At 40.7% G+C, this 72,089-nt stretch overlaps 1 protein-coding gene across 10 annotated transcripts; it reads left to right on the top strand.

Moving 5' to 3' along the window:
- The first annotated feature begins 47,127 nt into the window (after window positions 1–47,127).
- NUDT12 (nudix hydrolase 12) lies at window positions 47,128–67,140 on the top strand. 10 transcript variants are annotated; one of them, XM_061623583.1, is made up of 7 exons: window positions 47,128–47,186; window positions 53,233–53,441; window positions 54,297–54,889; window positions 55,699–55,866; window positions 58,598–58,711; window positions 65,789–65,988; window positions 66,946–67,140. In XM_061623583.1, the coding sequence occupies exons 2-7, from the start codon at window positions 53,236–53,238 to the stop codon at window positions 67,054–67,056; spliced, it is 1,392 nt and encodes a 463-aa protein (XP_061479567.1). In that variant the 5' UTR covers window positions 47,128–47,186; window positions 53,233–53,235; the 3' UTR covers window positions 67,057–67,140. The 10 variants fall into 10 exon arrangements, with proteins under 10 accessions (XP_061479567.1, XP_061479530.1, XP_061479551.1 ...); XM_061623546.1 differs by lacking the exon at window positions 47,128–47,186 and adding an exon at window positions 47,281–47,490; XM_061623567.1 differs by lacking the exon at window positions 47,128–47,186 and adding an exon at window positions 47,281–47,499.
- The last annotated feature ends 4,949 nt before the right edge of the window (window positions 67,141–72,089 follow it).

The following is a 72,089-nucleotide window of genomic DNA, read 5'->3' as shown; positions in this document are numbered from 1 at the left end:
ATATCAAGAAGAAATTGAAAAGGATTCAGAATTGTCTGTGAGCCTTTTTGCTTGCTACCAAATGTGTACAGTTCTTTCTCCAAACTACTGTTGTCTAACCTTTTTTTTTGTTAGACAAATGAACAGTCTTCCATGCATACACAGAAGCCCATGTATGTTTACATCCAATAAACACTGCACTTACAAAGCTGCCTTATATCAGCTCAGCCTATGTATCCATGTTTTAGTATTGTCTACTCTGACTGGCAGCAGCTATCCAGGGTCTTGTCACAATTCTTTGCCATCACAAGGAGGGGAGCTTCTAGATGACTTCTTTACTGAAGCATTCATCCTGATCTATTTGCAGGGAGGCTAGATGAGGATGCATCAAACAGGTGTTATCCCACACCTTCCAGTGCATTTTCCTTTCACTTTCCTTACTGCAAAAAGACCAATCTTTTGAGGAAGTGGGTTTGTTGTGCAAAGCCTCCCAAACCACTATGATGGTGAGACCTGCATTTTCTGGCATGTGCCTGAATCCCACCCAAAATAGTGACAGTTTGGAAGCACTCCACTGCCTGATTCCTTTAACTGGAGATGCCCAGGATTGAACCTGTGACTTTTTGCATCCAAGACGTGTACTCTAACTACTATGCTCTGGATATACTAGATAACTCAATTTATCCAGAGTGCTGCATGAGTGTATACACACCACATTTATAATGTGGCCGTTTGGTTGTGTTAATTTGATGCTTACTTTCATGAAGAACTTTGTGTCCCCTAGAATTGTTTGAGGAGGGCTATGCCTGGGAACAGAAGCTGTGTTGTTGCTTCTGCCAAGGGAATCATGCACAGAAATGCCATTCTGCTATTCAGGCATTCACCAGATAAAAGGTATTAATCTGTACATCCAAACTCTGGGCCTCAAAGGAATTGCTGGATTGTGGGAGAAAGGGGTGGGTGGCATATATGAACCTCTTTACTGGCGATGATATTGCTAGATGGATTAGAGACTTCAACCCCATTCAGCTTTTAGAATAACTGCTCTGTTTAACCTTGAAAAGTTGCTGGCATTTTTTCTATGCTTTTGTTTGCTTTCAGGAATTTACCTCCAGTTTAACATTAATCCTTTTATATCTCCTTCTTCATCTTTGCAATCTGCAAAGCAGGAGCATCAATTGGTCTGCACACGTTACTCTCTCAAAGCCTCCCATTTATAAACACAAAACATTTGGACTGGAAACAAAGTTGAGTTAAAATTATAATCAGCCCACGAACATTTTATCCATTTAGGTAACAAAACAAAAACCTAAACACATTCAAAGAGGACTTGTTGCATATTAAGTAGATACTTCATACAGGATGCTCAAAAACACTTATGGTTATCAGTATCACTAGCCTCAAGGTGACAGTTGTTTGCATCAAGAAGTGACATTCATTTCCACTTGAATTCTTTAGCATAGATTGGAAACATAATACCATCAATTTCTCTTAAAGAACTATGCAGAAGGGAAACTGAACTGGGCTCAGAATTATAGAACTAAAGTTATGACATGAGTCATAGCAATAGCAATGATAAACATTCCCCAAACATTTATTATAAGGTAAACAAGAGGAAACTGCAACAAAACTTTGCAGAGTGGAGTGCCCCTGTACAGCATTCCAGCCAGTCATATCTTTTCCCAAGATACTCTATTCCAATTTTTCTCCAGTGGGCCTTGGGCCACTTTTAGATGGGCCTCAGTGTCACAGCCTGCCCAGTGCATCCTCACTTGCCTGCCCTGCCCCTTAGCTGTGGCATAGTCCTTTGGTTGGACCAATGCCAGCACCAGCACTTCATTGCATGCTGAGTAAAGGCAGAAAGGAAGTTAGAAAGTGAAATAAATGGTTAATATTTATTAATAACACTAAATAAACTGGGAATTGAAAGGAAGAGGATAAAAAAAGAACACTGTCGTAGGAGGAAGAAGTTAATGTAAAAGGACCAGGGAGGGAGGATAAAAAAAAACTAGGGTGCAAGGTGGTTGTGAAAGGAGAATGGAAGAAGAAATCATAGGAGATGGGTAAAAATACTTTGAGAAGAATGTGAAGGTAAGGATGTAGAAAGGCAACAATTTCCATTCTGACCTGTGTTTGTCATAATCAGCACTGTTTCCATTCTGCTGCAGTTTCCACCAAATACCTTATTATTTGTCTCACTGTCTGCTATTTAATGTAACTTACAGAATTATTTATGTAAGCTATGTAATTTACATTCATTTCAAGATCAAAGAAATGACAAAACAATATAAAAATCATTAATGATGCACACTTAAAAAAATGATGTGAATGAATACCAATCATATTCACTTGACTGATTTCTGTTCCTGATCACAGAAAAATATGTGAACTGCCACAATTACCACTTCCTTTTCATAGGAATTCTCCAACATTTCTGTGTAGGAGTGGAATCTCTAAATCAGCAATTTCCGCATAAAATGGGGACACTGAGTCACAATACCTCCAGAGCAAATGCCTATACTTAACTTGAAGAAAGGTGAGGTATGGAAATATCTCTCACATGAAAAATGCTGTGGCAAAGAATTTAGTCTTTTCCAATAATAGATTAGATATCAGTAGAAGTGATGTCAGTAATAACAAGATGATTATGCCAATCTCTGCCTCCATTAGCTACCATTTTGTGATTGGCTCTTCTTCTGTGACTGGTGGGCCTCAGTAATTTTCAGCTATCTCAAGAGGGACCTATAGATAATAACTAAGTTTGAAAATCCCTGCTGTATTCAATTTTTTCCCCCTCCACTTCTAGGATTTTTTTCTTCAACAGATACTTGGTGTTCTGTGGTCACTAAGCAGTCTTCATTTAACGTTCAGGCCTCCCCCTTAGGAGTTTTTTCTCCCCTTCTCAAGGCTTGTGGTTCCCCCAGAATTGGTCTTTTTAAGTGAAAGTAGAAACTAGCTTAAAAGAAACACAGCTTTCCTGCATTGCAAACCATCAAAACACTGTAGCTCATCATGTTGGTTTCTCACAAAAATGTTCAGGAGTACTGTCATTGCAAGCTTATTCTGTGTTTTATATTGCCATTGAAAATATTGCTGCTTTAGTGCCTCTATGTGGTATTCTTGTTGTAAACTGTTTCAACTTGGCAATAATACACTGTAGCATTTGTTGTGCAGAGGTGACCTTACAATATAGACGTTATTTTGCATTAAAAGTACTCAAGTTCCAAATAATAAAGTCAGGCACATTTTTACCAAGTCTAAAAACAGGGGGATACAATGTTCTAAAAAAGAGGCTCTAATTACAGGAAAACAAAAACAAGGCTTATGTCATTTCCATGCCATACACTGTGTAGGTTTTCTTAATTTCTAGTTCTTTCAATAGTAATATTTTCCAAAATTATAGCAAATGTTATAGGAAAATTGAGCAGTGACCAGTGCAACATCAGTTTTAAAAAGACATAGCCTGAAATTTCCTGGATCCCTCTTTCTGGCTTAACTTTTATCCAGGTAAATTGGGAGAAGCATTCTTAAAGGCAGAAATACTAAAGGTACTGAAGAACAAGCCATGCTGAGGAAAAATTTACATGGCTTCTGCAAATGGTCGACCTATCTTCACATCTGTGTATGTTAACTGTTTCCTAGTAAGGCATAGGTCCCAGGTATAATCTAAAGATACATGAGACCACCATCTTGCTCAAGCTAAGCAGGGCTGGGTCTGGTCAGTGCCTGATGGGTGACTGCCTGAGAACCACATGTATGGTGCCTTGGGTTCCATGTTGGAAGAAAGGTGGGATATAAATGTAAGCAAATAAATAAAAATAATATAAATACCCATAGGAAACCTAAGATTCTGTAAATAATTCTGAATTACTTCAGTTCTGGTGCTTTATATGGAACTGAGACTGAATAAATCTCAGGTCACTGAAGTGTTGCAGCAGTGAAAAAGGTACAAGGAATTATGAGAAAAAAGAACTAAACATAAGTATAGTAATTAAGTTACATTAAATCAATGCTGTACCCACATTGAGATTTCTGTGTGCAATAGTACACTCCACCTCAAAAAGAATAATGTAGAGCCAGGGTGGGGAACCTCCAGCCCATGGGCCTAATTAGTCCCGTCAGGGGTCCCAATTTGGCCCACAAGGCTGTTTTCCCTAGGCATGCCCACCTGTCCTGCACCTGTCATCATTGTTCCTTTGCAATCAGAGCTCGCTGATAGCACAGCAAGTTCCAGTGCTTATCCCCACAGCCCACCTTCACATGTTAATACCTAATTAGCTTTACGTGGGGCGGAGATAAGGAAAAACCCAAAGCAAGTTTTGAATCCAGTTTTTGGATGGTCCAAGGATTTGTATGGAGAGAGAGAAAGAGAGAGAGAGATGTGGGGGAGAAACTCATTCAGGATTTAACAACGGAAACAGTTGTTTGAGAAACGTTGGTTCCTTCTGCTTCTGTCGCTCTTTCGGCTTCAGCACAGGGCTACTGAAATTAAACTGAATGGCTCAGGCAAATAATTAGCCTCAGGAATTACCACATGACGTTGTGATGATCGGTGACATAAATGGCTTTTAATGATGAGACAAATTCATGGAGGAAAAGTCCACTGGTGACTATTAGCTGTGATAGCTAAAAATGCATCTTCCACATTCAGAGGAAATATATTTGTGATAATTGGATGCTTGGAGACAAACAAGGGATGTCTGTTATTAACTTGCCCTGCTTGCAAGCTTCCCAAGGGCATGTGGATGATGGACAGAGTGCTTAATGGACCTCTGGTCTGACCCAGCATTGTAGTGCTGATGTTCACATAATGTCTCACCTAAAATGCAATGTAGCTTAAAAACAATGATAGAATTTTTCAATTATATAGCATTTTGGCTGCTCAAAGTGCCTTTCATACTTGATTTTGCTCGCCTTTCTTAAAGTCCATCACACTCTAACAGGTTTATATCCTCTGGGTAGGAATAGCTATGAAATTCTGCTTTACAATGGAGTAATGCAATGATGCAGGCATTATACTACCATTGTGCCAGCAGTGTGGCACATTGTTGTGCAAAGCTAGTGTAACCTCTATGCTGGTGGGATACTGCCAGCTCATAGAGAAAACCTGGGTGAGTCAGGAGCACTAGCAAAGGGAGGGGTGGTGACCCAGTGAGGTTCCTGTTAATATGCTGATAAACCAAGCAGTGCTGTTGGCATGCAGTGCGTGGGAGGTAGGAAAAAACTGAGAAAATAATCTGCCAGGGTAACAAGCAGTAGGCCCTGCAATCAACCAAATGGAAAGTGTAACTGGACGAGATGAAGGGGGACTGGGTGAAATGAGAAACAGAATGAGGCTATTGGTTCATGCACAATTCACTAGAGTTGGCTAATGTTTTCCTGTATCTCTGGCCCAGGTCCCTTTCTGTCTCCAGGGAGCAGCTCTGGGTCCATATGTTGTTGACTATGCACTATTTTACTATGCTGTTCTTCCACATTTAGATGGGAACCCTCAGTGTGAAGAAAGGAGGTGGGTGTTGTGTTGGAGATGAACAACTTCGCCACCTTTCCCCTCCCCTTCCTCCTCCTCCTCGTGCTGTCTTTTGAATGCCTCCAATACCACACGGAGCAAGCAGACACGGGCAGGGCTGCTTACCAGAAGCTGAAAACTGCTGACTGAAAGTAACCTCCATTTTTTCTTTCTGACTTCCTAATCTGTGCTTGTACCACTATGTATCTGAAGTCTTTGTGAGTAAGCTTTTTTATATACTTTACTGTAGAAAGTGTGATAGCTTTATGCTGCTAGACTGTGAGCCAGTACAAAGGGTGTGGAGAGTGGGACTGGTTATTGCTCGTTCCTTTTTTTAATATGAAGGCATCATCGTGGATTACTTTTCTATCTGCCCCTGTGGCTCTGTGGTTATGGTGAGAAGGCCTGCATTCTGGTCCAGCCATGTTTCCCTTGTAAAATGCGTGTAAGCAGTGCTTTGTGAAGGTCTCATTTACATCTCCCAGTGGTGGGAACTGAACCCAAAATTGCCTTTCTCTCCATTGCATTGCTCTTCCCCACTGAGCAGCCATGCAACTACAATATTCCCTTTTGTGAGCTTGCTCGTGTTGTGTACATTTTTGCTTGTCCGATTTTCCTTTCTTATGTCAAATGCATTCTCTTGTCAAATGGTACTACTGAGCAACTTAATCCCTTCTCCAGCTGGCAGTTGTGGCCTACAAAGTACTTCTCCTACCTACCTTCCGTAAGAAGGTCTTTTACCTACACAGTGGGTAGGTCCTAAAGAGCTATAAAATGGATTCACTATTGTGACTGGATTGACAGAGCTGCCTTTCCCTGTCTAACCCTGGCTGACATTTTACAGGCTGCTTTCAGGCTGACAGAGATTTCAAACCCTCTCTGAGAGTAGTCCTAAGGTTTTTGGCTGCAGGTGTCAGGAGATGACCTCGTAACTGCTGAATGATGGGAAATACTGTGGCTCTTCGTGGAGTAGTGTATGTGCAGTAGGGGAAAGAGGGTGTGGGGGATAGGTTGTGTGATGTCATCATGCATCCCTGCCATTGCAACACATTCATTGATGGCATCCCTACATTGGTACTCCATGGGCAAGATCAATGTGCACTGTTAACATTGGTGGGCCAGAGCTTGGAAAAGCTACTTTTTAAAACTACAACTCCCATCAGTCCCAGCCAGCATGGCCACTGGATTGGGCTGATGGGAGTTGTAGTTCAAAAAAGTAACTTTTCCAAGCTCTGTGGTGGGCTATGACAGAGTTAAGAGGGATGCTTCTTGAAGTGACTGCAAGTGTCACTGCATAATTTCTTCTTTCTTCTGGTATTGTTTTGCTTTCCATGCTGCTGCTGATAGTACACAGGATTGTGACTCCATTACAAGTAATGCCAGGATAGCAGGACTCTAAGACCAGCCTGTGTGTCACCTAAAAGAAAAAAAATACTATCACACAATCAAATGTCTTATGCAAAAGAGAAAAGGGGGGTTGCAACAACTTTCTGAAATATTATTCCTGAAATATCATCATTTCTTCCATTTACATATTACGTTTCTGTACACAAAAGGACATCTGACACATGGAAAGCTCAAATCTTACTTTGAAATAGAAACAAAAAAACTAGGGGGTGGGGGAAAGGGGGTCCAGTTTGTTAAAAGTCAGAACACACGACAACACCACTAGTTAAAATTGCTGAAATGTAACTGGGAAAATGTTGGTTTCTAAAGTACATATTTGTGTCTTATGAATAGGAGATGCACTGCCCTGGAGATCTATGTCATATATTTCCTCACAGAACAAGCACAGCATAAGAAGAGGGGCAGCTGCAGTGCACATTTCCTCATGGATTCCTGGGTTCATGTAGGATGAATTATCCTCTGTCCAGGAGAGCTAATCTACCATTGTCATGTGCCAGCATGTTCATTCTTTCAGTTTGCCAATAACAGTACTGACAGTGATGCTAGCAGAGTAAGAGAAGGATTTCTTCACCCTATAAAAATTTGACCCGCACTGACATTCGCTTTATTTAAACCTATATTAAGTGTAGATGCTGGAAAATTCTATGGAAACACCAATTTAGGCAGGGGGGCCTGGAGTTTGGCAAAAGGAAAATGTTCCAAATCTCATGATAATTCCGAATACAGAACAATTGAAACGTGAATTGTTTAGAGCAGAGATAAGCAAAGCAGTGCTCTCCAGATGTTCTGGACTATATCTCTCATCATCCCTTTCCTAGCTAGGCTGCCTGGGGCTGATAGGAGTTGTACTTCACAGCACCTGGAGAGCACCATGTTGCCGACTCGTAATTTAGACCAATTAGCACTTCATCTTTTAGCCACATAGATGTTTCGGTGGAGGGCAAGCAGAGAAAAAAATATACATCATATCAAGGTATAATATTTTTACAAAAGGTATGTGTATTTTTGTTTATAGCTATATCCTGGAGGATCTGTGTATGTTTAAACCACACCAGTTGCTGGGAATCCAAAGCAGGGAGAGTGCTGTTGCACTCAGGTCCTGCTTGCTGGCTTCCCATAGGCATCTCATTGGCCACTGGAAGAATAAGATGCTGGACTAGATGGGCCTTTAGCCTGATCCAGCTGGGCTCTTCTTGCCTATCAGTTGTGTTTGGTAGTGGTTATAGGATTGGGCTGTGTAGTATAAAATGACTTTGTCCATTTCATCTTATCTGGATCACCTGAAATAATTCAACAGTGGATGTGAGGCATGAGCTCTTTATTGCTGCAGGGATATGGAGTTTCTATTATTCTTGTATGCACAGCAGTGATCCTCTATAAGAGGGATATTTATTAATTATTATTATTATTATTATTATTTAATTTGTATGCCTCTTCATACTTCAAAAGAAGCCTCTAACTGTTTACAGTATATTTTTTAAAAATCACAAATACAATAAAAACAAAATTGCACATTTAAAACAATACAAAACATTTTAAAAATCTTCTTAAACATCAATACTAAAACAACTATCATGGTAATCACAGTAACTACTGGCAGATAAAAGCATAAAAATACAACAGAGACAACCAGCCCCACTTTCTAACGACACAAGCATGTATGTACATGTAGCAGCATCACTCCCATTTCTGCTGCTACCTCCCCAACTTATGCTCTCACTGAAAGATGGGGCACAGCTACACACTCCCCACCCCTGGAGCTCCCTCTTCTCATCAGGGAGTACCCACAATCATTCCTCCCCCACACAAAACCCATAATAACAAAAACAACACAGAGTTGATAATCCTGAGGATAATCCAAAATGGTTGATCCGCTGTAGCACTGATTGAATGCCCATGGGCTGGGATTTAGAGATGCATCCTGTTGGAACCATCCAATGACTACACTTTTCTTCCCCACCAGTGAGCTGGCATACTCCTTATAGGCTAGCATCCTGTGCTCAGGCTGCTCACCCTCAGCTGAGCGCCCTTTTGCTCTCTCCCTCTGGCTCGCACCAACAGCTCGCACTCTGCCCAGGCATGAGTCTAAATACTGTAGATACCTGGATAGGGGGGAAAAACCCACAGCCTTCAGTCATGCTGCCTAATTATATCTGGTCTTAGTTATATAGATATGGTTATTATGGTATGGCTATATTATGGTATTGCTTTATTGCAAACAGTGTGCTTTATCATTTATCCATTCCTGAAATATTTAGATAGGGGCAGGCTATCAATATTTTAATAAACAAATGAAATCTTCCAAAGCCAGAAAAGGTCTCCAAATTATGTTTCAGATTCTTGAACAAAAGTGTACCTTTTGAGAGCTGTGCATATATTTTCAGATCTAGTTAGAACCACTGCTGACTGTTTTAACTAAATGTATAGATTGGAAAGCAATGGATGGTGGTAATTGGGGAAAATGATTTATCTTCCAGGACATACAGCAAGTACCATATTGCCAGTTCCATCTGAGACATGATTTGTCTTGGAAAAAAAACCTTTCCACTCTCAGGTTGCTGGTGCAGCTAGAAACTCAGATGAAAAATTAGCTAACAAATAGTCCCCAAGACACATTCGTTCAAAACCTGCTTCATCTTCAATGGACACCTAAGGAGAAACTAGTTAAAGGCTTGACAGATTCAACACATGGCAAGCATCTTTTGCCAGTAATACTTTAAGTTTACACTTTCTTTTCCAGCTTAGAACAAGCACCAGGTTAAAAACAAAAATATTCTCATCTTTAATTCCATGCTACACTTTTCTCAGTGAGAACATTTTTGTTTTTAACCTGGTGATTGTTCTAAGCTGGAAAAGAAAATGTGATGGATAATCAGAATGGTTAATAAACAATAGCCCTTTCAGAGAACAAATCTTTGTAAGAGTCAATTGCTTTTATGGATGCAGCTATATTTTAAAGAGAAGCTCACCAAAATAGCTGTTTTCTTTCGCTATATTACTGATCACCAAAGAATACAGCAAGAGATCATGGAGAAGGGAGTCAGAATTAGGCCACCATAATTGATGAGACACCAAACTGAGAACATAACCCATCTTTGCAACCTGCTTGGGTGTTTTTCATTTGTTTGTTTTGTAGTCCTGGGCAGGTGGAAGAAAACAGGAGCCACCACTCATGGGAGGTGGGCTGCATTCAGGTTGGTGAGTCACAAAGTATATCTGGTACTTGGTACATAGTATAATACAAAGAATTTTGAAATGGCATCAATGAGCAGGGGCTCCTAAACTGTGGTGTGTGGACCACCTGTGGTCCGTAATTTCATTGAAGTGGTCCACTGTGTGTTTGGATTTGTGGTTGATGATGGGAGACAGCACATCCATCACACTGAATAGTCATATTGATTTTAATTGCATTTTATTGCATCTGTTATTTCTTATATTATATTTGATTGCATTACAATTTGAATTTTATGGAATTACAACTACTACAACAAGCAGAAAAATAATTTAGTGGTCCATTAAGACTCTCAGCAATGTTTCAGTGGTCCATGGAGGAAAATGTTTGGGAGCCATTGCATTAGACTATATAAGAGAGAGAATAATTCACTAATAGGCAAAAAACCTTGCAGTTTAAGAATGTACCTATAGCGCACAGATATTTCTATCAAACTTTTAAAAGCAGGGAAATTGGGCAGCTATAGTGAATGCACCAGGGGAGCAGGAGACCTGACCTCCTCTCTGAGATATTGTACTGCCCTACAAAGTTGTCAAAATGTAAACATAATTTGGGTTGGTCTTTCATGGTCCAATCCACTTCCTGTGTAGCTTGGAAGAATTTGATGAGCTTCATGGCTGTGTGAGGATTCGAACCCTGGCCTCCCAGGTCATAGTCCAACACTGACCTGGGGGAGGGGCAGGGAGGATAGGAGGAGGGGGGAGGGGAGGAGATTGGGTGGGTGGGCACTGGGCAGAGGAGAAGCTCCTTTCCAAAAGGAAAACATTGTGAACAGTATCATTGCTTTTCAGCGTTTCCCCCACCTTTTTATTCTGCAGCAGGCACATGTAGCCTGCCACCCAAATTTAAACCAAAGCTGTCCCTGACCACATCCACACCAGGCCTTTATTTCACTTTGGACAGTCATGGCTTCTCTCAAAGAATCTGGGAAGTGTAGTTAGTGAAGGGTTCTGAGGAGACGCCCTGTTCCCCTCATAGACCTTCAATCAGAGTGGCTGACTGTTAAACCATTCTGGCCACTGGAACTCTGTCAGGGGGATAGGAGTCTCCTCTCAGCACCCTTCACAAACTACACTTCCCAGGATTCTTTGGGGGAAGCCATGACTGTCTCAAGTGAAATAAAGGTCAGGTGTGGGTGTGGCCCCCTGATTACCCAAGACAAGCAGCTGGGAGTCTGGCTTTTAGAACACTGACAGTTCGTTCTCACTGAGCATGCCCAACACTATCATAGGGTTCCAGCCAACATTTCTTAAATTAATTAAAAATCAGCCAGGCATTTTTTAAACTTTTAAATTGCAGAAGATGAAGGTCAGAGTATGGGGCAACGTCAGTAAGAGGATTACAGGTACTCTGTGAACATGGCTGGTTTTTAATTAATTTCAACAGATTATGAGAACTCTGAGAGAGAAAAATCCAAAAGGGCTCTGGGGTTTTCTCTCTCTCTCTCTTTAGACTTTGAACTCTCAATTCATTCTGACTGTTTTGTGTATCACCATGAAAATTGAGAGGGTTGTTAAGCAAGCGTTTCTGAGTTCAGGACTATAAGTTTGTAAGGTTTTGTTTTGAAATGAGCTTATGGGAAGCATCAGAATGGCATGAGGATATTTTCAATTTAACATTGCGGAATGTAAAAAATCCACGCTGGCTATAGTATACAGCCACTCTTGTGGCTGTATAATAAATAGGGCTGGGTCACAGTACCTTAAGTTAAGCTAAGCTGCTGATCCAAGACTGCCATTTGCAAACAAATGCAAATTGGAATAATGGAAAGTCATCACTATAATTTTGTTTCCATGGCTATAGTATCCCTTGTTTGCAAAGCGCTAAATAAACAGGCTCCTGAGCACAACCAAGCCACTGCTTGGGATGGCACCTCAGTTTGTTTAAAGAAAAGCAGGGGGAGACACACAACCACCCTTGCCACCTTGTAAAAAAATAAGAATCCTCCCGACATCCAAAAGTCATGTGACTCCCCCCCCTCCAGTCCCTGATTCTTTGCCCAACATTGTGGGGAATGAATAACTCCACATATTGCAGGGGGGGTTAATTCAGCCCCAGTTTTTTTAAAAATACAAACACCACAGATGAAGTCAGTGGGACCCATGAATAATGTAAGAAATAGTGGACATTATTATTGGAAATAGCAATACAATGTGAGCTACTACTTTCCTTCATTTCCCTATCAATATATATCTCATTATACTCTTCCTCACTAGTGAGAAGTTTTAGAGGTAGTGTTTTGTTTCACTGGAAACTTTAACGTGATTACTTGGGTCTATTTATAAATATTCAAGTTGAGCAGAGATGGATACAGACAGCATAGCACTCCTTCATCAGCAGATCTCCAGAGAGACACCCCAGCAGATCCAAGATGCTTTTCAGATGTACAGCAGCAGTTTTTCCTGCCCCCATTTGTCTCAAAACCAAGTCTCTGTCTCTTTCATTCTTAAACAAAGGCTTTTTTTTGTCCTTTTTGTACACAGATACCTACTTCAGAGAATGTCCAACTGAAAAAAGAAGGGCATGCCCTCAACCCAAATGATTTCCACCATTCGGAAACTCAAGGACATCACAGCTATGTCTTCACTTTTCAAAGCAATTAGCCAGCAATCTGCCTATCAAAAGAAAGGCATGGCAAAAGTTGCAGGTCTGATTAATATTCATAGCACTATATTTATATTCCTCCTCACCTCTTTTGAGCATGTAATCAAAGCATTCACTCTGTGAAATCAGAGTGTTGGACTTTGGCCTAATCCAGCAGGTCTCTTCTTATATTCTTGTTAAACAGATGTGTTATTCCCCCACGATCCCAGCATGGCGCTGACAAAGGTTCACAAGATGTTCAGTGGATTGACTCTGTTACCATATTGATTCTTATTGCATAGCTCATTTGGCCCATTTGCAGTTTAGAGGGGGTGAAACATCAAAAAATAGTGTTCCCTCCACCTGCACTCTGAAGTCATAATGCCCACTGATTTTATCACCTCAAGATTCTACCACCATTGCAGTTCGTGTGTACAGCAGACCTCACATGCAGAAATAACTGTCACATAGAGTTGCAGCCCAAGCAAACAACTCCTACAACTCAGTGCTCATAATAATGTTCTGCATGTCTCTAGCATATGACATCCAAGATCTTAAATAGTTTAAAAGTAATTAGCTAATTAATCCCAACAACATCCCTGCGCAACTGGTGAGGGATATTTAGAGACTAATTCACCCACCAGTGGAACATACAGCTTCTCTAAGGGGCCTCCACAGCAGCTGCTTAATAATACTCAGCAGAACAATACAGCACTGAAGGTCCAATCCTGCATGGAGGAAAGAGCCTTGACTCATCAAGTTTTTTAGCATTGCTAAGAATACAGGGTTGAATGCACTTTAAAGATAAATGGGCTCAAGAGAAATTTGTTCTGTGCAGAACAGAAGGCAGGCATTGGAAAGCAGAATACAAAAACAATGCAAAGTGTTGTTGAGGTTTTATATGATAAATATAATTTGGAGAATGAACCCAGTGAAGTTGTTAATATACTAAATTCTATCACTTTCTAACACAAGATTTTTGCACTTATATATTAGGGGCAGAGTACACATTTCTCTTGGATGTACTGTTAATTGATCTCAATGGGACGTAATTCCAAGTAAGCATTCATATGATCAGGTTGCCTGGCTTTAATCCTGTGCACATTAACTTGGGAGAAAGTGCCATTAAACTCACTTGAAATATATGACAGGGTTTTCTAAATGTTTCCATGGTTTAGAGTGATATCTGCAAATGATCTAGAGCAGTGGTTCCCAAACTTTTTCCCCCACAGACCACTTGAAAATTGCTGAGCATTTTGTGGACCACATAATGATTTTTCTGCCTGTTGTAGCAATAGAAATCATTTATATATTAAATCATTTATATATTATATATGAAATAAAAGAAAGAATAAAAGGAATAAAAGGAATAAATATACAATTAAATAAATGAAAGAAACAATAAATATACAATTAAAAATCAATAGGAATATTAAGAGTGATGGACATGCTGCCTATCATCTTCAACTGCAAATCCACATATATGCTGTTGACCAACTGAATCACAGAACACTGGTGGTCCATGGACCACTGTTTGGGAAACTGATATAGACCATTTTCTCAAACAGTGGTCCAGGACCCACCTGGCTGGCAGGCACTTGGGAACCCCACGCAAGAGATTTTGACAGGTGGGTGAGACAACTCACCTATCAATCATATGATGTCTTAATAATGTAATGTGGTTGATAGGTGGGCAGCCCTGATAAGGCCAGTCCTGATAAGGTTCTGGCCCATGGAGCCAAATTGTTCCCCATCTCTGACAGAGCCTCTGGATCAGCAAATTCAGCCTAAAATGGCGATGCTGAGTCACACCACCTCCAAAGCAAATGTCTGTCCTTAGGTTGAGGAAAGCTAAGCTATGGAATTCCCTGCCATAAGGAGAACACTATGACAAAGAATTTAGCCACTTCCAAAGATGGGTATCAGTAGAAAATGATGTCAGTAATTGCCAGCTGATTATGCCAAACTCTCTCTCCATCTGCTACCATTTTATGACTCTTACAACAAACCTTTTAAGTGGAGATTTTTATCCCAGTCTTTGTCTGTATTGGCCTATAAATTGTATTTACATATTATTTATTTTTATGTTTGTTGATGTTTTTATTGTTGATATTTAATTCTTAAATTGCTTTGGGATATTTCATGGGAAGCAATCCATAAATGAAATTGATAGACCCAGATAATTGCACACCTCCAAATTTTAGGATGTTTTCAGCTCAAAACTGTATCAAAATGGTTTAAATTAGTTTAGATGTGTTTAGAAATGTGTATTTGAGAGAAAATACATTTTAATAAAATACTTTTTTAAAAAAAAATGCATTTAAAATGTATCTTTAAAGGTGGGTTATGTGGATTTTTTTTAAAAAAAAGTCACAGAAATATGACAAAGCACACTTAATGAGTGAAAAATTGAGGATGATACGTACTGGAAGTAGGCTGATCTGACCAACCCATCCCTGGTTGCTAGCACCCTGAAACATCAGGAAGATCCAAATATAAACCAAAGCAAAACTTATTAACCTCCCCCTCAAAGTCACTTGAAAAATAAATATAAAATGAATGGCACACATCAATTTTAAAATGTTTGTGAGGAGAAGGTTAAAGTATCTTCCCAGTTATTCTCTGAATAGCATCTGAATATTGAAAGGATCCTAAGGTATTCTAGTGATCTAAAATTCTAAGTAATACACTTCTTCTCTGTTTATTTCACAGCATGCACAAAGAGGCTGAACTGAATATAGTTCCACTTGCTATTATAAATAAAACATATCCTAAAGTGTAAATGTTTGACTTTGCAGCCAACATAATGTCCTTTTAAGATGGTTGTGCATGTAAATATGGTAGTTTTTTTAAAAAGAGAGAGAAAATCTAAAAGCAGTGTTTTCATTAATAATTCAGATAGTGAAGCCCACCTTACTGCTTATCCTTGATGTCTGTACAGGTCTATTTTCCCCCTTAAAATGTAAAGGTTCCACCGAGAAAACCCGCATCTTTTTAACACCTCACATTTAAGATAAGGCATTTTCCATGATTCCCAGTGTGACTGCTCATTTCACAGTTTTTCAGCTGCATGGTATGCAATGTGACTCTAACCCACCCTTCCTCTTCCCCTCTCTCTCACCCTTTGTGTGACATCATTCATGCAATCAGAAATTGGGTAAGTGGTTTCAAAAGTATAAATAACAGATGTGGGGCCTCAATCCAGATTAGGGGAAAGGGAAGGGAAGGGGGCTTTTACACTTTGTCCACTGCTGTAATCTCAGTCCAGATTGAGTAATCTGCCCCTACTATCTGCAATGAAAGGAAAGGTACCACTGGCACAACTGAGAATTCTTCCTGTGTAGATGAAGATTACGATTCATTCCTCATGTAAATCTCAAGATGATTTACAATAATACAATAAAAACAACTAAAAATCAGTTTAAAAACAATACAAATAAACACCAAAGGCAGAAATACAAATAATAGTATGTTGTTTTGGTTTTGTTCATCCAGCTGGAAAAATGTCTTCAACTGTTTCTAAAAAATACAAACATATCTCAACAAAACAGAGATAGCCCACTCTAAAAGCTATGCTCCGAGTTGCCTTGGAGTGAGCTTCTGGTATTCTAGAGTCTTCAAAGAGAAACTCTCCTGCAGAAATAAAGTGACCTACTGTGCATATAAAGGGATAAGACAGTCTCTTAAGTAACTTGGTCCCAAGCTATATAGGGTTTTGAATGTTAATACCAAAATCTTGAACTTTGCCTGGTAGAAGATTGGCAGCCAGTGCAGATCCTGTAGATAAGGTGTTATATGCTGGAATGGGGACATGGTGGGGAAACCCTTATCAGGACTGCAACTGGATCAAAGGGATAAAGCCCCCCTCCCTCTTCCCCCTCCACTAGAGTCCATATTGCCCCCAACTGCTAGGGGAAGGGCCATAGTTTAGTGCTGGACCATGTGCTATGCATGTAGAAGGTCCCAAATTCAATCCCTGACATCTCCACGTACGGCCGCCTGAAACCCTGAAGAGGTGCTGCCAGTCAGTGTAGACAACAGTGAACTGGATGGACCAATGGTTTGACTCAGCCTAAGGCAGCTTCCTATGTTTCTATACTATTTAGCATATAAAAACCATTCACACAAACATAAATTGTATGAATGGTGCAGTGTCACAGTTAGTTTGGCCTTTGTTCCTGTTGAGTAAGAAACCAACTGCAGCCAGTAGTTGACCACATGGCAAGTATACAATGGTAAGGTGTTGTCCTCTTTCCAATGCATGGGCCAGCCAAAAATTCACTTTGATTCCCTCTTGTTGACTGGCTTCTATCTGCTTTCAATGCATGAATGCTGCAGGTGCAAGTATTCTCTTATCAGACTTCAGCATCTGGCTATGATAACCAAATTCACTGTGGCAGGTGAAAGAGAAAGACCAATCATGAAAAAACAACAAGGCTCACTGCAAGGCCATCAATAAAAGGTGCAGGAAAGGGTCTTTCAGAGGTTCTCCTAGCATTTTATTTTCTCCTAAATTGCTCGGTCTAAACACCTGCACTCCATTTGGAGTTATTTGGTGTGATCTAAAATCCTTCAACACAAATCATGACTCTAAAATAAAATATGTAAGGGAAGCGGAGGGGGGTGGCCTGCTATCCTTTAAATACCTTATCCCTTTCCTCACCCCGCATTTGCAAAGGGAAAGAAATAAATGCTATCACAGCAGAGAGGAATTTCTTCAGTCCTCAGTCATTTTTGTTTAATGTTGAAAGTATACACGCAGCTTTGATCGTCCTACACTGTCTGTCCCTCTTTATTTCTTCCCCCAAAAGTTCTTGCTTTGTACTTTTGATAAAATGATAGATATTATGCACTGCTTTTAATGAAACCATTTTTTAAAACTGTAGGTTGAACCCCTGGCACATGTCCAAGCTATTTCAGACAGCCTGGAACTAATAGAAATGAATGAATTATTAGAGAACATCTGTGTAAATTATTCAGGATCAATCAGACCTGAATAGTTAGGGTTTTGCCTTGCATATGGGGGGGAGAGAAACCCTTCTTTATACCCTTAAGCTTAAGCGAAAGGCCCTTATGAAGCATGGTTTTCTGGTAATTCCTAGCACTCTGCAGCATTTTCCAGATAGCTTTGGAATTTGCGTGAGAAAGTCTCCTCCTTTTCTTGTCAATTAAAGCTTCTTAGGACCTGAAAAGGTCTACAACTCTCATCGCTCCTGACCATTGGCCTTGCTGGTTGGCCCTGGCCCTGGTGTGAGTTGTCCAAGAACATCTAAGGGCCACAGGGTGGGATGGGGGAGAAATTCAGTTCAGTTTGCATTTAAAGGCAAATACACCTAATTTGCACTTTTCAAAACAATACAAGAACTGAAACACCCCATCCTTTGAAATTTGCGCTTCTCCAAATTTTGCAGTGCATATACTAAGGTAAAATGTGTATAGAAGTGTATGTATTAGGGAAAATGACATACAAAGATGCATTGTATTCAGGGAAATTTCACTAATTTTCTGGGACTGGCAACCAAATGCTACAGTGTGAAGTACTCAATTACACCCCCCTCCAGTGTTCCATTACAGTAGGGCCCCGCTTTACAGCGCTTCACTTTACAGGGTTCCGCTAACACAGCGGTTGTCAATGGCAGAAAGGCCCCAATCCTACAGTGCTTGTTCCACTTTTATGGCATTTTTTGGCCGTCGGGTACCATTTTGGTAAATGTTAGTCAATGCATTCCGCTTTACAGCGGTTTTCGCTTTACAGCAGGGGTCCAGAACATAACCCGCTGTATGAGTGGGGCCCTACTGTACTACAGAGAGAGAGAGAGAGAGGGTGTCAATCAGCATTCCATGGGCACTAAATATGCTCAGTTCTCTTTGAGGAGTTTTGCTTTGGGTTTTGTCCCTTTCAGGATTTTTTCCATAGATTGTTGTACTTCCGCAAACCTCCAGATCCCCCCAAATCTGCAGATACACCTCCCTTTTGTGAAGGATGGTATCATTTTGGCTATGTACACAGCACAGCATTCAGCATCAGAAACAGAGGAAATATGATACCCCAAACTTCCATTTGAAAATCTACAAAGTAGCTAATAATCATTAAAATGCACACAATGTATTAAAACAACAATAATCCAAACGAAAGTAAGAAGGCAGCAAAACACCAGGAATAATTAACTGCTGCAAATAAATATAGAGCAATCTTATGCTGTTTATTCAGAAGTAGTTTCCACTGTGTTCAATAGAGCTTATTCCCAGGTAAGTGTGCATAGAATTGTTTTTGCAGTCCTAGTTTCTTAACTAAAGTGGTGATGTGAACATTCCATTAAGCCTCATTTCACGGCACATTTATGGATTACTCTCAAGTTTCTGAAGACAACAAGGCAAAGTTGTTAGCTATAGCCAAAAGGGAGGAGGAATCTAGCCATGTCCCAGGGCATCATCTGAAAGCACATGAGGTCACTGGAGGTCTAGGTCTGGTCAGTGCCTGAGCGGGTAACCACATAGGAACCATGCCGCCTTGGGTTCTGTGATGGGCAGGATATAAATGTAACAAATAAAAGTGCAAGATTGCCTAAAGTTAGGCCTGCAATGTTACTTTTTCAAGCAAGATTATTGTGAATAAATACTAGTGATACTTACAAGTCGCCATGATTGTCGTAATAATATTTATATACCTCTTAATGCCAAAATAGGCTTCTAAGCATTTTACAAGTATAAAAACCAATTACACAAGCATTAAAATATTAACATCAATAATTAAAATGCACAATAACATAATCTCATTAAAACATTGAAATATAAACATCCATAATTAAAAATGTGGAATAAAATACTCCCATTACAAAAACACAGTAATTGAAACAGGAGACGAAAAATACTAAGCCCCAAACAGTGGAACTGATAGATTGGAGCAACAAAACGAAACAAAACAAAACCACTTGTATAGCACCTTCACTCTTAATGACATAAGAGTGTTTCACTAGATTCAGCATGGTGCAATATGCAGCTCCTCATCAGAAGAAAAACAGGGCTAAAGACATCACTTGTTCACTTTCAGCATAGTCAATATACATTTAAGCATCCATGCATGGGACTATGCAGCCAGTGTAACTTATTAAGTGGGTAAGAAGTAGGCAAGTGGAATGGGAATATTAGGGCAGGGGGGATAGAGATTATTGAAAGGCTTTCTCCCTCAATGACTGCAATGGGTGAAAAACATTCTAGTGCAACACCGTATGAGTGATTTTATTTTTTTTTTGTCTTTAGACTCTTCTATTTCATATGATCCAGTCCCTAAGCTAATGCACTTTTTATTGCTGGACACTTTTTTCCCATTGCAGCTCCTTCCTTTGGGTGAATAAATTGTCTGGAGCTGCAGCTTTGTACATCACCACAAACCTCCTCAGTCTGGGTTGGGCAATGCTGAATGAGTCTGACAATCCATTTGCCATTAGCAGAGAGCTACTACAGACGGGGGGGGGATAGAAAGAGTGTTTTAAAAAAATTATGCCAATGGATCCATGCTGCTAAAGGGACAGTTTTTTCCTGTGACTACACCACTGGTGCCTAGCTGTTCAGTGTAGAAATCAGTGTATTTTTCAGTTAATACTTCTGCTTGTTTAGGGAAGCAGGGAGATCTTCATACATAAATTACCCTATGTGCCACAAATCCTATATATGTTGTTTATTCAGAATGGAGTCCAGCAGTGTTCAATGGCACTTGATCTCACCTAAGTGTAACAGAGTTGTGTATGTCTCCTCTTGCAGACTCCACTCCTTTTAAAATTTCTCAGTTCGTGGTGGTATGAACTGCTGTTTGACTCCTTGCTGAGGTTGATTTGTTTGTACAGCAGGAGAACACAGGAGAATTTAAGCATTCTGGAAGTTTCATCTTTGTTTCTTTATACCAAGAATGAATTGGTCGAGGTTTTTTCCCCCCACTTCGAACACAAAAAGAAAACCCATTTCTTCCTGCTCACATTTGAAGGCATAAACTAGGGAACCCCTGTCCTTAAGGCTCTATTAACTCTAGGTCTATTAACTTCCATTCTAGTTTACCTCAGTAAACTTGCTGTCTTCTCCCATCTCATCTCCAAATACTAAAAAAAAAATTAGAAAGGCACTGTAGGAAATGGTGGACATGACTCAATGGGCTTGCATAATCTCTACCAGTATTAATTTCAGAACCTGTTCAAGGAAGGAAATACACAATATTTTGGTCTCTCCAGTGATCTGTAACAATAACCAGATCATTAATGAGGGATGTGTGCTGTAAACCAGCATGATCAAACATACCTTGATGTATCATGACATTGAGGATCTGATTTTTCAAAGGATTAACAAAAATAATTTGTGTTTGGGAGTGCACGTTCTTCACATTTAAATGTATTTGTGTCATTCTGAATCATTAAAGTTTGGAAGCAGGTAACTGGAGATTAGGTTTCTGTTGTGTTTAATGAAATGCAGGTAGATAAGTGTCACATAGCATTAGTAATACAGCAGTAGTTTGCTTGGGCAAAATGAGCTCCGTGAACCTAACCAGTTCCAGGAAGAGTGGCACACAGCTCTTTTCTGTTGTTCACTGCTGCTTCCTGACATTGAAACTTCAAAAGGGATTGTTATTAGCTGTACCTCCTGTTATTTCCAGGTCCTTGATAGTCAGCCCAAATGTGGTCTACAGTTACTTCTTTCTAGAACAAGTCTGAGCACACTCTACATGGTTGCCAAGAGCCTTTCTTTATGAAATCCTTAACTTTTAGGATGATCTAAGCAGTCTTTGGCCCTCTAGATATTGTTGGACTCCATCTCCCTTCAGCTCCAGCCAGCATTGCCAATAGTCAGAGATGATGGGAGTTGTAGTCCAGCTACATCTATGCAGACACATGTTCCCCATCCTTGATCTAAGCACAATAGGGTGGATTATTATAATGTACTAATGTAAATTCTTGGTGGTGGTGGTGGAATCCTATACCCAGTATCAACCTTCCCCAACTTGGTGCCCTCCAGATGTTTTAGGCTACATCTCCCATCTGATGAGACTTCCAGTTTAAAATATCTAGCAGACACTGTGTTGGTGAAAGAAGCTCTATACAATTGTTATAGAACTTCATGTCTCACACTGAGCCCTAGGGACTATATTTCTAATATTTCTTGATGTGTCCAGCTTGTCAAGAACAAGGCCCAAAACTGGATCCCACTACACAGAGATCAATAAATGGATCAACAGCTGATGGTGGCTACTTATTTACAATGTGTGACATGGTGGCAATGCTGTAATAGCATTAATGCAAAGTAACTATTCTCACCCAGTGACCTCTGAAGATGTCAGGTATGGAAAGAATTAAAAGCTCTTCAAAGGATCCCCATTACCCCAATGAAGATGTTTCTGGAATCTATTTAAAAGTACCATCTGCAGTCTATACAGATAAGGTGCCATTTTCAGCCCATCCCACCAGAAAAATACTCCAGTGTTGTTTAATTTAGTTCATAGTTCCCCAGAATTTCAGAATTAAATGAGTTTCTTTCATTCTCCTCAAATTAAATGGCCTGATAGTACTAACCTAGTGGTATCAAAGCAATTGACCCAATGGTCAATTGTTCAGAAAGGTCATAATAACTGGGACCACCATCCAAGTCTTCTGAAGTCATGACTAGCCTTGAATGCCTACAGTCAGCAGCTGGTTGACTTGAAAGAGCAATAAAAGTTACACTGTATAATAAAAATTCACTCTAGGAGTGGCTTTCCTGTAACCCTCCAGATGTTGCTGGACTACAATTCCAATCATGCTGACTGGGGCTGATAGTAGTTGGAGTCCAAAAACATCTGGAGGACCACAGGTTAGCCATCCCTACATTAAAGTATTCAGTGATACCAAGAAAGGCAAGGCCTCTACAATCTACAATTGTAGTTCTACAATCTCTGGATTAGTCATCTAAGAATCAAACTACTGCTACTCATTCTATTGCAATAGGGATGGGGAACCTGTGGGTTTCCAGATGCTGCTGGACTACAACTTCTGTCATTCCTTACTTTCGGCAGTACTGGCTGGAACTGATGGAAGATGAAATCCAACATCTAGAGGGACAACGTTTCACCACCTCTTCATTACAAACTACTAATCCAAGTGGTTTGGCCTATTGAATTATGTTAAAGCAAATCTTTCGAAGAATATGTGCCATATATGGCAACTATTTCAGAGTGATTGAAACACACAAAAATAGCTCAAAAAAAATTGAACACCCAACAAATATCCTACAGAATTTCCAAGCTAAATATAATCGAGATTATTCCCACAGGTTATTTTCAGATGTAGGAATTATTCATGGAGATGGAGGGGGGACCCCCCTCTGTGCTTTTAACTTGTTTTGTGGGAATCAGCTTTCCAAATACTGAGTAATGTAGGGTTCCAGTAATGGAAGTTCATTTGTTTTGCCTCACAGCCTAAACAACCACAGAGATCACAAAACAAAATATATCCAGAACATATTGTTATGGGATTGAGGGTTGAGATAGATGATTTCTATGAGTCCCCTTCCATCCTCTGATTTGGAACCCTGTACACAGAAGTGGGCTCTGCAGCAGAGAAACCTACTCCACTGGTCAGCCTAATTTCCTTTGTTAATCTAATAGAGTGGCTAATGGGTTTGTCAAGTGCCCCCATTAACAAGTGTAAAAATCTGCCAGAGAGGCAATGTGGCCATTTAGAATTCTTTCAGGAGAAAGGCTCTCCTATCCCCCTCCCATCCTAGAACCAAGGAGAGGCTTGTGTATGTTTTAGTGTAGTCTGGAGAAGCGGGGAAGTAGGCAGACACAGAGAGGCTTGCTCTTTCCACCATGGCTTTGGGGTGCCTCCCTACAAGCCTGATGGAAAAGCAAGATCCACTGGACTGCTAATGCTGTGAACCCCTCCATCTTAAGTTCAGGTTGTGAATATGTGCAATAATAATAAAAAACATATATCCTATAAGACACCATAATCTCCGCTGACCTTTTTTCCACAAAAACCAAATGTGGGTAAGCACAAGAACCCCTGGAAGTCTCACACTGTTCAGAGATTGGGGGGGCACACAACAATATTTTAAACTTTTCATTGATCTGAAGCCCTGTAGCACAGAGTATAATTCAGCTCAGAATGACAAAAATGGGCATGACAGCAAATTGATGATGATGATGAATTGCTGGGAGGGGGAAGGAAATATAACATTAAAAGTTATCCTTAGCGTACTCAGCTGTAGGATCATAAAGAACTGGAGAAATGCTCTGTAAGCCTATGTACTTCCCTGGAAATGTTTTACATTTTGTACTTCCTCAGTCAAGCATTTGCCAGCTCTTTATACAATAATGTAAGCAGAGCATAGTTTTATTTTTCCAATACTTAGGTAACGTACACCCTCTAGTGGCACACTGGTGTATCTGTCACTGCTTAATTCCACACTGGAATTATTCTAGCTGCACAGTAATTTGGGGGTGATTACCCATCTTTCATGCATGGAGCTTAGTTACGTTTTAACTAAAGACAATGCTGTACAATAGGTGAACTCATTAATAACTGGAATACATTAACAGCTGAATTAGGTGGTTGTGAAAGCACTGGTGGACAAGCAAGGCTGTGCTTTCGTACGAATCCTGTTTTAATGAAGGTCATCAGCTCCACATTTATACAATATAGTTACTCATTTATAAGAAAAGAGGACTTACTGAGCCTCTTGGGACTGGGGGCCAGTGACCCTGCTTTACTTTGACCTGACACTAGCCTCAGTTCAGGTACAGCAGCTGCCATTGTTGCTATTGCAGCTGTAATGACCCTGGCCTAGACACCAGTGCTACATGGAGACCTTTGGGAAAGGGGTAGGTAGTGGACTGCTGGGGCTTTTGCTTTTGTCATCCTAGCTAAAAGTTGGGCCATAGGACTGGATTGTCTGATAGTTTTCATTTCAAAGTATAGTGTTTTGGTTTTGGTTTTGAAAGGCGCAACCGTTACAATATGCCCTAAAATGTTTTTCTTTGCATTGTTTCGTGGTTAGAGAACCTTTGGCTTTCCAGATGTTGCTGAACTACAACTCCCATCAGCCCCAGCAAGCATGGCCAATGGCCAGGGATGATGAGATTTGTTATTCAGCAACATCTGCAGGGCCGAAGGTTCCCCACCCATGGTTTATTTATATGGCAAAGCAGTGAAAAGTATATTGATGCTGCAAAAGATACAATAAAATACAATAATTCAATCCTCAAAACACTATAAGGCAGCAAAATCACAAAATACCTGATAGTGTCCTACTCACACAATGAAATGGCCAAATTAGGGCTGGCTCACTCATCCCAATAATCATCATTCTCCTCAGCCTTCAGCCCTGTTGTCACTATTCTATTCTCACTACATCGGAGGGAACAAACAGACCCTCTATGCACCCACCCACCCCTCTCATCTGTGCATTGCTCACATAGTAGGCATAATCAGAGCCAGCTCTATCATTAGGCAGAGTGATATGGCTGCCTTAGGCAGCAGATACTAGGTGGGGTGAGGGGTGGACAGACAGCAGCAAGATGTAGGGAGACCAAGGTGGTGTGCCATGTGGCTTTCCCATAAACCAGCCTGTTGCCCTCAGGTGCAATGGAAGACACTGTCCCATTACCAGTGTTGAGAAAAGACTCAAATGCTAGTCTGGTCAGCTTTTGTACATAGAATGGGAAGGGGAGCTATATTGTCCTTTGCCTTAAGTCAACAAAATGTCTTGGACTGGTCCTGGGCATTATTCTCTGTATGAGCTTAAAAAGACACTTTGTGTGTGTGGGTAATCAAAAAACAAAATTAATTCTCATCAGATTTAACCAAAAAAGAGGCAGAAAAGAAAATGGAGGGAAAGCAACATAACAGAAGCATCACACCAAATAAAAAATGCTTGTTCTCAAGCAGCCTACATTATTGACATCCGATAAGGGGACATTTTGGGTTTGCAGTTGCAGCCCAGGGAATTTCAAGGAGAAAGGCAGCTATGCTGAATCTAAAATTATGACCATAAAGGAAGAAAAGGGAACTCCTTCAAAGAACAGCTGTTCTACCTGGCATTCCCATTGCCTGCTCCACAATTTAATATTTGGCAATTGTAGCCTATTATTTATTATAATTACTGCTTGGTGTTTTAATTTTCAAGAACTCCCAACAAATGTCAGTGGTAATCAGTGCTCCTTTGTAATATACAAGTATGTAAACTTGCCAGGACCTGGCTAGAGTGAAGAGGGGAAAAAAGAGTTCCAGCCACATAGTTATGGTTACATTTCAAAGGAAGACACTGGTCTTGTTTTTATATTCCTGTTTTCAGGACCAGATTTAAAGAAATGGAGGCCACATTCACATCAGGCATTTATTTCACTATTATGCCACTTTAAACAGTCATGGCTTCCCCCAAAGAATCCTGGGAAGTATAGTTTGTGAAGGGTACTGAGAGAAGATCCGTATTCCCCTCACAGAGCTAAAATTGGGAAGAGGGGCTGATTATTAAGAAACTCTGAGAACTGTATCTCTGTCAGAGGAATAAGGATCTCCTAACAACTCTCAGCACCCTTCACAAACTACACTCCCCAGGATCCTTTGGGGAAAGCCTTGACTGTTTAAAGTGAAATAATAGTGGAATAAACATCTGGTGTGAATGTGGCCGGAGATTCTGTGCTTGACTGGGACCACATTCAAACCATGCATTTATTCCACTATTATTCCACTTTAAACAGTCATGGCTTCCCCCAGAGAGTCCTGGCAAGTGTAGTTTGTGAAGGATGCTGAGAGTTGTTAGGAGATGCCCTATTCCCCTCACAGAGCTGCAATTCCCAGAGTTCGCTGAGAAGAGGGGATGACTGTTAAACCACTCTGACATGCATGATATTAGGAAAAACTGCTTGCAAAAAAGTGTACATTAGTCAAAACTGCATACAAAAATGTGTTTATTGGGAGAAATTTGCTCTCAAACACTACAGAATTTTCATGAGGATTTTTTTTTTAAAAAAGTAAATTGCTTCAGAAATGTCAAGAACAAGATTCAAAAAATGAGAAACTGAGAGTACAGAAATTGACAGATCCTTCCATCCCTAATCTACTCTGAAGTAAATCCCACTATGTATAGTGGGGCTTACTCCCAAGGTATACATAGGATTAATAAGGCTGCAATTCTATACCCACTTACCTTGGAGTAAACCCCATTGAAGTCAATGTCTGGGTAGGATTAGATGATAAGACCTAAGGCTGCAGTCCTACAAACACCTGGGAGTCCCTCATGATGAACGTAATAGGACTTACCTCTGTGTAGACATGTATGGGATTGTTCTCCCCTTGAAAATCAGATTGGATCGTGCCCATTTAATAATAAAAAAGACTAAAGTTTTATGGTTATTTGTGAAAGAAGTAAGATACAAAGATAGCGAACATTTCAATGAAAGCTTGAGATCTTCTGGAAAACAATGAATATATTTCAAAAATTCAGGCTTTATCAAGCTTGGCCTGTGGTAATCTAGGTTTTAAATTAAAGCACAACCCATTTCAGATCAATATCATGAATTGATCTGTACACATTTCAAGCAGAATTGCTTTCTTTGGACTTTGAGTACTCAATGTGCACTGCAGTTAAAGCATCTTTTCTACATAATTAAATCCACGTTTGCTAGCTTTTCCACTATGCTTTCTTGAAATGGACTTTTAAAAGGCAGCAATATAAGTTTAAGCAAAAATTATATGCAATGATCAAACACTTCTTGAGATGGCTATCGCTGTTTTATAATACTGAAACACCATTTTGGGAGTCAGCACAATGAGTTTGTCTTCCTCCTTCTTTGTCACCTAGACAGCAAAATCTGTCTCTTTTCCTTTTCATATATTGTCCAGTGACCCCTAAGTGGCTAAAGACAAGACGGAAGTGTTGCTAGTTAAGGGGAAAACTGCGCCAGGGATAGGGTTGCAATCTATTCTGGATGGGATTGCACTCTCCTTGAAGGAGCAGGTCTGCAGTTTGGGAGTCCTCCTGGATCCTGCCCTGCTGCTTGAATATCAGGTGACTGCGGTAGCCAGGAGTGCTTTTGGCCAACTCAAACTGGTCTACCAGCTGCGTCCATTCCTGGAAGCAGTTGCCTTGGCCCACAGTGACACATGCATTGGTGATATCGAGGCTTGATTACTGTAACGCACTCTGTGTGGGGCTGCCTTTGAAAACGGTTTGGAAATTACAGTTGGTTGGTTCAAAATGCAGCGGCCAGAATGTGAATTGGAGCACGGCGTAGGCAGAATATCACCCCTATGCTTTATCTACTCCACTGGCTCCCAATTTGTTTCCAGGCCCAATTCAAAGAGCTGGTTCTGAACTTTAAAGCCCTAAACGGCCTTGGACTAATGTACCCGAGGGACTGCTTACACCCATATGTACCTGCCCGGGATTTAAGATCATCTGCCTCTGGTCTCCTCTGCGTGCCTGGAATGAAATATGTTAGACTGACAGGCACACAGGAGAAAGCCTTTTCAGCTGTGTCCCTCAAGCTTTGGAATACCCTACCCGAAAAAGCCTGCTCTGCTCCCTCCCTGATGGTTTTCTGGAGAGTTCTGAAAACCATCTTGTTCTGGAGAGCCTTTGGGAGGGACTGAAGGTAGAGCCTGAAACACCTTCTATTTTAATTTTACCCTTTAGTCCCTTCAGTACCATTCCCCTATATATGTGTATATTATATATATATATATATATATAAACGTAATTGTGATTAACAAAACAGAGGTTTTTATTGTATTAATGAAACGTTTCAGCTTCCGCCTTCATCAGCTGCCAACGTACAAATGCTGTTACCAAGGTGGCAGTTATAGAGCTTTGAGGATGGAATGCTCAGAGGGGCTTCATTTGCAGAAGCTAAGTAGTGGTGGTACTGTCCTCCAGGTTCAGGCAATGTGGTGCCAGTGAGTCCATAGCATATATCCAAAAGTTCTCCCTTTTGGTCAATGCTGCTGGATCTAGTATTTTATGTATTTTAATTGTATTTTATGTATTTTAATTTATTTTAATGTTTTTGGGATCTTTATTGTGTACATTTTTATTATGTATGTGTTTGATTTTATTGTAAGCCATCCTGAGTGCTCTATTATAGGGTAGAAGGGTAGGATAAAAATATTTTAAATAAATACATGCATAAATTCTCCTGAGAGGCTGTAAGGTAACTTCAGGCTAGCCTAGAAAGATGAAAATTCGATATTCTCCCTCCAACCATTAATTTGAATTAGCATGGACAATTGGAAAATATCCTACATCGAGCTTCAATAACTAGATTTTGACAAGCCCTGCCTCTTTAGTAAGATATTTATTGGTCCATGTCACAAAGTACAGTGGGTCCCACTTTCCTCACTCCTGGGAGTTTTTTCCCTTTCAGTGGGTGGGAGTCCAGTACCCAAGAGATTTGTTTCAGGCTATGACAGCATGGGTTGTAGCTGCATCATGAGAAGAAGAGGAGGCAAGCTAACTTAACCTCTCCTGAGAAAGAGGAGACATGATAGAAGTGTATGCATGGCATGGAGAAGGTGAACAGAGAAAGGTTTTTCTCCCTCTCTCGTAACACTAGAACTCATGGACATCAAATGAAACTGAATGTTGGAAGATATAGTACAGAAAAAGAAAGTACTTCGTCACACAATACATAGATAAACTACAGAATTCACTCCCACAAGAGGCAGTGATGGCCACCACCTTGGATAGATTTAAAAGAGGATTAGACAAATTCTTAGAGGAAAAGGCTGTCAATGGCTACTAGCCATGATGTCTATGCTCTGCCTCCATAGGTGGGGGCAGTATGCTTCCAAATACCAGTTGCTGGAAACTGCAGGAGGGGAGAGTGCTCTTGCACTCAGGTTCTGCTTGCCAGTTCCCCATGGGTAATTGGTTGGCCACTGTGAAAACAGGATCCTGGAATAGATGGGCCATTGGCCTGATCCAGGAGGCTATTATTCTGTTCTTATGAGCTCCTCACTGATGCTACCAAGTGGAAATCTTTATTTCCTGGTTGCCTCTGCTAAAACAGCCCTATAACCCCTGCAACTTACCGACTCAACCAACTCCCTGTACTGGTAAGGCAATTTGGTATGGGATGAAAGTCAAGACAACAGACCAAGGTTAAACTAGCTACAAATTTAGATTGGTTTTGAAAGGTAGCAATGAAACAGTTAATTGAATTTTCACAGTTTTAGCAGTTAGCCAGAAGAGCAATTAGGATATGAAAGCAACATGGAAAAACACAACCATCTAAACTCAATAAAGCTCATCCTAGTCCATTCGCAGTGCAACATTCATTCTTCTATCCCTGGAGACTCTGCTTCAATAAAGGCAGCCCCACATACAGCACATTGCAGTAATCCAAGCTTGATATAATTAAGGCATATGTGACCATGATCAAGCCCTCCTCTGGAAATGGTTATAGTTGCCACACCAGCCTAAACTGGGCAATTTCCTTCCTGGCCCCAGCTGTCACCTGAAAATCCAGGAGCAAAATCAGGTCCAGGAGTATTTCCAAATAATGAACCTGATTTTTCAAAGAGAGTACACCAGTGGCCAAATAGGTAAAAAATTAAAATTGATCTATATAATCATATAAGCAAATAAACTGAGATTATAGTTATTCTAGAGAAGGTAATTCCACTGAAAAACTTTGGAGGAAAGATGCCGAATAAGATTGTCCAAAAAGTATATATTTTTTTTAGATTTCAGCTTGATCAGCTCTTGAAACTTCTACAATACATAGTGTCTAGTTAGCAAATCTACAATAGTGTTCTTTTGATTTGAAACAGCCGGTTCAAGAACTATCACATTCCCCTATTGGACAAATGTTATACATTTAATACAATAGATCCTGCTTGATTTGCAAGCACTGCCACCTGGTGTTGATAGCAAAGCTGTCTCAAGCTCAGTAGTTTACAGCGAAGTAGCCAGATCTGTAAGGAATAGGGTCATCATCATCATCAACATTGATTTTCTAAGTCATTTTCAGTGCAAGCTATTGTTACACATTCCCTTGCCAGCTGCTAATATAAGCATCTCTGCTTTGTGTTACTTTCACAGGTGATTAAACAGAATAATCATGATAGCAGTGATGATTTGCAATTTGTTAGTGTTTGTGTGCATTTAGAAAACATTTATAAACTGTAAAGTAAAACCACTAATCTGAGGTTTACCACAACTTTCTTGTGGGCTTCCCATAGGCATCTGGTTGGCCACTGTGAGAACAGGATGCTAGATTAGATAGGACATGGGCCTGATCCAGCAGGCACTTCTTATGCTCTTAAATTCTGCGCTATGTCCCACCTTCACAAATATGGCCTATAGCTCCATTAATGACATAATCCTTGGGGATTTTCTCCTCTTCAGACTCCACTAAGATTTCTGCAGAAATCTGTAGAAATACAAATCTGATTCTGGAGAGGTCTTTTCCCATGATTCATACTAGGATGCAAGAGCATATTTTTGTGAGTTCTCAAGAACATTTCCTACATTACAGTTTTAACACACTGAAGAGATCCCACAAGTCCCAAGTTGCAAATTATAATATGGGAAGGGTCAATAGCTGGCTGGGGAATTCATATATATGGTAGCTTCTTTTTCAAGCAGGGGCCAAAGAGTCACAGATTTGAGACCATCTGCAGCCCTGCTTTCACTGAGCAAAACTTCATCAACCCTAGTTCATCCTGCATGGTTTTTTCCAACTAGGATAATCATAGGCATAGTTCACAAGAGCTTGCCCCTGAATCCCCAAATCCCCAAACTTTCACCTGTTTAGACATCCACTGGAGAGCTTGGGCTCCACATGGTAGCCCCACCCCAAGCAACCCCATCCTTGCAGCTTCAGACCTTCATGAATTGAGCAGGAAGGTCTGAAGGCAGTATCTACACACATGTGCCTGAAGGGGCTTAGAATGTTGCATGTGATCGAGAACCCTGCGGAATCGATGTGTATGTTCAGTTGAATGCATAAAGCTTGTCCCTTCAGACCATTTCACTCTATCAGAAAAAGTCAGGGTGGAGCCATTGGGGGCACAGAGCCAGTACTCCCTCCATCTGTTCTAATCATGTATGGAGGTGAATGTCTGAACAGGGCTACTGATTTAGACCAATCCAAGTAACTGGGACTTCTTCTCAGCCCATACTCTACCGTTATCAATAAGAAACATGACTGCCGCTATCCTGCCTCACTCCTCCAGCATTCCTGGAGTTCCAGTAAACATTTCTCCAGCACTCTGCAGCATCCTACATCTTGGCACAGGAGGCAGTTGGAAGCCCTGCCCACCTAGCACTACCCAACCCTTTCTAATGATATCATTCTTGCCAGCACACATTGGCAATGGCACAACGTATGTGTAAGCAGAGTCCACTGTGTGCTTGAGCTACATAACAGAAAGCACCTCAAAAGCAAATTCACCCAATTGGTTCCTCAACATTAATAGGTGGTTTTTAGAGTCACTTCATCATAACATATCCACATGGAGAACAGTCATGTGAACAGATCTGTTTTGTACTTCCTGTCAGGGCCATGCTATGAGCAGCAGTCTGGAAAGCATCAAGAGTCAGGAACTGGTAGCCAGGACTGAAAAGCAATCAGGATCTAAGGACAACTAGGAAGCCAGGTCAGAGGACAAGCCAGAAATCAAGACCAAGGACCAACCAAGATCAGAAGGCAATCCAGAAGGCACGACCAGACAGCAAGCCAGGAGGCAGGTCTAGTCCTGTGCCAAATCCTCCAATTTCTCAAAACCTTTCTTCTCCTGTGAAAGATGCAACCATTTTTCTGCCTCCTTCTTGGGGTAATTTACAATTACAGTGCATGTGGGGATTTCAGTCTTTTCATTGCAGGGTGGCCAAGGGTGGTGCATGTATTTTTCTTTCCAGTTTACATTTCTCCAGCACTCTGCAGCCACCCTGTCTGCCCACACGTCCCAATTTGAAAAAGCTGCATGGGTGACTTTACTTCATGATGTCTTCCTTTGAGCTTTAGTTGAAGCACAGACACTAAGGGAGGCTGCACAGTGCAGACTACTGATGAGATGATTTGCAGAATGAAAGGATAGCTACAAACACCCCTCAGCCACCACAAAAATAAGATAAGCGTGTCAAAAGCTCAGCACCTCAGCCATGAGAATTTCACTTACATTTTCCCTCCCCTTTGATCATTTTTAAATGCAGTTTCTTTTCTCATTAACTGATGGGGAATAACAACAACAACAACAACAACAAGAAGACATGTCAGGAGCCAGGCCCAAGAACAAGACAAGAAATGCAAGCCAAGCTAGAGCAGGGATGGGAAACATATGGACCTCCAAGTGTTGCTGGACTACAACTCCCATCATCTCTGACTGTTGGCCATGCTGGCTGAGGCTGATGGGAGTTAGAGACCAACACACTTGGAGGGCCACAGGTTGCCACCCCTGCACTTAGAGCTCAGGTAGATCTTGTTACCCAAGCAAGGTTCAACTGGAAAAGGAAGTCCTTTATGTGGCTTGCCACCCAGGAGGAGCCAATGGCCAGTCTAGGTGGATAGAGCCAGCCAGATCTGGGAGGTTCTTCTTTGAGAGTCTGCAGTTACATGGCTTACCACATGGCGCATTGGTCAGTAGTTCCTTAAGAGTTCCTCACTACTATCAGTCAGACACGCAACAACAACTAGAAATCTCTTTGTGCAGATCAAAATGTCAAAACATTGTTTTAATCCACATCTGTCCCAGCTGTCTTACACTGTATAAGCGGTTTCTTATTGCCTACTAGAATGTCCCAATGACAAATATCCAAATACACCAAGGCTGATGACTCTGTTCTAAAACTTAATGCAGAAATTAACAACACAAATCAATACACATTGCACATACATCTTTGCTAGTTATTTTTAATTATCAAAATCAACTTAACAATTAAAACCTGTACAATTTCACAAGAGAATGTGATGTAAGTGTGGTGAGATGGCAGACCAGAACTGACAACTTACAAGGTTGAGGTTGCTTATTAGTCAACTCAGATTTCTTGGTGGTTTTTATTCTCTAACTATTGTGGCAATCAGCATTGCATTACTGTCGTAATGATACTTTGGAAGCCAGCTGAAATCCTCCCAGAGGTGTTAAAGATCTGACACATTAGGGGCTGCTGACACGGCACTGTCACCAGTGTTTTTCTCAAAAGTAATGAGGGAAGAAGGTACCCTTCAACTAGCATGAAACTTTCTCTCGTTTAAAATGTTCTTTCCAATTACTATTTTCCACTTCTCCTCCTCTAAAATGCTTAACTTGATTTAAGACGCTTAATTATTTAATGAAGAAAGATACATTGTCGTTTCAAAATATCAGTAAGCGTTGGATGCAGTGTTGGGGTAGAGCTTCGATGGTCATTCTGTAAAACAATCACTTGACTCAAGAGCACAAAATGCTTGGACTATGGTCTTAAAAGATTGTAGGGGCAAACTGGTTTTAGGATTAGAAAGCTGCTGATTTTATTAATTAGCAAATTTATTATTTGGTTTATATTATATGGGTTATACAATATTGATTTTTGTACTGACTTCAATTACTTATTAGCAGTCATAAATTCTCAAGTCCAGGAGATAGGCAGACGGTCTGTCCTGGATGGGGTTGCACTCCCCTGGAAGAAGCAGGTCAATAACTTGGGGGTGCTCCTGGATTCAATTCACTGGAGGCTGAGGTTGCCTCCATGGTTTGGAGTGCCTTTCTCCAGCTCTGGCTCGGTTTGCCAGCTTCAGCCCCTTTTGGAAAGAGATGACTTAGCCACTCTACTCCATGCTCTGCTAACTTCCAGACTGGGTTATTGCAGTGTACTCTACTGCCCTTGAAGACAACTCTGAAACTTCAACTGGTCTAAACTGCGGCAACCAGGCTAGGGTTCCATTTAGATCTCATACAACCCATTTTAAAACAGCTGCATTGGTTGCCAGTTCCAGACCCAATTCAAGGTGCTTATGCTTGTGTTTAAAGCTCTTAAATGATTTAGGCCCCAAAAATATCTGAAAGACCACTTCCTTCCCTACAGACCCTCTTGGGTGTTGAGATTAGCAGAAGAGTCCCTCTTGGTAGTTCCACCGCCTTCAGAAGTTCAGGGGGGGTGGCCTGGGAGAGGGCATTCTCTGTGGTAGCTCCCAAGTTATGGAATTCCATCCCCACAGAGTCGTCTGGCACCTTCACTGTACAGCTTTCGTTGTATGCAGAAGATACACCTCTTCACCCTGGCTTTTGACATTTGAGGCATATGTATTTTAGGACCCTCTCTAGCTGTAAATGTAATTTGTTTTAAACTGTTTTTAAAAATGTATTTTATATTGTTGTGACCTGCTCTGGGAACTACTAGTGAAGGGCAAGTAATAAATAAATAACTAATCTTGGAGATTTTTATGCTCCAAGACAGCATATAAATATCTTTAATAAACAAATGAGATACATAGTTGTGTGCTATGGCTTGAAGACCAAGGGCTCATCCAAACGGAGCGGGATAATCCACGTTTTCCATATCCGGTTCATCATCTGACAGTCCTCACTTTGCCTGTTTGTTCGCTCTTTCCCGATTAAAAAAAAACACTTTTTTTGCACCCGCACACGCAGCAGGAGGACTCATACTTCTTCTTGATTTTTCCCAGCTCCGCCCATAACACTCCCCCCTATCAGCCGATTGATCCTCAAAATATGATGTATGCTCCTCTCCCCCTTTGCAACAAAGCACAATAAAGCGCATAAGAGCGCGAAAGTTTGAATTTCCTGTGGCTATAATGGAGTTCCTTGCCTCTCGCCACTCTGGAGCAGGGCCGGCGGGTGTGTGTGTGTGTGTGTCCAGGTGCTTATATTTGCGATATTAGGCAAAAATGTGTGGGTGAGCTTAAGGTGAAAGTGTTCATAGGGTTAATCTCTTTGCTTTAGTCTATCCAGTCTTGTTGAATGAATGGATGAATAATAGTTAGAAAGCTCCTCATTGTTAACTGCAACTGTATACTGCCTCTCACTCTCCACGTAGGCGGTGGTGGCAGCATAAGGGAACAGCCACAGAGACAGGCTTCCCAGCAGTTTCCCAACCACTTTGGGCAAAACTTGATGCTCCATTGCCTTCTCCCCCCCTCCTTCTCCCTTTCCTTCCCTTGGCCCTTTGCAAAGCCCCAGGCTCTCGCTTATCTCTGCTGTGTGTGCCTGTGTGTGTCTGTCCCTCTCCGAGCAAGGAGGAAAGAGCAAAGCGAGCTCCCTGCACCAACCAACCACACTTGAGTGAGACCAGCCAGGAAAAGGGGGCCTTTACAAACAACCACAATTGCAGATCTCACCCTGAGCGGCCGCCCAGTTCGCAGGCTGGCTGAAAATTAACGGCTGTTGCTGATTTTGTGCAAATGCGTTTTTTTGCATCTGCGCAGTAGAAGTTGCCGAGCCCCCCCCCAACACCACACAATTCCTCTGATTGGTTCCATTTTCCCGGGCTTTCCCTGGACATTCACGCACATGCGCAAAAGTGGAGATATATGATTGGCTGGAAATGAGGGAAGAGGAATGGTGAAATGCCCAATGACCGTCCATGGAATGCCTCCTGCTCTAAAGTCTGTGGTATTGCATCCGAGCCCCTAATGTTGCAGCGGATGATTACCGGTTTAAAAAAGCAAATCGTATTTTTCACGGTAATGCCAAAGCGGATTTAACCACATGTAAATACACCATATGCGACGTCATATGGACGACAGAAAAATAATGAATACACAAAGTGATCATGTCACACATTATACAGTCGTCTGGATGAGCCCGATGTCTCTGTTAAAAAGTTTCCAGGGACAAAGTGGTTCCATCTAATAGAAATATTGCCAGCAGGGCTGATAACAGTGGTTGGTATCATTGGGTAACTGTCAAGGCCCACATCCCAGCAGGGGCCCCACTGCCAAACCCCTCAGCCTTCTGGCCCTGCTTCTTCTTGCTGCTTGTTCACAGTCTTCCCTGAGCAAGCAAGTAATGAGAACAGCAAGAAGTTATAGCCGCTTCTGCTTACCTTGCTCTCTCTTCCTTTGGATGGTGGTGCAGATCAGGTCCAGAAGGAGTGGCCAAGTTAAGGGGCAGCTATGAGAACTGCAAGGAGCAGGTAGGGTCACTGAAAGGAGGAACCATGGAGGACATCTTGCCCAAGGGCCCAAAACCCTTAGCCAACAGTGATTACCATCATTGGAGTATGGTTTTTGCAGTACAGAGAAATATTTACTAGTAATTATACCCTTCATAAAAATCCATAATATAAAACTGTTCTACAAGCTTACACAACACATGAGCCATGTGTATCTGAATACAACCCACCAGTCATACATATCATCCCTTGAGGAGCTTCTGTTCCTCCCGCCCTTCCTGGGACATCAGAAACAAATATTTGGCAGGCCACCATACAAGGCTATTGGGATGCATTTCTCATGATGGATATTGTGCAGGATTGCTGTAGAATCCTTACAATTACTCTAAGTCATTAACAGAGTACTCCTATACTTGAATTACACCAGCTTATGAAGCCGGCTATTCCAATGATGTAGTGGCAGTATATCACTCTTCTGTCCAACCTCCACCCCCAGCATAACTGCTGCAAAAGACTGTTGTGCCCTACAAACCCAGTGCAATCTACATATCTCTGGCATCAATGGCAAGATTCCAAATGATTGCAATATATTGAGTGGAACCATATAGTTTATTCAGAATTTACAAACTGGTCCTAAGTAACAAATGTTGTCAATATATATACCTATGTTACAGATGTCTGTTGACACAACTCCAGGAAATTGAGTTTGAGACCCTTCGGAGGCCCACTGTGAATTGTTTGCAAAGCATTTTGAGGGTAACGTTGCTCACCTCCGTAGCAGTCTTGATGCCCCATCTACATCTAATGTAGTCCCCAATGAGGTGTCCAGGGCAATGTCTGCTGCAATTTCTTGGGGTCGGTTTCAGTTGATGCAGCCTGGTGACATGCACAAGGTGCTTGCAATGATGTAGGCTAGTATCGTGTCCTCTCGACCCTTGCCCTTCTTGGATGATTAAAGCTTGCTGAGGGGGGGTTGACTGAGTGGATCCAGGGTGTGGTCAACATGTCATTGTGGGAGGGAGTGGTTCCAACCGCCTTGAAAGAGGCAGTGATCTGACCATTCCTGAAAAAGTTCACCCTGGACCCATAGGTTTGTGACAACTACTGCCCAGTCGCAAATACCCCCTTTTTAAGGAAGGTGATTGAGAGGGTTGTGGCACAGCAATTGCAAGTTCTCTTGGATGAAACAGATTATCTTGACCCATTTCAATCTGGGTTCAGGCCTGGTTATGGGACTAAATTGGCCTTGGTCACCGTGATGGATGACTTTTATCAGGAGAAGAACATGTGTAGTGTGATCCAGTTATTCTTACTTGATCTCTCAGCGGCTTTTGATGCTATTGACCATGGTATTCTTCTGAGCCACCTTAGTGAGATGGGCATCGGAGGCAGTTTTACAGTGGTTCCGATCCTACCTCCAGGGTCTTTTTCAGAGAATAGCTTCAGGTGATTATCTTTTGGCCCCATGGCAGTTGTGCTGTGGGGTGCTGCAGGGTACCGTCTTGTCCCCCATGCTGTTTTAACATCTATATAAAGTCCGTGGGATCTGTCATCAGGTGATTTGGGGCGAGGTGTCCGCAGTACGATGATGATACCCAGCTCTATGTCTCACTGACATCTGAATTGGGAGAGACCGTGCAATCCCTGGACCAGTGCCTAGACTCCATGGTGGGCCAGATGAGCGCCAATAAAATGAGTCTGAATCCTAGCAAAATAGAGGCGCAGAGGCTGGTGGTTCCCGAATTCGGATAATTGATCAGTTGCCTGTTTTGGACGGGGTCGTACTCCCTCTGAAAGAGCAGTTCTGTAGTCTGGGGGTGCTCCACAATCCATCTTTGTGTCTAGAGACCCAGGTGATCTCAGTGGCTGGTAAGACAGCTGTGGCTGTTTCTGGACCGGAATAGGCTGACCGCTGTGGTAACCTCCAGGCTGGATTACTGTAATGCGCTCTGTGTGAGACTGCCCTTGAGGTTGGTTCGGAAGCTGCAGCTGGCACAAAATGCGGTGGCGCGATTGCTCACTGGGGCAGGGTATCGCCAACATGTCATCCCACTGCTGAAAGAATTGCACTGGCTGCCTATTACCTACCAGGCTAAGTTCAAGGTTTTGGTTTTGGGGTGCAAAGCCCTATACAGCTTGGGACCAGGTTACCTGAAAGATCATCTTAACCCTTATATACCCAGTCAATCACTTCACTCTGCAGGTGAGGGCCTCTTGCAGATACCATCTTATCATGAGGTCCATTCCGCACAACATAGGAAGCGGACCTTTAGTGTAGTGGCACCCACCCTTTGGAATTCCCTCCCTTTAAATATTAGACAGGTGCCATCTCTTATCTTTTTGGTGCCTATTGAAAACCTTCATCTTTCAACAAGCCTTTTAAGTAGAGACCTTATCCCTGTCTGCATCTGTGCTGGAATTTTTTAAAAGCTTTTTAAAAGCTTTTTAAAAATGAGGTTTTAAAAGATCTTTTGTTTTAATATGTTTTTAAAGTTGTTTTGTTGTAATATATTTTAAAGTCTGTTTTCGTAATGTTGTAGAGTGTTTTTAGTGCTTTTGCTTGCTGCCCTGGACTCCTACTGGGAGGAACGGCAGGATATAAATCAAATAAATAATAAATAATAAAGATGTTTTGCTTTTAAGATTTTTTTTTTAAGTGTTTTGTTGCTCTTGCTTGCCACCTGGGCTCCCTTTGGGAGGAAGGGTGGGAAATAAATTCAATGAATAAATAAAATAGATATTCAATGTTTGCCTGCAATATACAAAAATTTAAACATTTTACAAGATTTTTATAAAAATAGCAAAGAAATGTGATTAAAAATCCAGCAATTTTTGGCATCATTGGCATGACATAACAGTGAATGGCTTGTTTTATAAAAACTTTTAAGAACTCAAATCATATATATAAGAGGAAAGAGGATTATAAAACTTCAGAGTTTAACCAAGTGTTGAGCAGGATCCATTAGCTAGATGTCCACCTTAAAATGCTGTTTGAAGTTGTCATTTTCAACTTTGGTAATAAATGTACTGTAAAAGGTGCCGTTATTAAACTATTGCTTATTCTCAGGAAAACTATGGAATGTGTTTGAAATCTTTGGTTGGTATATAGGCACAAAATATGTTTGAGAAAGCTGTTACTCCTTAGTGCATCACCAAGCAATTATTAAAATATACACACTTCTTAATTAAAAATTAGATTGGATTGCCTCTAGACATGACATCTTCATTCATTTTCAAAGACAAACCACCCTCTTCAATTCTAATGGCATTCATGTTTCCTCAATGCTACAGTCCCAGTTTGAATCAGCTTCTCCTTAAAATAATTAAAATGATGCAAGTAGATGCCCATGATTGTGATTGCAATTAAGTCCCTGGGTGTCATGCTCATTTTGCCCCAATGTTGTCAACACTGTCTGGACTGGTCGGAACTGCCTAGCTAAAATTTGATAACCCTATCCAAGATACTTGCTAAACCAGTGATAATAAATTTATGGAGACTATTCTAAACCATACAAACCCTGCAAATTGGAAAGTTCTGCTTTATTATTTTGAACATAAGATCCCTGCTGGAACAAACCAACGGTCCATCTAATCCAGAACCTGTCTCCAACAGCAGCCAGGCAGGTGGCTTCAGGAAGCTCATGATGAAATGTGATTGTTTAGCACTAAAATATTTTGGCAACCAACCTACTCCAGGTTTAAAATTTATGCACTAATAGGCAAAAAAGCCTTGTGGTTTAAGAACGTACCTATAGCCAACATATATTTCTATCGAACTTTAAAAAGCAGGGAAATTAGGCAGCTATAGTGAATGCACCAAGGGAGCAGGAAACCTGCCCTCTCTGAGATATTGTACTGCCCTACAAATTTGTAAAAATGCAAACACAATTTGGGTTGGTCTTTCACAGTCCAATCCACCTCCGGTGTAGCTTGGAATAATTTGGTAACATATGCCTCTGAGTATATGGTGAGTGGTGGCAAAACCTGCCATCTCCAAAGACGGAGAATTACATTTTTGAACGTTTGTTGGTGTTCTTCTTACTTTGCTTCTTTTCTGTGTTACTACTGTTTCTACAGAGAACGTAACCTAGAAAATTATATTTCTCTCATTATTCATCCTAGAAATCTGTGTCAAATTTATTTTTATTGATTTTGAAGCCTTTTTATTGGTCGATGGTGAAGATAGTCTTTTTTGTTTCAAACTGGAGGTTATACTGTATTTCTATTTTGGGCTCATTGTTGAATCTGAAACTGCATTTTGATATAAAATCAGACGGATTACAATATGTCACTACTTAAACAATGACTCTAGCTGTTGGAAAAACAAACTTGGCTTGCCCAAGATGCATGTTTTCAGCCTGCTATGCTTAAACTACTTCACTTAAGGAAAGGTGGGCATGGTCAATTAAAAACACAGAGCACACCTAGAATTTTGCTAGAATATATTTCACCTCCCACTGTTTTATCTTATACAAACTGAGACACTCCTCACGTCCACTGGAAACTATTCTGCAGAACAGTCAGTGCCATTATTCCACAATTGTTTTTGGAGCTTTTGTTTAGTATTGCAAAGTGTTGCTGTAGTTCACATACAGAAACAGAAGCAAAAGAGAATGATTTACTATATGAAACTTTACTAAAATTGCAAAGTAAATCAAACATATTTAAAGTGACTATCTGAACTATATCAACTGTTCTAATATAGTTGCTTCCTCCCTAATAAAACAAGAGCAGGATATCACATGTCTTGTTTCTGCTATTTGTGCTGACTGCAGGTGTTGCTGCTATTCACCATATGCTTAGAAGCATGTTGCCAAATTCTTCCAAGCTACAAAGGAAGTGGATTGGACTGTGAACGACCAACCCAAATTGTGTTTGCATTTTTACAAATCTGTAGGGCAGTACAATATCTCAGAGAGGACCTCAGGTCTCCTGCTCCCCTGGTGCATTCACTAGAGCTGCCCAATTTCCCTGCTTTTTAAAGTTTGATAGAAATATTTGTTGGCTGCAGGTACATTCTTAAACCACAAGGGTTTTTGCCTGTGAATTTCCCTGCTTTTTAGTCCAGGAGGTAAGAAATGGGATCCTGTGCAAGTTTGCTGAGAATGGATTGATTATTTGCATGCTTATTGAGCTCAGTGGGATTTAATCCCCTGCAATCATGCTTATGATAGGTGAAACTGACCATGGGGGGGGGAGGAGGAGGAGGGGAGAGTAGAGGAAAGGAGGAAGAGGGGACAGGGGAGCAGAAGGAGGGGGAGGGGGAAGGGGAAGGAGGGAGTTGGAAGGAGAGCGGGAAGAAGGCGATTGGAAGGGGAGGGGGAGGAGGGAAGGAAGGGGGAGGGAAGGGGCAAATGGAAGGTGATGGGAGGGAGGAGGAGAGGGCAATTTGATCATTTGCATACTTATTGAGTTCAATGGGATTTACTCCCATGTAATCATGCTTGAAAATGAAATGGACTGCCTTCAAGTCAATCCCGACTTATAGCAACCCTATGAATAGGTTTTTCATGGTAATCTGTATTCAGACATGGTTTACCACTGCCTTCCTCCGAGACTGAGAAGCAGTGACTGGTCCAAGATCACCCTGTGAGCTTCATGGCTGTGTGGGGATTTGAACCCTGCTCTCCCAGGTTGTGGTCCTAGGATAGGTAAAACTGACCATGGAGGAGAGGGAGGGTGGAGGGGAGGGGGAGGAGGAGGAGGGAGAAAGAGGGGATTGGAAGGGAATGTGGGGGTGAAGGAAGGGGAGGGCAGGGGCAAGAGGGAGGGGATAGGAGGGAGGGGGAGGGTAGGTTTGATCATTTGCATGCTTTTTGAGTTCAGTGGGATTTACCCCTGTGCAATCATGCTTAGGATAGGTGAAATGGACCTGGGGGAGGGGTGGGGGTGGAGGGCAGGAAGGGGATGGGAGGGAGAGGGGGAGAGATTGGGTGGGTGGGCACTAGGCAGAGGGGAAGCCCCTTTTCTTTCCAAAAGGAAAACATTGTGAACAGTATCATTCTTTTTCAGGGTTTCCCCCATCGTTTCATTCTACAACAGGCGCATGTAGCCTTCCATCCAAATTTAAACCAAAGCTGTCCCTGGCCACATCCACACCAGACTGACAGTCATGGCTTCTCCCAAAGAATCCTGGGAAGTGTAGTTAGTGAAGGGTGCTGACAGTTGCTAGGAGACACCCTGTTCCCTCACAGAGCTTCAATCAGAGCAGCTGACTGTTAAACCACTCTGGCCACTGGAGCTGTGCTAGGGGAATAGGAGCAGAGCTTGGAAGATTACTTTTAAAAAGTAATAAATTACAGTTACAGTTACATGGCCCAAAAAAGTAGTAATTACCGTTACAATTACAATTGCTCTGAAAGTAACTGATTACTTTTCTCCAAAGTAATCACTACAATTACATTTCAGTTACTTAAAAAAACCGCATACAAGGTGCTGGCCTTGGCTGCTGCACCTCTAAGTAGCCTAAAACAACATTAAAAATAAACAAGCACATACAGAGGTAGTAGAATAATTATTTTTATTCATAAGATAGCAATGGTGGTCTCTCCGCTGGTAAGGGTGGTGGGGAGGGAGGCTGAGGCCACTACTCAGATCTTTGCACGTCAAACCAAGTGCAACCCCCCACCCCCACTCAGCCAGCCAGCATAATCTCTCTCACTTAACCAGCTCCCGGACTCTGCCCTGCCACCAACTAAGGGACACTCACTCAAGCAAACATTTTCCCCTGAGATGCAAAAAAGGTAAAATACTGCAAATGCAGCACAGTAGCCAGAGAGGGTGGTGGAGGCCACTTTGTGTGCCAAGTGGAAACACAGTACTCTCTGTCTCTCTGTCTCTCTCTCTCTCTCTCACACACACACACACATCTTTCACCTCCACAGTTCTTTATCTCCATTCTGCTGGTGCCTCCTTCTCCTCCTTTATCCATGTTCTTGACCTCCAGATCCTCTTCCACTCCATTCTTCACCACCACTATCCATTTTTTTAAATAATTGTTTTCTCCACTCCACTCCGTCTCACTCTCCGCCTCCTTCCTCGTCGCCTCATATCCATCCACAGAGCATGAGGAAAGAGCGACGCTGCACAGAAGCCCAATTTGAGGCACGTGATTTTCATCTACAAATCAGAGGAGCAGAAGACTTCCCCTGCTCCCCCCTCAAGTAATGCCCAAAAGTAATTCTGGAAACGTTACAATTACTCCACAAAAGTAGTAAAATTACTTCTAGTTCTATTACAACCAAAATGTAAAGGAATTACCTTGTTACTCAAAAAAGTAATGAATTACAAGTAATTCGTTACTTGTAACTAGTTACTTCCAAGCTCTGAATAGGAGTCTCCTCTCAGCACCGTTCACAAACTACACTTCCCAGGATTCTTTGGGGGAAGCCATGAATGTCTCAAGTGAAATAAAGGTTTGGTGTGGGTGTGGCCCCCTGATTAGGCAAGCCCAGCAGCTGTGAGTCTGGCTTTCAGAACACCGACAGTTGGTTCTTACTGAACATGCCCAATATTATCATTGAGTTCAAGCCAAAATTTCTTAAATTAATTAAAAGTCAGCCAGGCATTTTTTTTTACTTTTAAACTGCAGAAGATGAAGGTCAGAGTATGGGGCAAGGTCAGTAATAGGATTACAGGTACTCTTTGAACATGGCTGATTTTTAATTAATTTCAACAGATTATGAGAACTCTGACACAAAAAAATCCAAACGGTCTGGCTTTCTCTCTCTCTCTTTTTACACATTGAACTCTCGATTCTCTCTGGCTGTTTTGTGTGTCACCATGAAAATTTAAAGCTTAGTTAAGGAAGAGTTTCTGAGTTCAGGACTATAAATTCTGTAAGGTTTTGTTCTGAAATGAACTTATGGGAAGGATCAGAATGGCACGGGGGGCATTTTCAATTTAACATTGCGGAATGCAAAAAATCCATGCTGACTATAGTATACAGCCACTCTTGTGGCTGTATAATAATGTAGTTCCTTGCTGTTACTTCAGAGACAGTTCTCACCTTCCATTTTTACTTGGTTATGGATGCTTGAAGACAAAATATGCAGATCATCAACAATTAAAGATTTATCATTGTGTATTTATTTATAATTTATTCTTTGAAAATAATCTGTTCCGCTTTTTGTTACATCTGGGTCTCACAGTGGCTTAAAACACGTAAAACATACAATATACAGAATTTAAAACATAAGATTAAAACATTGAAGAATAAAACATTAAAACAGCATTTATGGTCCAAAAATGGAAATTGACTGCCTTCAAGACGATTCCGACTTATGGCGACCCTATGACTAGGGTGTTCATGGTAAGTGGTATTGAGAGGTGGTTTACCATTGCCTTCCTCTGAGGCTGAGAGGCAGCAATTGGCCCAAGGTCACCCAGTGAACTTCATGGCTATGTGGGGATTCGAGCGTCTCCCAGGTCGTAGTCCAACACTTTAACCACTTCGCCACACTGGCTCTTGTAGTCCAAAGGCCAAATGAAAAAAAACCATTTTGACCTAGCATCTGAAATTTTGCAGGACACTGCTTGCCACGGATGTGCATATGTAAAATTAGGTGCATTTGTGAGGTGCTCAAAGCCATTTTGAACATCAGGCATGAAAATATTTCAGTTCTTCTAGTACAGGCATCCCATAAACTACAAACATCAAGACGGCTAGGTGAAAGAGAGGCCTGGTCTCCTACATTTAATAGTTGTGTAGAAGAGGAGATTTCATCAGGTGTTGCTTACATGAAAGGTTACACCTGCTCAAATCCCCCTTCCAAAATTATTAAATGTACCCAGGGATCTTTTTCACCTAAGTCACAGGGTGTTTGGTATGGGGCCTGTTCCATGCCTACAAAGGCTATCCCTTCCCTAAGTTCTTGCCATTCATTTTTAAAGAAAAGATTTCCAAATCTGTACCTCTTTTATTACTAGAGCTATGAGTATAAATATTCTACAGAGTTGTGTTATATATCTTACACCACAATTCTATGTATGCTTACTCAGTTAAGTCCTGCTTGAGGTCATTTGGTACTTATTCCTAGGCTGAAATCCTATGTACACTTACTTAGGAATAAGGCTGCAATCTGAAACCCACTTACCTGGAGTAAGTCCCACTATAGGACATTCTTAGCAGACAAACAAGAAAGGGGCTGCTGGTAGGTTTCATGCCTGCCTCCAGAAAGCTTTGTCAATTTCATTCTACTAGCTGGGGTTTTTGTTTCAAATCATTTGGCTGTGGGAAGGAAAGGGAGAAGGAGGGGAGGTGACACGTTTCTTGCTCTATGGTTCTCCAGTCTCTATGGTTCCGGGTGGCAGGGACGCTGTAGCAAACCACTCATATGCAGGGCAGGGAATGCCCATTACTTTCAACAGGTAGAACTGGGGGCAGAAAAGCCCATGCGTCTCAATGGGTAGACCTGGCATCACAACAGCCAATGCGTTTCAGTGAGTAGATCTGGCATTTCAATGGGTAGACCTGGTGTCCAGAAAGTCTATGCATTTCAATGGGTAGACCAGGCCACCAGGTCTACCCATTTGAAGCCTGCTTGCTTTCTTGTTTGTATTTGCGATATTATGCTTATGTATGCTTTTCTGCCTTTATGGATATTTAAGGAGATACACACTCTGGCAATTGCACTTATTTCTCCAAAAAAGCAAGAAATGTGTCACCCCCCTCCTTCTCCCTTTCCTTCCCGCAGCAAAATGATTTGAAGCAAAAACCCCAACCAGTAGAATGAAATTGACAAAGCTTTCTGGAGGCAGGCATGAAACGACCAGCAGCCCCTTTCTCGCCTGTTCATTGCAGATCTCACCCAGAGCGGCTGCCCAGTTTGCAGGCTGGCAAAAAAAAAATGCATCTGCGCAGTAGTTGCAGACACACACCCCCAACACCCCACCATTGCCATGATTAGTTCAATTTTCCCAGGCTTATTCTTGCACATGCGCAAAAGTGCAGATACGTGATTGGCTGGAATGAGAAGGGGCAAGGGGAAACGCCCAAGAACCCCCCATCAGCTGTAAAGTCAGCGGTATTGCATCCTACCTCTTGAAGGTACAGCGGATGATTCCCAATTTTAAACAGCAAATTGCATTTTTGCCAGTATTGCGAGGAGCAGATTTAACTGCGAAAATGCGTAACAGCGCTAGACGTCATTTGGACGACTGAAAAATAATGAACACACATAGCGGGCGTGTCACACATTTTGCAGTTGTCTGGATGAGCCCAGAATCAGACTACTCTTCCGCCCCAAACCGCAAACTATTTGCAGGCGGGATATACCTACTAGCCCAGCAGCTTGTGAATGCGTCCTTGGCTCATCTGATTCCCTCGTTCACGGTTTCCCCTCCCTGAAAAGCAGCTGGCAGGCCGATTTGGAAGTTGATCCCACTGAGACCTACTCTCAGGTAAGGATCCTAGCCTTGAAGTGAGACTCCTGTAAATACATTCAGGAAAGCAAGCAAAAGCCCTCTGTTCTGCTTTGAGGCAAGTATTTTAAATAAAACGCACCAGGCAACTATTTTTTGCAAAAGTGAATGCCAGCAATAAAAAGAAGGTGGGTGAAAAGAAAAAAAAAGCTGCGCTTGTTTCTATGAAAGACCAAAGGGCTTGAGGAGGATCCCGCTGTGAGAAAACTACAATTCCCAAGATGCCTTGCTGTGTAGTCAGGGAGAAAGACGTCGCAGTGATTCCGGAAGAAAATGTTACTGGGTGAGTTGGGTAAGCGTTCCGAAAAGGTGAGGATCCCTAAGGTTTCCTAGGCAATAGTAACGGTCTTAGTGGGGTCTTGCTTTAACATCCTTCGTTAGCGGGCTCCCCCCCCCCGGCTTCGGTACGTCACTTTAGCGATTTCTCATTTCTGCCCCGTTTAAGCGGGCCAAAGACTGCCCTGCCATCGCCTATATCGAGCCTTTTTGAACTTTGCTCCTGAAGGCTTCCTGCACAATGCAAACTAATGGATGCCAGAGAGCACTGCAAGGAGAAGAGGAAACTTCTGAATGTTGTAATCCATTACTTTCTAGAAAGAGAGGTGCAGTAATCAGCTCTGTCTGCAACCTACACCTGAATTAGGGCTCTTGATGGCACTCTTCGCATGATATGAGGCACTTTTTTCTGATTGCTTTACCTTACCGAGGACTGAGATTTGGCACTGAAAACTTGCAAGAGCTGAGCCTTGGCTCACAGAATATTTGGATTTACCGCTTGATACACATGTTTAGGGCTGGGTGTAAGAGCACCTGTCAGCCATTATGCTTTATGGTAAATAGAATACAGAGGAGGGTTCTGTTTTTGTCTTGCTCTTATTGGGTGGTAAACGTTTAAAAAGCCAAACACTTTTTGTGTACTAAGGAGAAAATGATCTCAAAGTGAACTCCAGAGAAATAGAAAAAAGTTTTTATTGCACCTACTACTGCTGATGTCAGCTGATGAAAGCTTATGAGTTACAGTTTTTATGTGACAGCAGCTTGAAACGTTGTGAAAAAAGTTGGTCTAGTCAATGGTACCAACTTTGGCTGCACTCTGCATGCTTACTCACAAGTAAATGAGGCTTGCTAATGAGTAAACATGTATATGGATTGCAGTTTGCTATGTTGCATTTCTTATTTTGGGCACCAAGAGGACAATCTCTAGTGACAGTAGTAGTGTCTTCACATGTGATGCTGGGAACATGTCTGAGCCATGCCTGCGTTTTGTATTGTTGTTGTTATGTGCCTCCAAGTCAGCTATGACTTATGGGGACCCTATGAATCAGAGACCTCCAAGAACATCTGTCATGAACCACCCTGTTCAGATCTTGTAAGTTCAGGTCTGTGGCTTCCTTTATGGAATCAATCCATCTCTTGTTTGGCCTTCCTCTTTTTCTATTCCCTTCTGTTTTTCCCAGCATTACTATCTTTTCTAATGAACAATGCCTTCTCATGATGTGTCCAAAGTATGATAACCTCAGTTTCATTATTTTAGCTTCTAGTGATAGTTCTGGTTTAACTTGTTCTAACACCCAATTAATTATTTGTCTTTTTCGCAGTCCATGGTATGTGCAAAGCTCTCTTCCAACACCATATTTCAAATGAGTTGATTTTTCTTTTCTTAGCTTTTTTCACTGTCCAACTTTCACATCCGTACATAGAGATCGGAAATACCATGGTCTGAATGATCCTGAGTTTGATGTTCAGTGATACATCTTTGCATTTGAGGACCTTTTCTAGTTCTCTCATAGCTGCTCTCCCCAGTCCTAGCCTTCTTCTGATTTCTTGACTATTGTCTCCATTTGGGTTAATGACTGTGCCGAGGTATTGATAATGCTTGACAAGTTCAATGTCCTCATTGTCAATTTTAAAGTTACATAAATCTTCTGTTGTCATCACTTTAGTCTTTTTGATGTCCAGCTGTAGTCCTGCTTTTGTGCTTTCCTCTTTAACTTTCATCAGCATTCATTTCCAATCGTTACTGGTTTCTGCTAGTAGTGTGGTATCGTCTGCATATCTTAAATTATTAATATTTCTCCCTCCAATTTTCACACCTCCTTCATCTTGGTGCAATCCTGCTTTCCGTATGATATGTTCTGTGTATAGATTTCTGTCTGCTCAGAAATACAAAAACAGGGAGGGAGTTAAGCATTCAGGAGGCTACAACACTTGCTTGTGGGTTTTATTTGGCTCAGTGGCTTTCACATTGTTATGGCCTACTTTAAACTTTCCATATGATATGTTCTGTGTATAGATTAAATAAATAGGATGATAAAATACACCCATCTCACACCCTTTCCAATGGGGAACCCATCAGTTTCTCCATATTCTGTCTTTACAGTAGCCTCTTGTCCAGAGTAACTTGTTCATTAATGACCTAGAATTAGGAGTGAGCAGTGAGGTGGCCAAGTTTGCTGACGACACTAAATTGTTCAGGGTTGTTAAAACAAAAAGGCATTGCGAAGAGCTCCAAAAAGACCTCTCCAAACTGAGTGAATGGGCGGAAAAATGGCAAATGCAATTCAATATAAACAAGTGTAAAATTATGCATATTGGAGCAAAAAATCTGAATTTCACATATACGCTCATGGGGTCTGAACTTGCGGTGACCGACCAGGAGAGAGACCTCGGGGTTGTAGTGGACAGCACGATGAAAATGTCGACCCAGTGTGCGGCAGCTGTGAAAAAGGCAAATTCCATGCTAGCAATAATTAGGAAAGGTATTGAAAATAAAACAGCCGATATCATAATGCCGTTGTATAAATCTATGGTGCGGCCGCATTTGGAATACTGTGTACAGTTCTGGTCGCCTCATCTCAAAAAGGATATTATAGAGTTGGAAAAGGTTCAGAAGAGGACAACCAGAATGATCAAGGGGATGGAGCGACTCCCTTACGAGGAAAGGTTGCAGCATTTGGGGCTTTTTAGTTTTGAAAAAAATGCGGGTCAGAGGAGACATGATAGAAGTGTATAAAATTATGCACGGCTTTGAGAAAGTGGATAGAGAAAAGTTCTTCTCCCTCTCTCATAATACTAGAACTCGTGGACATTCAAAGAAGCTGAATGTTGGAAGATTCAGGACAGACGAAAGGAAGTACTTCTTTACTCAGCGCATAGTTAAACTATGGAATTTGCTCCCACAAGATGCAGTAATGGCCACCAGCTTGGATGGCTTTAAAAGAAGATTAGACAAATTCATGGAGGACAGGGCTATCAATGGCTACTAGCCATGATGGCTGTGCTCTGCCACCCTAGTCAGAGGCAGCATGCTTCTGAAAACCAGTTGCCGGAAGCCTCAGGAGGGGAGAGTGTTCTTGCACTCGGGTCCTGCTTGGGGGCTTCCCCCAGGCACCTGGTTGGCCACTGTGAGAACAGGATGCTGGACTAGATGGGCCACTGGCCTGATCCAGCAGGCTCTTCTTATGCTCTTATGTTCTTATGTTCTTATGAGTATAGGTTGTGCATCAAAAAGATGCTGTGGCACCCCCATTTCTTCTAAAACATTCTGTAGTTTTTCGTGATCTACACAGTCAAAGGCTTTGCTGTAATCTATAAAGCACAGGGTGATTTTCTTCTGAAATTCCTTGGGCTGTTCCATTATCCAATGTATGTTTGCGATATGATCTCTGGCACCTCTTCCCTTTCTAAATCCAGCTTAGACGTCTAGCATTTCTCGTTCCATATATGGTAAGAGCCTTTGTTGTAGAATCTTGAGCAATACTTTACTTGCATGGGATATTAAGGCAATAGTTCGATAATTACTGCATTCCCTGGGATCCCCTTTCTTTGGAATTGGGATGTATATGGAACACTTTGTACATTCAAGCCAGTGATAGAGGCATTTAAGCTTAATGTGTGAAAGTGAAAATGCCCTGTGTAGAAATATTTGCCTGGGTTAACACTGGAGGTCATCCTCAGGTTGCCACTGAAACTATCATGCCCATTCCTTGTAACATTGTGAAGCTGTGGGTTATGGAAATTAGGGGCATTACCTGACACTTTCTTTTTTTTTTAAAAAAGAGAGAAATTGACAACCCTATGCGGGTTGTATTCAGGGTAGATTAAGAATAGGATGCTGCCCCATCGCCAAGGAAAGTTCATTGTGTGGCAAAGAGGGAGAAAGCTTTTGACAGTGAAGGAGCCCTATGTGTGAAATGACCTCTGCGTAGGAGTACGACTGGCACCAATGTTGCAATTTCTGTGCTAGGTAAAATTTGCCCTGGAATTTCAAAGTTTTAAGCTGGTGATTGTTTTAAGTGTGCTCTGCTTGTTTTTAACTGCCTTGATTTGCTGTTTTCATGCGATTGGTTTTATTTCTTTTATATACTACCCTGATGTTTGTATAAATGAAGGGCGGGTTATAAATACTTGCATTAAATAATAAAAAGTTAACTGACCAAAGAGAGGACTGACTGAGAAGGGGAGTTGGAATGTTGGTAGGAAAGTGATCCTAATAAGTTTCAGCTGCCACACTTGAAATTGTTTATCTCAGTAACCACTATCCACAGAGGCCATAGGAATGTTATAAAAAGAACAAATGATGTGTATTCTGATGACTGATCAATTGTAACATCCAGGATTTTACTGATGATTCCCGCGTTAGATTGAACTGTGCTTCTCAAGTTGGCGACTCTCAAAAAAAAAAGGAGGGGGGTCGTAGAGAGGATACTCTTTTTCAGCTTATTGTCATAGCATCTAGATTTCGACCCCATTATATTAATTGTGAACTGATCTTCAGTTTTGAGTTGAACTTTGAGGAGCTTTCAGTTTATGGGGTATAGCAAATGTGCTCAGAAGTTAGTCCCCTTGAGTTCAATAGAAATTGCTCTCAGGTAAGTGGGTATAGAAGTGCAGCCATACAGAGCAACGTAAACCTGGCTGGGGAGCAGCAGGGCATCTGAGTGGCCACTGCATCCCAAGCATTGTCACTCATGCTAGTCAGGAGAGAAGGTGGTGAAATGGTTTTCCTTTTTCCCCACCAGATCTAAATCCCTGGTCTCCGACCTCAAACTGCCTCTTTCCCATAGAATACTCCTCTACTGGCACAGTGGGAACCTCCAAAGTGGCAGAATCCTCCCCACTGGTGGAGACCAATGAAGTCTGGCAGAGTCTTACCTCCTGCTGACCCTAACCCCCTCCAGCAGCATGGATTGGGGGTTGAGATTGCAGCCTTAGTGGCTCACTGGTTTCCCACCTCTTGCTTTGTGTTGGCATGCTATCGAATCTACATGTATCCTTCTAATCTTGGCACTGCTGCGGTCTGTTTGTTGGTCTGGCTCTAATAGGTTATTATACCTAAGGCCCATTGAAGTATGCTAGGATTTTTTCTTTTTTCCTATTGTTCGCTGGATGTTATGAACATGCATAAGCGCATCACTTAAAGTGTTGTGTGTTTATGTTCATAGAAACCATGGGGTGGGGGCAGTTAATCCTTTCTTCATTTCCATGATCCCAGCAGAAATCTTCTCACTTCCGCATCAGCTTTAGCCACAGAAGGCAAGCTCCCTTAGGCACCAAGGAGAGCTTACTTTCCAGGTCTAAGAGCTGCCATGAGAGGCAGTAATTTATGCATGGATTGAGGCAGGGGAGAAAAGTATTAACTGTTCCTTTGCTGCATGCCATGGTCCTGACAAAAATTCCGCCCCTCCAGTGGATGCCATTAACATTTAAAACAAAACCATGGCACTTCATGGGATGCATTTAGAGTTACTTCTAGTTTGACCTGCAGTTGCCATGTTTCAAAGACTTTTGTGTGCCACTCATGATTAACCAAAGTCTTTATGTAGTCACTATGACACATCATTTACTCAAAAGCTTCATCTCTGAACAGCCTATTTTGCTGAATCATTTGAGGATAAGAGTTGTCCCAGTTATAGTAAGCCTTTTCATGTATATAGTCATTAGTATTTAATATAGCAATATAATGTTAACAAGATCAACACACTATACACCAATCATGTTTTTAAACTGTTGTTGTTTTAAACAGATAATGGCAGACATTCATGGGAATCCAAAGCAACAACTGATTTCTGAGCTCCACAATTTTGCTGCTGTTGGAGACAAGGCCAGGCTTGCAGCACTGCTTAGTCATTCTCCCTCTCTTATCAATGAAACTGGGAAGAACGGTTGGACAGCCCTGATGTATGCTGCTAGAAATGGGCACTTTGAGACTGTGCAGGCTCTTCTTGAGAAGGGGTAAGTAAAACACTGAGGACTAATTTATTCAAATTTTCTAAATACATTTGCTGCCTTGCCCATTATATGGGGAAATTGAAATTGCTTATCTTCATAGTTTTAATCCCTGATAAAGCAATACAGACCCTTACATTCAGGGCTAACATTAAAATTGGAATGTAAACATAAATTAAATCAAATCCTCTTATATTTCAAGCTCTTTTATTCTACGAACAACATGTACATAGAGATGCTTCCTTGATAATTGTATAGTCCAGGGAAAATGGTTGATTTTGTTAAGATTCATAAACTGGGAACTTCTTTCAAGAGAATTAGTATATGCTGAGAGCCTGACTTGAAGTTATCACAATTCCAATCCTGGTGAAAGTAAGGCTGCACTCCTAGATACACGGATCAAGGAGAAACTACTACTGAACTTAATTGTATTTATTTCTGAGTGAACATACATAAAATTGGGCTATAATGGTATTTATAGTTAGTCAGAAGTAAATTGTACTGAGTTTAGTAGGACTTGCTGTGGAAGCATGATGGCAGGGATCTCCCCCCTTGCCACCGCCACTGGTGGTGGAAGGGAGAGTAGGAAGCCAATGCTCACTGATGGTGTTGGGAACCCCCTTCTGCAAGGGATTTGACAGGTGGGCAAGTTTGCCGCCTATCAGTCACATGTCATAATGACATCACATGATTGACAGGTGACAACCATACCCACCTGTCAAATTTAGCCTGTGAGACCATCCCTGATAAGAATATGGCCTGTGGAGCCGAAAAGGTCCCCCACCCCTGTAGTACGTTACGAAGTTTTATATCAAAATGTTGCTCATAATATGTTAATATTTTTTTTAATTTTTTTTTTAGGTGTGACAAGTCCATAACCAATTCATCAAACCAGACTGCACTGGACATTGCTAAGTTTTGGGGCTATAAGAATATAGCAAACTTATTAGCTAATGTGAAGAGTGGACAGGAGCCATTTTTCCTGACCAGTGAAGTTGGAGAGCATGAAATCTATTTTTGCAGGACCTTTCTGGATAGAAAGAGTGAGAAGAGAATAGATACTAAATGGCTAAACATAAAACAGAAGCAGCCAACTACCATATACATTCTTTTTTCAAATTTAAGCCCATTAGTTACATCAGTTGGAGAAGATGCTTTTCAGTATCCAAAAATTAAACTCCATAAACTTTCCTACAAGGATGTAAAGGAATACCTGGAGCAGACGGAAAGCATCACGTTGATTTTTCTTGGAGTAGAACTTCAGGTGAAAGACAGCTTGCTTCCTACTCTGAACGGAAAAGAGGCAAGCGAAGGTGAAGATGATAGGCTTGTTGCTTGGTTTGCTCTCAGTATAGATGTTACTGCTGCTGACAGATTTATACAGGCGCATCAAGGCTGTTATTTCCTTCATCCACCTATGCATGCCCTGCTGCAATTGTCTGAAAATGAAGCTGGTAAGATCCCCACACATTTTACTTCGGCACTGGGACAAAAATGGTTGATTTTCTTACATTTCTTTGCAGTACTCTAATGGTAGGTATAGTTCCTAGTTTGGGGGGGGGGGCTTGCATTCAGTTTGCATCATGGGTTATTACTTATTGAATCACCTGTAACAAGCATATGATCTACATTGTCTCTATAGGAGACTGTATTATTGTATCACAATCACTCTGCTAAATAAGGTTATCGCAATCACTCTGATAAAACTACTGCCTTGAATTAAGGACACCATATGACAAACACATGTAGGCAGCAAACCTGCAAACTGCATCCTCTGTAGTCATAGCTTGGCATGTCTTTGTTGCCTTCCTTTCCTTCTGTGTTCTCTGCTGCTGCTTGACAAGATGCAGTCTTGTTTTAATTTTGTCCCTTGGTAAACAAAATTAGGCCTGATTTTTACAGTGTCCTTCACTACTGTGCCTCACAGAATCGTTTTAGTTATGTGAACCACAACCTCATGGATCTTTAGGTTGGTTATTTTCAAGATCAGGAATATTTCAAGGATGCAGAAACTGTGCTGTGGCTGACCTTTCAAGGCTCCCAGCTCACGTTACACTTTCAATGTAGTAAATAGCTCCCATATGTAAAGACCCAAAAGTAACAGTATGTGAATGAGTGCTTAAACTGTATCAGCTTTAACAGCATAATATGAAACAGTTTTTATTCTGATTTTTGTGGTGTATTAGAATGTTGATGTTGCTCCATATCCTGTAGGAAAAACCTTGCATGTTAATTAATCGGTCTGTGTTGTCTCTTCTTAAAGGAGTCATTGCCCAGGCTAGATCTGTTCTAGCATGGGATAGCCGGTATCAGTTCTGCCCAACATGTGGCAGTGCAACTAAATTAGAAGACGGAGGCTACAGAAAATTTTGCTTAAAGGAAGACTGTCTCAGCCATCAGGGGATTCACAACACATGCTACCCAAGAGTCGGTGAGATAATTTCAAAAATGTTTTTTCCCCTCCTTCTTACTAATAGCATTAAGGGAGTTGCAGTATGGTCAACTATACTGCCTTGCATTCTGAAGTTTTTATCTATTCTTCTAAATTGTTAAAATTGTCCTGCGAGTAATGCTAACTGGTCAGACCTAGCAGAATTGCACCCTGTGAAGGAGAAGGAAGATCATCAGCCGTATTTGCTGGGACTGTTGAGAGTTGAAATTAAGCAAACTCTCAAGGGCCAAAGATTCCTCACACTTGATCTAGAATAGCCACATGAGAATATGGTCTCCTTTTTATATTTTTTATTAAAAGCAGACTGAGGGTGATACCCAATTAAGTCATACTTGGAATAGATCCATTGAAATCCATCAACCTAGGACCTTTGATTTCAGTGGGTCTACAAGTATGATTAACATTGGATATCACCCTGTTCCTGTATACTTGCACTCAAAACATGTTCTAGTATATATTTGAGTAAACATTCAGAAAGCAATGAATGGAAATGGAATGCCTTCACGTCAATTCCTACTTATGGTGACCCTATGAATAGGGTTTTCATGGTAAGCATTCAGAGGTGGTTTACCATTGCCTTCCTCTGAGGCTGAGAGGCAGTGACTGGCCCAGGGTCACCCAGTGAGCTTCATGGCCGTGTGGGGATTCAAATCCTGGTCTCCCAGGTCGTAGTCTAACACTCTAACCACTACACCACACTGGCTCTCCAGAAAGCAATAAACAGAGTTAAAAATTCAGACCAGATTCTCTGACACACATCTCACCCCCATTTTCACTTTATTTACACTATAAAATAAAAATCCCTTCCCTGAACAATAAGGGAAGGGCCATAGCTCAGTGGGTAGAGTATTGTCTTTGTATGCAGGAAGTCCTGGTTCAGTTTGTGGCATCTCCAGACAGGGCTGGGAGAGCCACTCTCTGAAATCTTGGAGAGCCGGAGACAATACTGAGCTAGATGGACTGACTAACTTGAAATAAAGCAGCTTCCCATGACAAGGACCTATTTACAGAACACAGGAAATGAAAAGTTAATACAAATATAAAGCCATTTATATCTGTAAATTGCATGTCCACTATATATGCCTTGAATTATTTCCCTCATTGCATATTTCCCTTCCTGTTTATTTTTTAAAGTTTTTATCTGATGTTTTGCTAACATAATAATTCTGTATAGCAGCTTAGTTGGAGGTTGCTTCCACCAGCTTTATTGTCATCACTCTTCTTTCTTTTCTTCCAAAGCATGTTTGTAGCAGGTCCCCTTCCTTTTTTGTTTGTTATTTTGCCTTCCTGATTTTGAATGAGCTACTAGTTCTTTAAACTAACAGAGAAGTTAGCTTGATTTGGTAATAAGTGGTTCTTCAGACGCCTAAACAAAGGAGAGAATTGTGAACAGGATGAGATGTACAAGACCGCTGAGCCAATAGTTGGTGTTTCTAGTGACATTTCCTTAACAAAACTAGCAGTCAGCAAGATTTGAAACCCCTGCTGAATGCCTTGCAGCATATACATTTTCCACAGGTCATCAGTCTTTGAAACATATTTACCTAATGGGATTGTCATATCCATCATTTTGACAGCAAGGAACTGGTATAAGACGAGAAGCCAACAGAAAGGGGAAAATGCAGCAAGAAGGTTGAATATCAAAGTATGAAACCCTGGCGAGCTTCTGCTAGTCAGTGGAGGCAGCACTTAGCTAGATGAACCAATGGTCTGACTGCATATAAGGCAGCTTCCTCTGTTCACCCAAGGGCTCTTCACCTATCAGATTAAAAAGAGAATCATGGAACAGATGTAAACAAAGCAGATAAAAAGCTCAAATAAAGCATATAAACAGCCAAAGCCCTACCAAATTTATTTATTGTTACAAACGCTTTCAATTGGTGATGGCATAGCAGTAGAGGGGAGGCCAAATGATGAGAATTGTTATAAAACTCTCAGTGTAGACAAGATTCAGGCACAGCACCCAACTATGGTATGCATTTTTGGGAATAAGCAGGCACAAACCTCAGGGCCCTTCGCCCCCCTGCAGACCCAGGAAACTATATTTTGAGCGAACCATGGTTTGAATCTCAGGTGCGTGCCTTAGTAGTGTTGGGACTGTCAAACAATCATAGTGGCTACTTCCAACCTACCTCTAGTGAAAACGCACACTAGATAAGCTTACTCTCTTCTAGAAATTAAAGGAACCCTAAGTGAGCGGAAAGAGAACTCAGAGGAGAACCCTAAAGCAAAACAGAGAATAGAGTTTCCAACAGGACCTGGAAAAATTGCTGTCATGACACAGCTATTTGGAAAGCTGAATCTTGCTGTCCTTTGAACTGTGCATTACATTTGGAAATACATTCTACTGGGCAATTTAATCTGTGACTGAAGCTGAAAGCAAGACTTATTGCTGATTAGGTCACTACCTTCTGTTGGGTGTGTAAGTAGGTCACTTATTCCAGTATTATTACCAAAAGTACTCTGTAGTTCCAGGTAACTTATCTCTTGGGTTCACTTTTGGACTAGGTAGGTATATTTCCGCAGAAACAGGTGAAAAGGAATTTTTAAGGAACCTGTAATGATATTACTAGTTATGGGGGCTTATAGAGAATTCGATTTCAAGCTATTAAAGGCAATAAGAATATTGAGTGAGAAGTACACTTATGTTCTTGCTGTTTTTTGAAACAGTTTAAACTTGAATACATTCTTTTTTTTACTTGCATTCTAGACCCTGTAGTGATAATGCAAGTTATTCATCCAGATGGTAACCATTGCCTTTTGGGAAGAAAGAAAAGATTTCCTCCAGGCATGTTTACTTGCCTTGCCGGATTTGTAGAGCCTGGTGAGTACTTTTTGTATATATTGTGTCAGCTTCTTTTTTTCTTCACTTCTGCCCCTGGATATGAAATTCAAAATTACTCCTTTGCCCTTTGATTTCTTGATTTTGAAGTTTGGCCTGCAGCAAACCATATTACTGTGTATAGGCATACTAGTAAAACTGCTGTGTTTATTTTAATAATTCACTTTTTTGTTTTTATTTTATATACTTTGGGTTGGATCCTAAGTTCTGTAAGCAGAATAAACTTATTTTTGCCCCTGTAGTCATTTGCACTCCCCCCCCCAAAAAAACACTCCCCCAGAGGGTTGGGGAGACCCACCAGAACAGTGTGAGAGGCAGCATGACAGGTTGTAAGGGAAAGAGGGATTCAGTGAAAATTGCCTCTTCACTGTCCCTAAATGGAGGGATCTGCTGGATTGGAACCCATTCTGTGAAGAGAAGGACCCCTTCCACAGATGTCTGCCACAAAGGTCTGCCACGGAACCCAGCCGTTGTCAACAATTTTTTGAGATTTCAGTTCTGCTTTCCTATTGCATATAATTACGGTCACGAAATTTTTTCATACCTATATATCTTTTGTGTGATTAGCTTAAGACCTTGAAAAATAAATACCACATGATGTCCAGGACCTGCTTCAGAATTTCAACCAAATGGTTCTTAGGATCTAGCTACACATGACTCTGAAGACATAATGTCAGTGGGTTGTTGTTGTTGTTGTTTAATAGCAACAACAAGCGTATGTGTGGGGAGGGCTTCAGGGAGGGAAAGTTTTGCCCTTCTCTTCCCAGCCATAATGTCCATGAAAATCGCTGCCTCCCTCTCACCCCAGGCTAATACTTCAATTAAAGGGAGGAAAAAACTTTCCCAAGCTTTTAAAACTCTGTGTTAGGTATTTTAATCTATTTGCTTTAGTCACTGCTTGTTACTGCTTGTTTGATTTTGGTTTTATAAGGGTTTTATTGGCATTTTATTTTACTGTGAACCATGCTGTTTGGGTAAAAGCAATATACAAATGCTTAAACTAAATAGAAGCATAGTTGGTGATTTCTTTCCATTTAAATTCACCAAGCCAGCCAGAAAGATGGAAGCGGAACAGTCCATCAGGACGTTTTCCTGATATCAAAGACTACAACAGATAGCATAGTTGCTGTGTAGATTGTTGGACTCTGGATCACTGTCACCTGTGGCAAGCGGTCTGTGGCTGGCAATAGCTTCTGGTAAAATACTGCTATAACAGTATTTTATATATACAGAGAGTGCCATTCATGGTGGGCCATGATATCATTGTAGTTTGGTTTTCATAATATCTCTGGGTCATTCATTTTCATTGGCAATCACTTGTGGCCGAGTAAGATTGTCTTCCAAGATAAGGTCTTTAACAGTACGTCCATAAGTGACTGTGGAGGCCAATTCTGGATCCACACACCTTCCCACAGTGAGGACATAGGTTTCCAGATGGAAGATGGCCGCGATAAGAATTTGCTTGATGTGCCTTCCGCGTAGCTCGTTTGTCCCGTTCGCCCTGTATTTGTGCTTCTTCAAAGTCCATAGCACCTTTGATAATAGCCGACCTCCATTTGGGACGTTCATGGGCCAAGACTTCCCAGTTCTCGATGGTCATGTTACATTTTTTTAGATTCACTTTAACAACATCTTTAAACCTCTTTTGCTGTCCACCGATATTCCGTTTTCCATCCTTAAATTGGGTGTAAAGTGGCTGCTTTGGAAAACAGTGATCAGGCATTCGAACAACATGGCCAGCGAAGGTGATGTTGAAGGATCATTTCAACACTGGTAGTCTTTGCTTCTTCCAAAACGCTAACATTAGTCCATCTGTCTTCCCAAGTAATTTGCAGACTTTTCCATTCTTTTGATGGAATCTTTCAAGAAGTTGGGAGTGGCATTTATAAATGGTCAATGTTTCACAGGTGTACAGTAAGGTCGGTAATACAATGGCTTTGTAAATAAACAGTTTGGTTTCCCTGCGAATATCCCGATCCTCGAACACTCTACATTCAGGAGAATGCGGCACTCGCAGAGCTCAGACAATGTTGAATTTCAGCATCGATGTCAACTTTTACTAGAGAGATGGCTGCTGAGATAGGGGAAGTGATCAATGTTCTCCAACATCACACCATTAAGCTGGATTGATGGTGCTACAGAGGGACTAATTCACACCTGTTGATGAAGCACTTTGGTTTTTTTAATATTAAGTGAAAGGCCAAGCTTTCCATATGCTTCTGCAAAGACATTTAGGATAGTTTGAAGATCTTCCTTTGAATGTGTGGAGACTACATTATCATCGGCTTGTTCACCCATAGCTCCTTTACATCCCAGGTAATGAGAGACTCCTTTGAGCCATCCTGGACAAAGGCGGTGGTGAAAAAAGTTATCTCAGTAGGCCTCTCTCCCTCTGATCTGCTCTCTATGGAGCTTGGAAGCACCAAGGCAATTGTTAAACAGAGGCTAGTGGATATTGACGCCCAAGAGCTCTCGGTAGCTGCTCAGGGTTGCTGCTCCCCCCAGTCATTGGGCCTATCAGGTCTGCCTTGCAAAGATGGGATGCCCTATATAAGCTGGCTATCTGTTCCCAAATATAGGAGGGCATTCTCATTGGCTCGATTTAATGTCCTACCTTCTAAACTTTTGGAGGGCAGATACAACAAAATTCTAAGTAACAACAGATGCTGTCCCTGTGATAACTACGAAGTGGAGTCTATCTTACATGTTCTGTTCAATTGTAGATACTATGAAGGGGCCAGAAAAGATCTAATATACCATATTATGCAGTCTTTCCTAGGCCGCCCCCTTGAGTCTCTTCTGACTGTTCTACTTGCGGGTTCAGATAAGGCAATTACTGTGCAAGTGGCAAAATTTTTGAACTTGGCCATTTTGACCAGACCCTGTAAGATTGTGAATGGTAATTAACTTAACTGAACTGCTTAATACTTAATATTATGCTTTGTATTTGTGGTCGGTTGACTGTGAATAAAGGTGGTTGTTGTTGTTGCTGTTATCATCGGTATATTGAAATTCTACGACAGAGGTTGACATTACCTTACTTCTTGCTTTCAGCCTACTAAGATTAAAAAGCTCTCCATCAGTTCGATATATGATTTCCACACCAGTAGGAAGTTTCCCCTTAATAAGGTGTAGAATCATAGCAATGAAGATAGCAAATAAGGTAGGAGCAATGACACATCCCTGTTTTACACCTGGTCCGACTCTGAATGGATTGCTCTGAAAGCCATTGTTATCCAAAATTGTTGCTGATGTTGTCATGAAGGAGTCGCAAAATATTCACAAATTTATCAGGGCATCCTGTTTTCGGAAGGATGGTCCAGAGAGCGGTTCAATGCACAGTATCAAATGCCTTAGTCAGATCAATAAATGCCATATATAAAGATTGATTCTGCTCCTGGAATTTTTCTTGAAGCTGTTGTGCAGTGAAGATCATGTTCACTTTCTCCCTGGAAGGGTGGAAACCATTTTGAGATTCGGGGAGGACATCCTCTGAGATTGGTAGGAGGCAATTTGCGAGGATCCTTGCAAGGATTTTACCTGTGGTAACCAGAAGAGAGATACCTTCTTAAAAAGGGTGATAATTATGGCGTCCCTATAGTCTTCCAGGATCTCCTCCCTCCTCCAGATTTTTTCAATGAGCTTATGAAGTTGTTTGAGTGCAGGCCCATCTTTAAAGACTTCCCATCAGGTCCACTAGCTTTGTTGATCAACACAAAATCTTGACAGAAAAAGGCTTTGATCCAATGGAATGGATACCACAACGATTGGAAGTCTTTTATCTACTGCAGCCTTCATCCACCTTCACAGCCATTGTAACATACACGTTGTTAGCCTCCGCCTGTTCTGCAGTTGAGGACATTCTTGGATCGTGCTTTGTCTGGTTCCTCTCCTTTGACCTTACCACCATGGGTGAACCTGCTGGAAGTACACGAGTCCCGATGGCATCGCTCATAGGGTTCATTGGAACACACAAGCCCACTCACCACTACAAGGTGATGATCTAGTGTGGGTATCCATGTATTGGAATATAATTTCATGGATTCACTATGCTAAAAATTGAGCAAATGCTGAAGAATAATTAGGTTTAAAATTGAGCTATTCTGAATAATCTCTTCAGTAACACTTCTAACAGCATAATCCCTGCATGGCCACTTAGAACCCATTGATTTCAATAGGGCAAATGTGTGTAAGATTACAACCTAAAGCACCTTCATCTCAGATGTGCAAAAACTGTAGAAATACATATTGCAATGCTGATCTTAGAGACTGCAGTGCATTTTCATTTACTTGATTGATTTTATAGATTCCAGGGTTCATTTTTTAATTATCTTTGCATCACTTTTCATAAGTTGGGAGGGGCGGTCTGCACTTCAAAGCACACTGATAGCTCCACTTCCAGTAAAGTAGACAGAGCTTAGAGAGCACTTTGGGGTTTGAAGCTACAGGTGATAGTTGCAGATTTTACTACGTTTATACCCCTCTTTCTCTCCATATTGTCCTCTCAACAATCCTATCAGATCTCAGCATTTGGCTGAGAAATAGTGACAGGTCCAAGGTCACACAGTGAGCTTCATGGCTCCTCCTTCTCATTAGTCATGAGTTTTAACCAAGGTTTGTTCTTGATTACAGCTCATAGTTAATGAGAAGAAAGCTTAACCACAAATGGGGCATATGGTGTCAAAATAACTTTGGTTTTTTTATCATTAATTTTTATTCAAATTTTCAAAGACAAAAAACAAAACAAAACAAAAACAATTAAACAATAAAATAAAATGTTGACTTCCGATTTGTCGCAGATCAGTTATAGGTCTACAATATGTAACAATCCTGTCTCTAAAATTATATTATAAAATCACTTTCCTCCAGTAGTTATCTTAATTAATCATCAAATCTCATAAACATTACTTTATTCTTTCCACAAAAAGTCAAAGAGAGGTTTCAATTCCTTGAGAGATATATCTTTCAATTTTTCTCCAAATAAACATGTCGCTTAATCCATCTGATTCAAATCTGTTAGGTCCAATAATTTCAATAGCCATTCTTCCATTATCTATATTAATTCCATCTTCCATCTTCAATAATCCTGTTAAGTCCAGTAATTTCAGTAGCCATTCTTCCATTATCAGTATCCCATAATAATTTTGTTGTCATAGCCATAGTCCAAATAAACATATCAATTAATCCATCTTGTCAAATCTGTTAGGTCCAATAATTTCCATAACCATTCTTCCATTATCAATATTAATTCCATCTTCCATCTTCAGTAGTCCTGTTAAATCCAGTGGTTTCAGTATCCATTCATCCACTATCAGTATCCCATGATGATCTTGCTGTCATAGCCATAGTCATATAACAAGAGTCTGATGGGAATTTCCCCCATCACAAATATGTCCTTGCCATCAACTCTGAATATGTTGCTGAAATACTGTTGTAAAGTCACATCTCTGTTCTTCTTTTTTACAAAATGCACTGGCTCATCTCTTAAGAGTTTTTCCATTGTCACATATTTGTAATTAATTCCATAGATTTTTTCTATGTCAAGCCCCATCACATCATTCCAGTCAAGAAAATTATCCAAGACATTGATAACTTTATCACTAATATCTTCATTAATTTCTTCGGAGACAACGTTGAATTCCAAACAGTAAACTTTATTTCTAACATCCGTAAACTCCAGATCTTTTTCCAATTCCATATTTGTTCCAGTTTCCAGAGCTTGTATCTTCCCTTTAATTTTTCTTTTCTCATCTCTAATCCCATCAAACTCTCTCACAGAATCCCCTATTTGTTTAAACTCCTGCGTCATTTTGCTAAATTCAATTTTCATCTCCTGTCTACCCTGTCTCAGGGTTTGTTTCGTTATCTCAATCTCACTCATTATTTTCTGAAACATAATTTCTTCCATGGTCTCAGTCACTTCCCTGGTTGCCATTCTTAGAACCACAAAAACAAAAAATTATTTCAGCCACAATTGGGTTAATATTCCAGGCTTGCTGACATCAGTGTAGACAGTACAGCCTGTCTTATCTCCCATATGTTCAGGAAAACAAAACAAATCTAGTTCCCAGCTTCAAACAGTTAGTGGCGTTGTGAACAAGCAGATTCGTCAAAATGAAATAGACCAAAAAAAAAAATAGTCCCAGACATATAATACTCCAAAATTCATAAATCAAATTTATTTATTTTTTCCCCTCCTCGAAATAGAAATCCCTCTTCCGTTGGTATCTTTAGAATGCACCTCCAGGACAGCTTTTTGTAATAAAAACAAATATAAGCTTTTTCGATTTCTCTCCTCCTTAATTTCGTGAGTGAAAGAGAAAAGCCATAACTCACCCAGAAGTTCTTCACAGCTGATTCATTGACAAATCTCTTTTTTGCTGCAACAATTTAAACTAAGTGAAAAAAGAAAATAGAAAGAAGGATGCTTGTCTGCCTGTTAGAGTCCGTTTTTCTTTGAAGAAAAGATAAACGTGTCACTGTAATCAGCTAGAGCTTGATGAAAGTCCGTCCGGCATTGCAGTTTGAACCTTCTCTCATAAATAAATGAAATCCAGTCCTCCCCACAAAAACAGGCTTTATGGTTAATCTCTCTCCCTGCCCGGGAGAAAATCTTTACCAGTCAAAAAGAACGTTTTGACTGATTTTAAAGCTGAAAAAGCTTCTTCTGAGATGAGAGCTCGACTCAGAGGCGGCACAGGCAAAGCAACCCTTCCCGGAAGTCCGGTGTCAAAATAACTTTGGAAATAACACTCAAGAATATAGTTTCTCTATAATTGTAAAAACAGTTGCGGAGGGCAGTAAAGGCTGCAAAGATGTCTGGTAAACTGGCATGTCATGAAAGCTAAAAACAGGAATGTTGATATATGGATGTTCTTATAGATACATGTTCATGTTAGTAATATTGTCTGCCTCTTATTTGTTATACTTTTGATTAGTGCTCTGATCTGGAGGATTCATTTAAATAAAGTTTCAGTTCTTTTGAGATCCTAGAAAGCACAGAATGTAATTCTAGCTTGGAGCTTTGGCAGTGAACTGTTCTTTCTCTTCTTTGATTAGGTGAGACAATAGAAAATGCTGTTCGAAGAGAAGTAGAGGAGGAAAGTGGAGTTAAAGTGGGCCATGTTCAGTATGTCACTTGTCAACCATGGCCAATGCCCTCGTCCCTAATGATTGGATGCATAACTGCTGCAGTGTCTACAGAAATTAAAGTTGACAACATTGAGATAGAAGATGCCCGCTGGTTCAGTAGAGAAGAGGTAAAGTTCAATTTAATTTCCTTTTCTTATTGATTGCCCTCTGACTGTATTGGTTAGGGCATGCAATATGGATGTTTTTTTCAGGCAGACAAATGAGTCCTGTGACTCTCCTTATTGTACAGTGATTGCATTGAAATGGAAAATTATGTTTTGCTAAAAAAATTGGTATAGATAATTGTTTTTTTATTGAGCCCAAAGATCTTGCCAATGAGTTGTATAGATACATTTCATACACAAGCATGGTTTCTCTAGGCATAGCAATCATCCAGATTTGGCTTTACTGTTTGTGGCATCCTGTTCTTTTTTTGAACCTATAGATTTTGCTAATAACTTGCATCAATAGAAAAATAGATATGCCCATGTTTTTATAACAACAGCATCCATTTGCATAAAAGTATTCCAGCTCTTAAGATAATATACCACTTGAAAGTTGCATTATAAAGTGACATGATTCTCATTTTCTCCCGTCACCATTTTTTTTTGCATTTGGTTATTTCTGTTTCCAACCATCATAAATTAAGAGAGAGATCAGATAAATGAAAATCAGAGACCACCCTGCTTATGCTCACTCAAAAACAAAGTGTAATAAGCACACATCACTTGTAAGATTACACAGAGAGAGGGGGGGAGAGAGGGAGGGAGAGAGAGAGCGCCCTAATGGAGCTATGTTAGTGTCTTTGGTATTTTAAAGGAAAAGGTTATGGTGCCTCTGGTGTATGGCTTTTCTCCCATAGGTTTAGGAATGCTGTCATTGAAGGGGAAAACTAGTAAAACTACTAATTGCACAAGAAAGGAGATGAACTCAAATACTTTATGAAACAAATAACGGCTAGGTTTGTTGTAACTTTCTTGTCTAAAGCAATTAGGTAGAAGTCATAAAAGCCTTCAGAGCTTACCGTTAATAAAGAACTACACACATTCCTGTATTTAACTTATATATATATATTTATGTTTCAGATTTTGGAAATTCTCAACAAAAGGAACCAGAGTGCTTTTGTTGTACCACCCCATCAAGCCATTGCACACCAGTTGATAAAGCACTGGATTGGAATGAATGCTAATCTTTAAATCTAATGACTTGATTTATCTATCTTGTGTCACAGCTGTAGCTGCTACTGTGTTGGAATTAAACTAGATGTAATTAATCATTCAGCTTTGTGTGTGACCACTAGAATAACTGTTTCAGAATTGTACAAAGATTGTTGGCCTAAATTGCAACATCATTCTTGGGCATTCTTCAAAACACATAGGTTTGGATCCTAAACTGTGGCTCTGTAATAGTTTTTACAGTACAGTCATACATGTCTACTCAAAAGTAAGTGTCTTTGAGTACAACGAGCATATACAAAACATATTTCTGCATATTGGTTTTTTTCTTAATTCTCCAAGGTCTAATATTGCCTAAATTCTAGTGGGGGGGCTTCATCAAATGTAACTTCCCATTTGAAAGTTGCATTTGCTTCCAACACTCAAAACCAGAGCAGAAGAAAATATGCTTTCTCTTGGCTGAAAAAGGATTGCAAAGTGCTAATGCTTTTGTGTAATGGAACAGGCTCTCAAAATTGGCACATGGATACCTGTATTTCAGGATTTTTTTCCTTCAAGAGAGCCATTAGGATAGAAGGAGAGTTAAAAGGATGCCATGTAATCAGCAAAGTATCCTCACTGCTATATCTACTAGAAGTCAGTTCTCTTAAGGCCTCAGTACCCCTCAGCCATATGTTGCTGTAAAAGACACTCGGAGGACAATGCCTTGAGATTTTTCCACATAAATAAAACGCTCAGGTGTTGGTCTATTATAGTATTGATCACAATGAAATACTTCTGAAGGACATGTAATGAGCAATCAAGTTTTTTGGAATGATGGTATGTATTGTGATTTAGAGCAATGAATTTCAAGAAAACAGAGATCCATATGTTTTTGCACTTGTCATAAATGCACTTCTTCTGTACAAAGTTCATAAGATTAACAATTGCACTGTTAAATATCAGTTGTACTGAATTGTACTGATTTTAACTTTGTTAATTATTGTACTGATTTTATAATATATTTTTTTAAGTGCTTGGAAGTGTACAGGCAATATCTGGTGACAGCTGGAAAGGTGAGAATGGCTGGGGTTCCTTCTGCTCTAGCATTTGTTTCCTGCAAAATATAATTTTAACAGATAATCCAGGCTACATGATTGCCAAACAGCTCCATTTTATAGTAATCTGTCTTGCCCTCACTCTTTTTATAGATTGGATTTGTCACAATTTTCCCTAATTTTAAATGCAATTGTAGCACCAGCCAGACCAGACTAACAAAGTAGTATTGAGGCTTCTCCCTACTACCAGCCCTGTAGTTGTTTCATCATCGTCTTTCTTTTAAAGCAGCTTTTCCTTCTTCTTAGTCTCAAGTCCTTTAATTAGTTGCTTTCTTCACTCTGGTCACAGTATTACAAAATCAACCCTTTACATCACTATCCTATACATGTCTACTCAGGAAGTTCCTCTGAGTCCGGTGGGACTTACTCTCAGCCTTAATTATCTGTTTCTTGTCAGTAATTTCCTCTTTGCAGCCATAATAATTACTTGTTCCTGGTTGGTTTTTTTTAATTTTGTGGTTGCATAAATGTACAAAATCTGCATGCTAGCAATTAAGTATCATATGAATTGAATCTGGACAGAGGTTTCTTTTTGTCACACTACAGGTATTAAGTGGATTACCAATGGCATTGTGTTATCAAAAACTGCGTTGCGATTGACCACTGTTAACTGCATAAATGTAACTGTCTCAGTGTCTGTGTACTTCCTGCATTTCATGCCCCCCAAGCTTTCCCTAAATCATGTGCATATATACCTCTAGCCCAGGATATCACTTTATGCATCTGATAAAGTAGACTGTAGTCCATCCACAGAGCAAGCTGTCTTATACCGAATCAGACTACTGGTCCATCTAGTTTAGTACTAATCATCTCTAACTAGCAATAGCTCTCTAGGGTTTCAAATTGGAGCCTTTCCCAACTCTACCTGGACAGGCTGAGGATTGAGCTTGTGGCCTTCTGCATGCAGAACAGTTCTACCAGTGAGCCAAAGCCCTTCCACTTATGCCACAGTAAATGTAGCTTATGCCACAGTAAATATAGTAGTCTAAGGTGCCACGAGACTCTGTTGGTTGTTTTATTGCGATAGTCTATTAAATATTTTTTGCCTAGGATGTTGCTTATTTTTGCCCTAACTTTGGTTTAAAAAAACAAGTCTCAAGATAAACTGGAATTTTCTTTTTTCAGTCTTTTAAAACATGTGAAGGAAAATGGAGCTGGTGCCAGTAGGTGGATTAAAGACAGGCCATTCTGATGCTCCTTGGAATTAAATATACTAATCAGATTCTGAGTTTATGGGACGAAAATAGAAATGAAAAGAAGTAGACCAGGCCAATAACACTTAACAAGACTGTCTAGTCTCCTCCCTTTGTTTGGATGCCAATTTTTGTTTTAGCCTTCTCAGAAAACTACAGAAACTTTATATAGAATTTGTACAGGTAAGTTGCTTATCTTTTTCTCTTGTTAGACCAATAAATGCTGTGTGCTTTTTCTCCATCAATCAGAAAGATACATGACTACACTTGTGCTGTAATTACTGACCCTAGTTCACAGAACAGAAAAGGGATAAGTGAAAAGCAAAGGAAATAAATGGGGGGGAGGGGTTGAAATAATTAAACCCTATTTAGTTAGTGACCTTGTTAATGCAACAGTTAGATCATAGCTTGGTCATAGAGCATATTCTTTGCATATCTACCATCTGTGTTAGCAAATGGGAATCGTGCATATCTAAGTAAAACGTTTTGCTCCTAGCCTCTGTAAGTATTTGTTCTTGAATATTACTAGCCAAATGCCTGCCAGATCTTTTGCAGCTGTAGAATTCTGTTAATTCACCATGTTTGCTCCTATGAAGTACAAGCTTTCTCTAAATTTCCATGGTGAGAAAATCAAACCGTTCAGACAACTACTTAGGGGGGAATCAATTGTGATTCTGTGGTTGCAATCATATACACACTTACCTGGAACTAAGTCCAATTGAACTCAATCAGATTTATTTCTAGGTAGAAATACATAGGATTACATTGTAAATCAAAATTGGAATAAGGTTTACTTTTTGTTTTTAACTGCGTTTTTTAAATTAAATTAATTTTAAAATGCAGAAGGATCTCAACAGCTAAACACCAGTTTCATGGTAGTAAATCTTACTGATTTCAATGCAATTTACATCTGAATAAGTGTTCTTGGGGTCATTGCTGTACAAATCAAAATCATTGCTGTACATTGCTGTACAAATCAAATGTATATGACTATATCAGAATGCACTGTTAAGTATATCCTCTGAAGATTTTGGGAGTCTTATCAAAAGGTCTTAATTCGCTCTACTCTTTTTCAGATGATTTGCTCTAGTAGGATCAGATAAATTCACATGAAAATTAATTTTGGGTTATATACAACTCCATCTCTAAGAAATTTTACTGATCTGTATTTGTTGTTATGTGCCTTCAAGCTGATTATGACTTATGGTGACCCTATGAGTCAGTGACCTCCAATAGCATCTGTCATGAACCACCCTGTTCAGATCTTATACATTTAGGTCTGTGGCTTCCCTTATGGAATCAGGCCATGTCTTGTTTGGTCTTCCTCTTTTTCTACTCCCTTCTGTTTTTCCCAGCATTATTGTCTTTTCTAGTGAATCATGTCTTCTAATTATGTGTCTAAAGTATAATGACTGCAGTTTCATCATTTTAGCTTCTAGTGATGTTGTTATGTGCCTTCAAGTCGATTACGACTTATGGCGACGCTATGAGTCAGTGACCTCCAATAGCATCTGTCATAAACCATCCTGTTCAGATCTTGTAAGTTCAGGGCTGTGGCTTCCTTTATGGAATCAATCCATCTCTTGTTTGGCCTTCCTCTTTTTCTACTCCCTTCTGTCTTTCCCAGCATTATTGTCTTTTCTAATGAATCATGTCTTCTCATGATGTGTCCAAAGTATGATAACCTCAGTTTCACCATTTTAGCTTCTAGTGACAGTTCTGGTTTAATTTGTTCTAACACCCAATTAATTATTTGCCTTTTTCGCAGTCCATGGTGTGGGCAAAGCTCTCCTCCAACACCATATTTCAAATGAGTTGATTTTTCTCTTATCCACTTTTTTCACTGTCCAACTTTCACATCCATACATAGAGATCGGAAATACCATGGTTTGAATGCTCCTGACTTTGGTGTTCAGTGGTACATCTTTGCATTTGAAGACCTTTTCTAGTTCTCTCTAGCTGCCCTACCCAGTCCTAGCCTTCTTCTGATTTCTTGACTATTATCTCCATTTTGGTTAATGACTGTGCCAAGTTATTGATAATCCTTGACAAGTTCAATGTCCTCATTGTCAACTTTAAAGTTACATAAATCTTCTGTTGTCATTACTTTAGTCTTTTTGATGTTCAGCTGTAGTCCTGCTTTTGTGCTTTCCTCTTTAGCTTTCATCAGCATTCGTTTAAAATCATTATTGGTTTCTGCTAGTAGTATGGTATCATCTGCATTATCTTAAATTATTGATATTTCTCCCTCCAGTTTTCACAACTCCTTCATCTTGGTCCAATCCCGCTTTCTGTATATGTTCTGCATATAGGTTAAACAAATAGAGTGTTAAAATACAACCCTGTCTCATACCCTTTCCGATAGAGGACCAATCGGTTTCTCCATATTCTGTCCTTACAGTAGCCTCTTGTGCAGAGTATAGGTTGCGCATCAGGACAATCAGATGCTGTGGCACCCCAATTTCTTTTAGAGCATTCCATAGTTTTTATGATCTACACCAATTAAAGGCTTTGCTGTAATCTATAAAGCACAGAGTGATTTCCTTCTGAAATTCCTTGCTCCGTTCCATTATCCGTTTGCGATATAATCTCTGGTGCATCTTCCCTTTCTAAAATCAGCTTGGATGTCTGGCATTTCTCACTCCATATATGATCCCTTGCTGTAGAAACTTGAGCATTACTTTACTTGCATGGGATATTAAGGCAATAGTTCAACAGTTACTGCATTCCCTGGGATCCCCTTTCTTTGGGAAGCCTTAAAGAT

The sequence above is a fragment of the Rhineura floridana genome, chromosome 1, assembly GCF_030035675.1.
Source record: "Rhineura floridana isolate rRhiFlo1 chromosome 1, rRhiFlo1.hap2, whole genome shotgun sequence".
NCBI lineage: Eukaryota > Metazoa > Chordata > Lepidosauria > Squamata > Rhineuridae > Rhineura > Rhineura floridana.
The sequence above is the reverse complement of the archived record's forward strand: the minus strand, read 5'-3'. Positions and strand labels throughout refer to the sequence as shown.

What these genes read in the sequence shown, in the direction of transcription:
- NUDT12 (XM_061623503.1), top strand. Translation starts at nt 47,878, where the DNA reads ATGAGGCACTTTTTTCTGATTGCTTTACCTTACCGAGGACTGAGATTT. An exon ending in CACATGCTACCCAAGAGTCG is followed by an intron (nt 55,867 to 58,597) that starts GTGAGATAATTT and finishes CTTGCATTCTAG; the next exon opens with ACCCTGTAGTGATAATGCAA. An exon ending in TGCCGGATTTGTAGAGCCTG is followed by an intron (nt 58,712 to 65,788) that starts GTGAGTACTTTT and finishes TTCTTTGATTAG; the next exon opens with GTGAGACAATAGAAAATGCT.